At 38.4% G+C, this 65788-nt stretch overlaps 6 protein-coding genes across 6 annotated transcripts; all 6 read right to left on the bottom strand.

Annotated features, from left to right (window-relative positions):
- Window positions 1–5742: 5742 nt before the first annotated feature.
- hoxc8a (homeobox C8a) lies at window positions 5743–8173 on the bottom strand. The gene is made up of 2 exons (XM_030767483.1): window positions 7738–8173; window positions 5743–6053 (listed from the first exon to the last, which is right to left on the bottom strand). Exons 1-2 carry the CDS (start codon window positions 8171–8173, stop codon window positions 5743–5745), a joined length of 747 nt encoding a protein of 248 aa, XP_030623343.1.
- Window positions 8174–12699: 4526 nt separating this feature from the next.
- hoxc9a (homeobox C9a) lies at window positions 12700–14554 on the bottom strand. The gene is made up of 2 exons (XM_030768268.1): window positions 13984–14554; window positions 12700–12944 (listed from the first exon to the last, which is right to left on the bottom strand). The coding sequence occupies exons 1-2, from the start codon at window positions 14552–14554 to the stop codon at window positions 12700–12702; spliced, it is 816 nt and encodes a 271-aa protein (XP_030624128.1).
- Window positions 14555–23948: 9394 nt separating this feature from the next.
- Window positions 23949–27045, bottom strand: hoxc10a (homeobox C10a). The gene is made up of 2 exons (XM_030768988.1): window positions 26343–27045; window positions 23949–24223 (listed from the first exon to the last, which is right to left on the bottom strand). Exons 1-2 carry the CDS (start codon window positions 27043–27045, stop codon window positions 23949–23951), a joined length of 978 nt encoding a protein of 325 aa, XP_030624848.1.
- Window positions 27046–34391: 7346 nt separating this feature from the next.
- Window positions 34392–36974, bottom strand: hoxc11a (homeobox C11a). The gene is given in 3 exon segments (XM_030768948.1): window positions 34392–34624; window positions 36160–36947; window positions 36949–36974. Coding segments are annotated over 3 exon segments (1047 nt in total).
- An 11325-nt stretch (window positions 36975–48299) lies between these two features.
- On the bottom strand, window positions 48300–49942 carry hoxc12a (homeobox C12a). The gene is made up of 2 exons (XM_030769700.1): window positions 49357–49942; window positions 48300–48538 (listed from the first exon to the last, which is right to left on the bottom strand). Exons 1-2 carry the CDS (start codon window positions 49940–49942, stop codon window positions 48300–48302), a joined length of 825 nt encoding a protein of 274 aa, XP_030625560.1.
- Window positions 49943–59450: 9508 nt separating this feature from the next.
- On the bottom strand, window positions 59451–63189 carry hoxc13a (homeobox C13a). The gene is made up of 2 exons (XM_030769081.1): window positions 62526–63189; window positions 59451–59710 (listed from the first exon to the last, which is right to left on the bottom strand). The coding sequence occupies exons 1-2, from the start codon at window positions 63187–63189 to the stop codon at window positions 59451–59453; spliced, it is 924 nt and encodes a 307-aa protein (XP_030624941.1).
- Window positions 63190–65788: the final 2599 nt, after the last annotated feature.

The following is a 65788-nucleotide window of genomic DNA, read 5'->3' as shown; positions in this document are numbered from 1 at the left end:
ATGATAATAATAATAGTAACAATAATTCTCAAGTAACACTCATTTACACACGTTTTGGTTATTAAGAAATTAACTTCAAACCATATTTTACCATAATGTACACATTACATAAGGGAACCATTTATACTACAGTTATACATTACAAGAATTAATGTGCTAACACACACATTCTCACTATGTTCTAGTCTGTCATCAAGAGCAATGCATTATATACAAGCAAGTTAAATGCGAGTTAAGCTGTTTTGAGTTTTTTTTGATAATATTAATATTTGATAGGCATATTCCAGATATCATGTTCAGTTAATTCCTTAATTACATTTTGAATATGCTATTGCTGAAAAAATCTTCCAAGAAGTATGATTTTATTACTCTGAAATTAATTTAATGTGTTAACTTTTAAAGACAGCGTTAAGTAATCGCAAAGAGCTGAACATTCAACAGTTCCTACAGATATATCCAATGCGAGGTTGTTACACGTCTGTCTGTTACTGCTTTCGCAAAAACTCGACTTTCAAGGAGAGATATTGTCATTTGTCCCGCCGTGTAAATCTAGGTCGGCATTCACACAATGAAATGACACATGCTAGTACACAACACCTTGCAATCAAAGATATTCCTGACATTTGACTCTTGGGGCGTTTTCCTAACATGGTAGTTAAATATATCTTTGTATAAAATGGGTGGAATTTTTCCAAGAGATCGGCATATTGTGTAACTTTCATTAAAATGTCATGACGTTGCATTACGTTTTTGATCTGTTTCCCCTTTTCAACTCTGCACACTGTCTCTCTATTTACTGATGAAACATTTGTATTTAGGTAAGCAACTTTGCTTTATTCGAGTTGTGTGAATGGTTTTGTCTCAGCTACTATAGGAGACGCTTAAATACAATGTCCCTCTCAAATATTTGCAACTTTCTGGAAGAAAAAAAGTAAGTAAAAAGTGAAAAAGTCGAAATATTTGTTGTTTTTTGTACGTTTTATCAGACTCAAGGCAAAATAAAAATCACCTGTCGGACATGGATGCTACGCCGATCAATAACGGTCAACAGAGTTGTATGATTGTACCATTCGTTGTGTGTTTTCATTATATTGATGATTTCTGAACAAAAGTATTTTAAAACACCAACTAATAAAAATTAAATTAGCGGAATCAGTTGATTGCAGTCATTTTCCTAAATCGAAGTCATCCAAACAAGGCTATCGCAGACCGAGGTTGTTTCTTGTTTGCCAGATATATCTTCCATTGTTTAAATAGTTGTTAAATTTGCAAAAATGTGGGCTTTGCACATTTGTAAACATATATCATCACTAGCCAGCTTTAATAACCTAAGATTAACATTGTCAGTGTGAAACAACCAAAATGAAACTCATTGCTCTCTGTAACATGGTCCCCTTTAAAAGACCCATTTAAAATAAAACACATACTTACATCAAAAGTAAAATTATTTAAAAATAACCAGCATCTGTTTCATGTCGCTTCCATTGTTTCTGGTAGTGGAATAAAGTCTGACATAACAATAGAGAAAACAGTCTGCCGGATACAGCACTGTCGGGTTTACACCGCCAATAAAGTTTAGTGCAGGTATAGTAAAGCCCTCATTCGGTCCTCGTTGCTGTCTGCACACAATGGCCAGACGGATGAGCTCCACTCACACCTAATTGTCAATGCCACAGGAGCTTCCTGAAAAAAGGCAATACCACAGGAACATCTCGAAAATGAAGCCCAGCTCTAGCGGGTTGCCCCCCCCCCCCCAAACAAGGTATAAAACGTTTGCAATGCATACGAGAAATTTTCAACGAAATGTGTCTCACAAGACCGAAGTAATCGTAATTAACTTTTGCCACCGAGTAACAAATATTTATTAGTAATGTTTCTGCTTCTTCTTTTGTTTATCTTTCTGCTTTTAAAAAAACTCGACCCCTGGAGGAATCTTAATTCAAACCAACCTCAATCATTTTAGACCACTGACCAGTATGTTTAATTTTGAAATACGAAATCACATTTTCAGTTCGTTTGAAAATCTTGTCGTTCATACTTAGTTCACTGTTATAGGACAATGTAAAATACTTGGGCTCACTGATGAAAAACGACATAGTCATCATTTCGTAACACTTTTATTTATTTGTTCCTCTTTGCAGTCATTAGCTTACTTGTCCATTAAATGTATCATCACATACTGTCTTAAAAAGGAGAAGAAATTTCATAACTGTCAGCACGCATAAGCTATCGGGGATACCGTACACTCTATGCTACGTTCGGGCGTAACTACAAATCCAGTTGTTTCGCTTGAAGAAAAGAACTTGTAGCTCAAATCTGATGCTTAGCAAGTTTAACTATTAATTTTCATCTTCTTTAAGAAAAGTACAGCTTTCTGAAAATGTAATTTTAAACTGGGAAGGCCTTGTGTAATTCTGACAGTGGTTTCCGTGATTATTTGTCCCTGAAAATGATTACTGAATGGGGAAACGAGGTTTTGAGACTAAATGAAGAGAGAGAGGGGGAAGCAATGCTTATTTTAGTTACATGCGAATATTTCAGCAATAAGTAAGAAGGGGAAGTAAGTAATATTCTGATAACACAGACACCGTTGGTGACCTACTTCACAGAAAATACTAGTATACTTATATATATACTACTAGTATATATGTATAAAGCATTCGAGGTTTAAAAAACTCACCACTGAAAAACCTTAATAGAATTCCTAACCGTCGCCAGATTCCATGCCACTGTTGGCCGCCACATTCACGCTCGCATAATTTTGTGGATGGCAATACGTTCTTCCAAAAAACAATCAAAAACAGGTAACCAGACTGCATTGATGTTCCAAATCCTTAAAAGAAGAACGCCAAGGCCCTGAAAGCCTTTTTAATCGAACAAAGGGAAAAGGCCCTGGCTTATTTCTAATGCAAAGGCAGTGTAAAGGGCATTTATTTGCAACCATAGAGGTTTTATGAAGCACTGATTTGATTAGGGTTAGTGTAAACTCCCCAAAGAAATGTAATCAAATTGCACTTAGCAGATGTATTACATAGACCACGGTCCATTTACTGGTACAAAAAGGTGACTTTACTGGTACAGAAATACCATTTTGCATCAGAGGCTACGCTTAAAGAATATTTAGTGTTCGAAAAGTTCTGTATAATTCGATAGCTGAATAACTGTCGGTGTGGCTCCACGAATAGGTTACACGATAGGTCACTGCAACAAAATGGAGTCAGGGGCAGGTGTAAAAAGGGTAAGGTTGATGTCCCTTTTTGCAAGCGTTCCGTAACTGCCAATCGGCTACAAGCACAGCGTTTAATCATACCAACATACCAACTAATTTACAGTTCGTATATAATAGCAGATTATGCTGGCTCCGTGGCTTTAAGTGTAAGAACACGTGTACATTGGCTCAGTGTTAGTTTCTTTTATGCTTTTAAGCCCATTAGTAGACAAGTTGCACCCGTTATTTCAAAGTCTGTCACAGCATCAGCATTTCAAATGAGCCAGACATGTTTACGGTGTGTTTCACCTAAGAAGTGAAACTGGGCCTCGATAGCACAGGGTACGTGAGCTGCCCTTTCTCTCACACAACGAAGCGCTTAATATTCATTTCATGCTTATCCTTGAATAGGAGGGCTTTTATTTGTGGCAAGTATATAAGATGTGCAAAGGCATATTTCCAAAATGCGGTCACTACCCTACTGTCTGCCTTATTTACCCCACTGTCTGCCTTGTAAACTTCGTTGGTATTTAGGGTAAAGTGACAAGGCCTTTGGTGTCTAGGAATGGAAACACTTTCAGTTGTGCTAGTCCATTATCACCCCTAAATCCAAAAAGAACCCGTCACCCTTAGAAAAAAACGTTCCACATGAACCTAAAAGGATTCCATCCTTTGATACAAATAAGACCCTCCCGAGGCTGGAGTCCACCTTTCGAAATTTGTGTTCTCCGACTCGAAGACATACAGTCCATTCAGTCAACATCCTATGGATCACTGCGGTGTTTTTCCACAGTTAACTCTTACAAAACAATTGAATTTAATTGATATATTACATTTAATTGGAGGAAGTAATTAAGTTTCGAGCGGCAGAAAAGTTCTTAATGGTCTTCAAGAAATGGCCATAGTTAAGTTTCTGTACATGTTCTTTTCTTTTCTTTTTTAAAAATTTTATTATGTGCTTGACTTGGGCCTATTAAATGTTGAATTCCAGTAAATAACCTGAAAAAAAAATTAAATCCCAAAATCAATTAAGAATGTTGGCGTTCAGCACCCAAGCTTTAAACAGCGCCCGCTTAGAACAAGCTCCAATTATCTGGTGGTAGAAGTAACTGTAACAATAGCAGTATGTGCAGATGCTATTGTTGTTTTAGTCGCGCGCTGTGACCAGGCCGGTATTCTGCCGTTCCTACTCGGAGATTTCAACCACGCATGAAACAGCCGAGAAATGTGCCACATCCTTTATTTTTTCTTTTAATGTTAACAACAATGGCGTGGAAACACACAATTCCGTCTTTTCACATGGGAAACAAACGAGCATATTGTTAACAGCAAGTTATTACAAGACATACATAAAGATTATATTCAGTGCAATTTGAAGTCTACTCTAACACCAGCACGTTAAAATAACAATCTCCTTTAATGAAGTAGAATAATAATTGTAGCATGTCTGATGATCTATACATAAATGTGCGTTTTCTATAGGCAGTTTTAGTTGTTGGGGGAAGTCTGTGAATTTAAAACAAAGCAGTGCCTTAATGTGGAGAAGTAATTGTATTGTACTGACAAAGCTTTGCTTAATTAGGTAGTGCTAAAGTACAGTCTCATTAACTTGAAAGCTTGGCTTTGAGCTTATTGTCTTCCAAAGACAATTCATTCGAAGTGTTCATATGGGAACTTATATAACTTAGGTTTTAAATTCCAATAGAAAACAAAATCTTACGAAATCTCTATCTAAAAATCTATATTGCAAATTTCCCAGGTTTAGGTAGCATCTTTTAAGATTTTCAAACGATTGCAATCTCTGGTAAAGTAATTAAACGTTATAAAATGTGTTCTTTCCCATTCACCACTAATATTAACAATCGATTATAATTAAAGAGGCTAATCAATAGAGAACGTGTTTTATATGCAGAATATCAAGGCTACTCTAGACAACTCAATTCCATTCCGTCCAGAAGTGGCAATACAACATAGTCATATTCCAATGGCCATCTAAACACCAATTCAACACATTAATGTTTTCCTGTACATTGTAACAATCTGTGTGTGACAATCTGAGATCTTTAGGCATATCTTTAGCTTTTCAATTGTATACACATGCCGCAATAAGTGATCAGGTGAAAATTCAGGTAAAAGTTTCGAAGGTCTTAGTTGCCACTTCGGTTAATTTTTTTATCTACACCACCAGGTCGATTTTAAAGTAATATAATTGTTATTCCAGACATCATGCTGTTTGAAGTTCCTAGTCTGAGAAATATTATAATATATAGTCTATACATCTGTTTCCCAAACTTGTGTTCGAACTTATTTTGTCACGTTTTTATCAACGGAACAGATTCACATTCACTGACGTAAAAAGAGCTTGTGTTGTAGTTGTTTTTTGTTTGTTTGTTTGTTTGTTTGTTTTGGATTCTCTCACTTTTTGATCCAAAGGTGACAGTATAATTGGCGCTTTCTGTCTCTTTCTTTCCCTTCACCAGCGCTCAAGACCTTTCATTCTTTCTTCTGCCATATAGCCATAAAAGACCATAAAATCATTCTTTGCTCTGTTCTTTCTCTTCCGTTTCCTTCTCTTCCCCTTCTTCTCCTTCACCATCCTCGTTGGTTTCCTCCTCCGCCTCGGCCTCCCCTCTTTGCCCCGGAAACTTGTCTTTGTTATTTTCTTTTTTCCACTTCATCCGCCGGTTCTGGAACCAAATCTTCACCTGACGTTCGGTGAGGCTCAATGCGTGAGAAACTTCAATTCGCCGTTTGCGCGTGAGATACGGATTGAAGAGAAACTCTTTCTCCAGTTCAAGAGTTTGGTAACGACTGTACGTCTGCCTTCCGTTGCGTCTTCCAGGGGCTTGAATATGAAATAGGTAGAAGGAATTCATTAACTTATTGACTTTTTTAGAAGAAATGTTGATTCATATTTTCGAGTCACATTCTCATTTTTTATTTTATTATATTTTAACCTCAGCGAAACCAGTGTTTCAAAAAAAACGTGAGGCCTAGAATTTGCCTTTTAGTGTTAAAGCTGTAAGGAAGAGTCTATATATATTACACACACACACGCACACACACACACACACACGCACACGCACACACGCACAAGCACACACGCACACACACACACACACACACACGATATTTTCATGTGAAAATGGGTTTGAAGTGAGACTGCCGTGCGTTGACAAATAGTTTTTTGTGTTCTTGGAAAAACTCATATGTTGACTAAGCTTTATTTTTTGTCCAAATTGAGTAATAATTTGTATAATTTTGTAATAAGGTATAAACTGCACCTACATGTATGATTATGAGAACTACACGGCCCACAATCTTATGATTTCCATGCATAACGCAAGTCGTGAATTGCCCAGCCAGCTAACATTTTTGCGTAAAAATAGTTTGTCTAGAACTAGACAAGGCGTTCTTTCTAAATGGTGCCGTAACACATACACCTTGACAGCTTATTCAGCAACATTCTCTTATTTTCGTAGACTCGCACACGAGCATGCGCTCGCGGACACGCGGGCACACGCACACACGCACACACGCACACATACGCATGTGGAATGTCTCCTGCAGCCTCTGACCACAGTCAGAAGGATTAAAAAAACTTTAACCCTTGGTCAAAATAACAAGCAGCATTTTAACTAAAAGCAGGATTGCTCAAAAGTTCAAATGGAACTTGCCTTAGTAGGCTTACCTAGTGTCTGAAAGAAATTAAATACATTTAAAAATTAGTCTGTTCCCTGAAAACTAGTGAAACAGCCTGATGCTTCACTCCAATGAAAACAACTGAGCAGCAGAGCACTGATCATAAACAGATTACATGACGTCCTGCCATGTTGACCTATTGCAAAGTACACTACATCACAACTGTATTCTCTCTCAGCAGTCTCGTGATTTTAGCAGAATTGTGGTAAACTGTACCTCAGACTAACCCTGTACAACCTGTGCGGGCTCCTCTGGCATTCTAAAACCGTGAGTCCGATAATGAATCATCATTCTCCCGCAACACTACATGCTGTCAAATCAATGCACTTCGTTTTACAATTAGACGTTGATTGCACGGCGAAGTCGATAGTGGGTTCGGGGAGCTAGGGAGTAAGTGTGTTTGTGATGATAGCCGCATTTGACGTGTCTTACTGTAAGGTCTGGATACGTGAGAGCATGTCATGACCAGTATTAGAAATGAACGTGTAAATAGAGCTTAAACACAGATCCCGCTTTACGTTTCACCAATATCTCTCAGATAAATTCAGACAGATACACTCACGGACTGCCACACGCACACACACGTATATATATATATATATATATATATATATATATATATATATATATATATATATATATATATATATATATATATATATATATGTATGTATGTATGTATGTATGTATGTATGTATGTATGTGTATATATATATGTGTATGTTTACACACACACACACACACACACACACACACACATACAAACACCCACACACACGCACAAACACAAGGATGGCTAGTTGAACAGAACACAAAATTGTTCTAACCGTGGGGTCTCATCCATGGAAACATGAGACTGGGAGAGGAGTTTTGATTTAAGTGGCCTTGTCCTTCTCCGGTGTTAGAGCTATTGGACGATTTACAGTCTGGATACTGCGCTAAGCTCGCTTCTTGCTGGGTACCATAAAGCGGTTGCCTGGGCAGAGCTTCATATCCATAAAATTTCGTTGCGTCTCCATGACAGGCCAATGCGCAGGGGTTTTGTTGATATCCAGGGTTGGATATACCCGTAGTCCCATGGTGGAAAAAGTCCTGAACATGATGGGACGGATGTTGAAATCCCGGTGCTGCCGCTCCAGGTCCATATACAAGCGTGTGGCTACGGGCAACGCTCTGTGGGAACCTGCAGTCGTAATAAGTTGGTTCCAATGTTTCGCTGCCTTTGTACTTGGAAAAAAGAGGGTTAACAAAATAGGAGCTCATGGTTAGCTTTCATTAAAAAGAGTTTTCTTGGTGGAAAAAATAAGTCCTTTTCGTTGTGGTGGCGCCCTATTGTTAGAGTTCCAAAGCGCATACAGCACAGAGCAACCGGAACTAGATGGAGAAATGCTGCCCCTTTGGACAATCTCAGGCAGCCCTCTTCAACTCTCCTCTGTTCGACTTTCTCGCTCTCTCTCTACGTCAACCTTTTTCGTTTCGCAGCCTCAAAACATGGCGTGTACGGTAGATATGATAAGGTTAAAGCAGGCTAGCTCCGCCGGCAGAGTCACAAGCGCTTTCTCTCCCTTTTTTTTAGCTTCCCACCCAACCACCCCCACTACAATGACCCCCTCCTTTTTGTACCCACCACCCCCACCGCACTCTTCGCCTCGCCTCCTCATCTTTCCTAAGCGGCCACAGGCGTCTACCTTGAGGAAAAAGCAGCGTTCAAGATATCGTACATGAAAAGCGATGAATCATACACATTTTCGGAGTGTTTCTCCGAGCCCGTCCAGAGATTCTGGTGTCACGTTATCTTCAGACAAGCCTACAACATACCTTAATATTTCTAAGAAGTAATCTAATTATTGGATTACAAAATATAGTATAAATAGTTTAGTAGAGCTTCTTTATCCCTCGTGAAATTTTGGACATTAATATAGCCCGGTTTGATCAGTTTCTGTTAAGCCGGAAGTTTTATGCCTCATTCTCTCTCGAAACGATCGCGCATCAACTTCTTGCATCCTACAACATGAACAACATCAGTGCGACCAATGCTGATAACAATACCACAACACAACTTTAAGTTTAATTCATGAGAGTTAGAACTGATTCCTACGGTGGGCGTAGGCTAATGCGTTGAAAAGTAAAATATCTACTATGTATTATTTTTTTTTTTTTGCTGTACTAAAAATGTATTACTATTTTTGTTGTTGTTGTTGTTGCTGTTGTTGCTGCTGTTGGTGGTGGTGCCATTGTTATATTGTTGTTATATTGATACATTTGTATATCTATTACGCTAACAAATACAAACACGTGTAGCTTGTGAGTATATGTAAGCATGCCCTGACCCTCTTAAACCTTTCCTGAAAAGTTGTTAATCTACTGCGCTGAGTCAATAAAAACGCGTATAAGATACATTGTTATTCCACTAACATACTGTTAAACATTTCAGTGGCGATGTTTTAAGGCATTTCCAAAATACAAGCTTGTTTTCTGTGGTGTTGTTGACCATTTTTACACGTCATAGTAAAACATAAAAGACGAAAGGGAAATTTATAGACTTGTCACAGGCCATAAATGTTCGTCGACTGTTTTCTTGGAAACTCTGCTGTGCTGACTGAATTTCTTGTTTGTGTATTAAATAATGAAACGTCCTACCATTCTAATATCTGGTTTTAACTTTTTTAAACATTTGCTGTCCTTATAAATATGTTAACAATCCTACTACAACATTACTAAGACCAACAAAACAATGATAGCACCATCAAAAACAACACCACCACTAGCAGCAGCAGCAACGACAACAAACACAACAACAAGGATAATGATAATAATAATAATAATAATAATAATAATAATAATGATAATAATAATAACAATAATAATAATAATAACAACAACAATAACAACAACAAACAACAATAATAACAGCAACAACAACAACAACAACAACAACGATAATAACAATAATAATAATAATAATAATAATAATAATAATAATAATAATGTAAATTGTATGATGAAAAATTATGTGATTCCTGTAAAAATTAGATCTTTTCAGTTCAAGAAACTCTGGCACTGCGCGTAAGACGCGATAGCTTATCAGCAAAGTAAAAGAAAATAGCGTTTTAACCGGTTATATCATTTAAATGCTATGGCAATAAATGTTCTGTATTTTATACTTTACCGTTAGTAACACTGTATTGTGCAAACCTGTTCAGTGAAAAACACTGCCCTGCTATATTTGTTTGGTTATCTTTTTTGGCAAAATCGTGGCACAACTGTGTGGTATTAAATGACACTGCCTTTGACAATTGAGAATGATGGAAGGCGTTGTAGATGATGATAATAATAAACAGGACACTATAAGGGCTGTTTCAGTACTCCAGAGTGCTGACGCCGGAGTCTTATTTTAGCCCAAACTGTGATTGATGACGAAAGCTGCCTTTCTTTTCAACACTCATATCCTGGTGGGTTATGTAGGCCCAAAGACGTCAACTGCTCAAATCTTTAGTCAATAGCGCCATCTAGTGACCGATAGAGCCATATTACAGAAGAGTTACAGGAGAATAATGAATTATTTAAAAGACATTTTATGGAATACAGATTTAAAAAAAAAGAAGAAAGAAAGACAAAAACTGTCCGAAATTAGTTGGAATGATCACTTAGCCTACTATTTATAGAGTAGCCAAGGGACCATGAATTACTCTATTCCTGATACCTGGTGGTATAATTCTTTACAATTTCCTCGTAAACATTACTCAAAGTTGTTTCAAACGGTGTATTTCGGCTTATGAACTGAGGATTTGGGTCTTGTGAATCAATGCCTTGAATTTCTAGTTGCGGATTCTTGTTGTGTTTCGGGGTGTGGGGAAACGCATGTTGCTTCCAGCGGGCGTAAATGCACTGGTGTATCCCTTTGAACAGGTCCGCAACCACCGTCCATTAAACCATAAAGTAATTTAGGCCAGACGTCTAGCCAGTGAGCCAGGTTTGCTTTGTTCGTCTGCATTTGAGACAAACAACGCAAACTCGAACAGGGTTGTAAAACTGGCATTTTTTTTGTCCTGTGCGGAAACGCACTGGATTGGTCTTTGAAACTTCGGCATCCTGTCCGTATTGTTAAGAACCACAAAAAGGTAATTTAAACTGATTACAGGAAACCAATGCCAGACGTGGGGAATTATTGCTCTCTCCTCGACATTGAGACCGCTGAACACAAAAATGTACGTAAAACCGAAGGCGATGTGGGCTACTACTGAAATCAATTCCGGCAAATAAATTCCGGACTAGTTTTGACATTTATTTGATTGACATAAGATCATTGTCTGTAAATCTCTTCAAGTCAGTCCTGATACTAGTACATGAAATAACGTCTAGAATCGTCGAACTGTCAAAATCACGCACTCTTCTTGGTCTCCGGAGAAAGAAAATGAAATTCTATCCGTAAAAGTGTGTATGGACGTTGATCTTTGTATGGCATCAGAAGATAAAGGATGTTACAGATGAAAATAGGCTGCTGTTTGTACTGTATATTGCACACGTTGCATAGAATTACCTCATGTAATCAATGTAGGTTTGGTAAATCGCCACCACTGCAAAAAAATGTTAGAAGTTTGCTTCAGGGCTAACCATGAAACCCAGTACGCAATTAAAATGTTGCAAAATTGTAACGACAATATACTTCTTCTGGTATCCAAAATAAGAAAGTAAGGGCAGACTTCCCAACTACTTTTGCTGCTTTAGGTCAACTCCTCTACTGCTCAGAAAAAGAATCGTATGATCAGCTCAAAGAACGAGTGGTTACTGGACTCGTGTCGTGTATATTTCCCCTTATTTATTTATTTATTTATTTATTTATTTATTTACTATTTTCTCTCTTAACGCGATACATTTAAATATCACAAAATCGTCAATGAAAATAAAACTCTTAACCTGCCCAGGTAATTGCGTGTTTTACAGATTACTTCAACCAATGCATTGAGCTTTGTTTTCCTTGAAGCTGGTGCTACGCCACTGTAGAGTAAGATATGTGTAGGCCAAAATGTGAGCTGAGGGCGTACGCGCCGTGCTTCTTACTTACTTATTCCCGTTACAAAATATTAGCTACTCACTCTACATTTGTGATCACAACTGAAGTCGTATAATTTATTTATTAAAACAAAATAAACAGAAAAACACACCAACACGTGAACATGAAGTTAATGACTTTATCTGTATATAGCTACAGTATATAATGAAACCAACATTTACAAGCTAAAGAATGCAAAATACATATACAGGTACATCAAAATCCCTATCCCAGTGGCCTACAGACGCAAACACGAATGGTTCTGGACAACAGACTTGCTTATACGAATAAAATGTTAGATCTTTACACTGCCTTACAAATAAACAAAACACATAGAATATGCAGGTATTCACGTGGAAGTCATAAATTACTTTATGAAAAATAAAGAAAAGCAAGCTAATTCAAGTATTTTCTTGTTCATATTTCGGTGCAATCTCCCTCTTGGTTGGAGGGTCCTAGTTTTCCCTTTTTTGAAGAGACGCAAGATATTCTCCATGTGTCATCCACTATGTTTATCTCTGGTTCCTCTCATATGGAATAGAAGTCCAAACATGTTCGAAGTACAAATACAGTGAAACGTAATGTTTATTAATGTAGTCGGGTGAAGAAACAACAGTAATTTAAGCGTGTCGACGAAATCCTGGCTGTTCCTGTGCAACAGAGAGAGGACTGCAATCCTTTAAGACCTCCTGTATATGCCCATCTGTTCGATCGTTGACATTAGGACAATTTTGTTCTACTGTTCCTTGCCGTCGGCTTTTTCCTTGTTCATTTTCTTCATCTTCATACGTCGGTTCTGGAACCAGATCTTAACCTGTCGCTCCGTCAGGTTAAGCACTCTGGCTACCTCATATCGTCGGTCTCTTGTGAGGTACATATTAAATAAAAATTCCTTTTCGAGTTCGAGAGTTTGATATTTGGTATAAGGACATCGCTTCTTCCTTGTAGAGCGTGCGTGGATCCAGTTAGCCACAGGGTTGTCTGCAAAATAACACACAAAATAAGTTTAGAATATCTTCATATCATTTCATAGCTTATCATATAGATTATCATGAAAGCAGGCCGTTTCCATTACTTGTTGGTTAGTAACGAGTATGGCTATCATAGTTTGTTGGATATTTAACAGTAAAGTGACCTTTTTTCCCTTTGAATAATAATCGTTAGCTTGTTGTTTTTTATTGTTTAAACCTAATCATTATGTCGTCTGGTAATGGTGTTGTAAAAAGGTAAATGTAACTATTTGCTTTATAGGCCTATAAAATAAATACGCCTTGCAGTTCAAGTGGGCTATTTAACGGTTTGCAAAGTCCTCGAAAGTGCTGCTTGCATTCTACAAGTAGTTTTTAAAACCTTTGTCTTTGTTTTTTCGTGTTGGTTTACAGCGTGTAAAACGACATTAAAATTTACTGGAATGTTTTTTTTCACAAAGACATACATAAACAGCCTGTTACCTCTTTATGAAATTTGTGTTAATTTGCTGCTGTTCAATGTTCTTTAAAAATATTAGGAGTAAACTGGTATAATCCGTGTGCATCAAAGCAGATCTGAACCCGCTTGACAGTGGAAAACTTGGTTTTGAGTACTAATTTGTTTTTAGTATTTGTTAGGGCATCTAAACAACAAAACTACCTCGACGAAAATTTCGCTGCATTACTTTGCTCATAAAATTACGATTATGATAATGATTGTGATTGTAACAAAATACAAAAACAGAAATACAATTATGTTCAACAACGGTGTAAATAAGTTCGGGCATCCAAATTCACTATCTTGCTAGCCTTGCCTTGCCAATAGCATTTTTATAACCCACTCCCTATTTTACAGCCCGATCTTATGGCCTTCGCCTTTTCAGCTTCAGGGTAGCTTCTAAACAGGCTTGAGTCAGTCGAGGACAGCAAAGCAGATGAAAGAATGTAAAACTCAGTTTTATGACAGATGACAGCCAACCACCAAGCGACCGCAATAAAAGTAGTAGCATCCCAACTGCTCCCACCCGGTTGTAAACATGGCTTTAACTTACTCGGGTCTAATTCAGCCTTCTCGTCTTTGTGCTTCCCGGAAGCCAAGATCTCCGACTCAGGCGATGGGGTCTGCTGCTGCGACTTTTCTCGGATGTCGACAGAGGAGCAGTAGAGATAATCTGAGTACGTCCTACCGTTCGAGCCAAGGCATTCTCCAGTTCGGTGCTCCTGGAAGGCGTCGGGCTTCAGTCCGTAATGCCTGCTGTTCGCTGGGTAGCCGGGAAAGGACACAGTGCCGGGGATTGGCTCGAGCCATGATCGCATGTACCTTGAATCTGTCCCTAAATGAGGTTGGTGAGTATAGGGATGGTAAACCACTGATGACTGCGAATGAACAGGGGCCCAAGAAGTTGTAAAGACGGATGGTTTTGGGGCAAAGCTGCAAGACGGATAATCCACGCATTCCGGTACCAGTGGTGTCGGACGGTGACTGGAGGAGAGTGAACCAGGAGCCGAAAACCGAGTCGCCAGAACATCCTCGTTCTCGTGGTTTATCAAGGAATCCACATAATAATTACTTATGGGACCCGTGGTCGACATGACGATGTTTCCCGTCTCTTTTACATGCATCCGATTATTATATGGAGTGTATGTGTACTTTTTTTTATCTACCCATAGAACAATCAAGCCAGGTAATTATTTCTGAAAGCTTCACCGGCTGCGATTGGTCGATTCTGCAACACGTGATTATATTTACCCCCTCAAAAATTGCACAGTAGATCAATGCGCGAGCTGTCCAGGGATAGCAATACTCTTCGGAATAGCTGTAGGTTTCTGAATTTAATCGCATATTTTGAGAGGGTAAGAAAAAAATCGCGATAACTTTCAGTTGCTGTGTGTCACCAATTCTGAAAGTGTGTATGTGGCTTTGTATCAGAGCACGAGGTACGTCAACGATCGTGTAAAGGCACTATTTGCTGATGTAATCTATCTCTGTCTTGCCTGCTCCTCTGTTCTTGCGATTTCTCTGCACATCCCTCATTCAATAGCATTGATTATTCATAAAATAACACACAACGTATAGTCTTATTTCCTTACTTTTATGTTCTCCTTCACCGTCCATGTCATGGGATAATTTATCATGAAGTAATATGAGCTGATGCTAATTCAGAGTTGACTATGGCGTTGAAATGGAATTGTGAGTTTAGAACGCTATTGCGCACAGAAATTGTACTTTCTACCACTTTCAAATAAACACAGTCTGGACATCTCTCATAAAATGGATTTAAAGAAACGGAAATAGGGAGGTGGGAATACTTCGCTTGAAAACTCGCCCACTTCAGCGGCTATATTCGGCTGTGGCCGTGCATGTTTTTATGTCCTTCAATAAATTTTTACGAGGACCATTTGATTGTTCATAAACGTGTCGTTAATAAAACTCCAGTTGACTTCACAGTATAACATAAAACCAACACTGTGCTTGTGAAAAAAGCCTCGTCCAACCGAGACATTGAGAATAGTAAAGTCTATCAGAGAATGTTTCCGGAGAATCGCATGGACTGAGACACTAGCTTTAGACTGGAATGCCCTGTCAGATAAACTGAACTTACTTTTCCGTTTTCATTTCCTCGAGGACGTATATTTGGGTTTTACTGGAATTGTACATGATCAAAAGGAAAGCACCACAGGACAAATAAAATAGAGCGAGCAAACTGAATCGTCTTTTATGTGAGTATAGCACGAAATTAACTTAAAATCTTAAAAAAAAAGAAAGAAAAGAAAAACAACTTCGCTACGTTTCCGAATAGTTGGGATGCTTTTTATTATATAGGCTACACCAGACTCAGGCCTTGGCAATGCAAAGATAGTTTGTTTTGTTATTGTTTGTTATAAAATAATTACAATGCAATTTTTTATTTAAATCGTAATTGCGTGTTTAAATATGACCCACTTCGTCATAAAACTATAGGAAATATTCAAAAAGTCAAAGATGACAATTACAGTAAAAGCACGGTGAAATGCAAATTTGTCCGTCTAGCATTACGCTTGGGATACAGGGTTAAATTAAGCTGCTGGTTATTTACTTAGATTTCTTAAAATTAACATGAAATCCAATTCGAATTTGATTCATGGCAATGTGCGATCTTTCGTCTGCAGTCATTGTCAGTGCTGGGCCCATGTCGTGTTGGCCACTTGAGGTCGGGCTTCTTTAACTGTCTTGGTGAATTTCAGACAATACAATGATTAAGGCAACAGATAAAAATAGTAATTTGGCCTTTATAATGTTTTTTGACATTGGTAAATTAGCTATAACCGACTTTATTTTAGTGATATTCGCAGACAGCACTACTGTCTCATTTTCTTTAGTAGGATCAGGAGAAAAGCAACAACCATTTCAAATAAAAGAACGCTTCATGTGACGCTCCATAGCAGCCACTTTGACTTGGATAAATCTTCTTCTTCTTCTTCTTCTTCTTCTTCTTCTTCTTCTTCTTCCTCTTCTTCTTCTTCTTCTTCTTCCTCTTCTTCTTCTTCTTCTTCTTCTAAATTGGTTTACATGTCGCAGTGCTGCACTTTGGCATCTTTCCTCTGGGAAGACTGCCATCCATTTTAAAGCAATTATCTAGAACATTTTAATGACGATCGAAAGGATTTGTTACAAGGCTTACACCTATTTTTGCTTCTTTTTCTTACTTTAAAAGGACCAGAAATGACCCCAAACCTAAAGGCAGTCGGGATGAAGAGAACAGCTAATAGGACATTAGCATTAGCAATAACCTGACGTTAGCTTGAAACCATGTTGATGCTTTACATTCGGTTTAGAGATGAAATTAGAGCACAGACGAAAATAAACTTAGCCCATGGGCTGCAAAAATAAATCATTAGCCATGATGGATAGTACCTTTCTACGCCACCACCGAAGCTGGATAACATAATAAGAGTTATTTGGACTACACTTATCCAGAATATGACGTAGATTAAAATATGCATCTGCCTGTCTCCTTGGGGCACTGCATTCCCTTCGGCCTAAACAGTGTGTTTCTAATACACACAACGATACCCGCCAAGGGCTTTGATATAAAGCCGTAGAACATTTCTTGTTTCTATTTTCTTGCTGATCAAACAACAAAGCTGTAAAGTTACGAGCAAATAGTTATTAGGTAGCATTTCTGATCTAGTATTTATCTGCTTCTTCACAGTGCGCGATTTCAATTGATTTTCATGCGTTTACAGTGTCATTGCTGATGTATACTGATTTCATATTTCGAGCACATGTGTTCTTTGTTTTGAAATATTTGCATCAGAATTAATAAAAGAAGAATGAATGCTTTTAATCGTCGTCGCTTTGTATTTTATTTTAATTTAACTGGGTTCTTCATGAATTTGCGACTTATTGCGGTTTCTCTAAAAACATAGCTACGATGGAACATTGTTTGCAGTAAGGAGAAATAAGTAATATGTAAATAAGACAGATAGCCAAGAGAATTTATTCATTATAACCTGCCAAAGACATTGGTTCACTTTACTGTACTTGAAATGACTTGAAAACCTATTTAAAGATCGCATTCGAAGAAGTGACAGCTTAGTTGAAAATAAAACAGCAAAATAAGTGAGATATGTTACAGTTTAACAGTTCTATGTATCCGTCAAAATCTCTCAAAATCACCACTGTCTCTCTAAACATCAGTCTCCAAAAATTAGGTTTACCAGGCGGAGTTACGTCAATTTCATATGCACATTTTCATGTAAGCTATTCAGAATGCAAAATGCTACGATAACTTGAGAAGGGCCTTCTGAACAGACTAAATTTAACATAAGAAGCCATATTTATATAAATTGGCCGGAACCAATTCCAGTCTTTGTAATCAGAAGGTGCTGCGTCCTCACGTTGCTCTCTGATAAATAATTTCACAGACTAGGCATACGGACTTTTCTCTTCATATAATTAGATGATATCTTAATACATTTTGGGCACGCACTCGAAGTCGGCGTTTGCTAGTTGTAGTCTACTCTCTTGTATATATACAAGCATAATACGTAAGTACGCAAAATGAAACGTGAAGATCGATAAACTCCTAAATATCGGTGATTTAGCATTTAAAATTTTTAGGCAGCCTAATTAAATCTTTCTTAATTTTTTGTTATTCAAAATTTTACAGTCAGCGTGTTTAAATGAAAATGTTACATACATGCTACTATACATAAATTCATAGTGGACTATCATACAAATCACCGTCGAATAATTTTCTTAGTAAAACAAATCACACCTTTGTATTTGGGTATTACAGATGATGATGATGATGATGATATCAAAATAGCTAAACGCTGCCCATCTTAACAATTTTGATTTCAGTTATGTTAATTGATGCCATTGATGGCGGCTCAGATGCGGAGGCCATTAAGCATCACTGATTTTCCCTTCACACGTCTTCAACAGCAAGCACTGTTAATACAGGTAAATTGTCAACATCGTAATTTGCTTCCTAAGGGTAAGTCTTCTCGACAGATACTTTTTTCATGGCCTTCACCTTTGCAGGCACGAGTGAACACGACCGATATTTTGGGGCTTTATCAGTTCAGAATACTGGCTGAAATTAAACTCATATGACATTCATTGGAGGAAACTGAATCAAAATACGGACAACTGGACAGCACTGAAGACAGTGTCATGTAGAGTGCTTTAGAAGCAGTTAATTTCCTAATCCTTGAGGTGTCTTAATCGAAATGGAAATGACATCAATTCAAAAATCTACGTGCTTGATGCTCTTTCACTGACGGAAGAGAACTGAAGAAACATAAAGATAACACGTGTAGAATTACTACAGTCCGACTTCCAGTCCAGTCATATATATATATATATATATATATATATATATATATATGTATATATATATATATACACACATACATACACACACACACACACACACACACACACACACACATAAAAAAGCAAAACATTTATGTGAATCTAAATTCCCACAAATCTAAACACATATGCGCATTATCATACGTGCTTTGTGCATAGAAAAGGAGGCAATACATCTCTGCGAATACTTGGGAAATCGTCCAGCTCATGCAACTTATGCGAGCAAATTTGCTGAATGAATTCGATAATATATTCTAACAGAACGCTTAAGCATCAAGTGAAGCCAAAAGAACGTCGGCGCCACACTCAACCGCGCACCCACAAAATATGGTTAGGTCAGACATCATACATAGTTTTATATCTTCATACTATTAAAGTGTTCAACAGATGAAAAATAGCTAACTGTTAATGCTTGTAAACATTGCCATTATCACAGTATAATCGTTCTTACATTAATAGTGCGACTCCGTTTTTCCATGGCATGTTCTTCGATATTAGAAATTCAGGAAATGTTTCAAGTGGCTTGGTTAGTGCATAAATAGTTGAAATATGCTGCATCATATTGTGTGTGTGCGTGCGTGTGTGTGTGTGTGTGTGTGTGAGAGAGAGAGAGAGAGGGAGAGAGAGAGAGAGAGAGACTCAATATTCGTACTTGACTGACAGCGGTATACGACTGAGGCCATAGACGTCGTTAGATAGTCTGTTTTGAATGCCTTCGAAACCACTCGAAGACACATGCATTAAAAACGAACAGATTGAGAAATCTGGTGTGCTGTTACGCAATGCAAATATTCTAACAATGTGTATTAATCAACCACGCTTCTCAGTCTCTACATATTATTGTGAATACAGCAAAGATTTGTGCACGTGCGTGTGTGTGTGTGTGTGTGTGTGTATCATTCAAATGCTTCAAAAGGACAGCGTTCAAATGCTCAAATAACACGAAAAGCCAGCGTCATGTAAAACCAGCAAAACCTGCAATCAGGTTAACTTTGTCTTAGAATGCTAAGAATCAAACTGCGTTCACGTGCATGCATTCTAATCTGCTACAATTTTGACTGAACCTGTATGGTGTATGTACCTATTTCTTTATTATTTTCATGAGTTGTCACATCTTATACCACAAAGTGAGCATTTGCTTATGTTTAAAACTTAAAGTTTCACTTAAAGTTAAGCTTAAAGTTTATGAAACTTGCTGGTCCCAAAAGTCAATTTACTTTTTGAGGGCAATGTAACCTTAAGCTATTTGAGGGAAATTGCCGCTATATCCGCGTGCTAGGCGGCAGTGTCCTGTGGGGGCCATTGCTTGTGCTGTAAACGCTTTGTTGGTGACGCATTCCTGAGGAGCTCTCCATTCACTCAACTGAATGAAAATGACTTTGGATTCCAGACTGTCTCCTCCCGACTCACAACATCTTGAGGGAGGCAGTGGGCTAAGAAAACACACACACACACACACACACACACACACACACACACACACACACAATCTGAAACGGCGAAATCCTCGTCTCCTATTTTCCCACCGAAGAGACTGCACAGTTATACCAAACAAAATAACAAACAAGATATTAAGCTGCTCCTTGAACACAAAATAGGTTCTGCTGCTAACACAACAACAATAACAATTAAATAACAACAAAATAATTAAATAGGCTGTCCCAGCGCTCCCACCGTAGCGTAAATTAAATGTGTGATGAACCCATTCAGAAACCTGAATTTAGCCACTAACATTTGAACTAAGCTTGAAAGTACAACGTTTTCATCTGCATTTGATTGTGATTCTGAACACAGGAAAGGCCGCACGAAATTTTATAAAACATATTTGATTTTGAATAGTAAATATCCCACAGATGGGTTTACCCTCTTAATGAAACCCCAGCCAAATTTCAGTCTTTACTCGCATACTAAATATAACCTTAATTCTGACATTTTTAAAACATTTATTTCGTCCGTTTAAGCAGGAATGCACGTTTATTTTGATAACATTTTATCTATTACAGTATGCTAACCATAAACCACCACGCCCTGATCGTTTTTGCAATTGGGTTGCGCACTAAGCTTTAGAATATCCGGTTTGGGGGCAAAATAATAATAAATAAATAAATAAATAAATCTTTAAAGTTGCTAGAATGATCTCACTCTTATTTCGGAAATGTTAGCCTTTAAGGCTAGAGGGTGTCTCGGACTGTGTGGAAACTTTTGAGTTCATATTATACAGTGCAAAATGTGAATGTTTGCCATGTATGTATGTATGTATGTATGGTATGTTTGTACGTGCGCATGCATGTATGTGCGTATGTATGCATGTATGTATGTATGGACGGATGGATGTGTGTATGTATTAGCTAATTACTTTGAACTTAAATCCAAGGATGTGTTGGCTATTGTTATCTTGAATTCTGCAATCGAGGGAAATCCATGATAGACAATTTCCAATTTCTTTTCAATTTCTGGTGCATTTAAGTTGATCATATTAACATGTGCAAATGGATTCCATCCCTCTAATATAGTTACACATAAGACGACGCTTAAAGTGCAGAGCGGATTGGTGCTGTTAATAAGGGATAAACCGTCAGAATTTGTTTTGTTGTGTGTTTCTAATGATGTGTCATTACATTACGTGGAAAGTGGTGATGGACTGCGGCAAAGCGATAGAAAACTAAACGCTTGCATAGACACTTGAATTTACCCAATTTAAAAACTATCATGTGGTGATTCTGATGATTCAATATTCTTTTCTGATTCAATGACAAATTTGCAGTAAGTAACTGGTAAAAATATCGATTTATCATGTAATTTAAAATGGTGTTTCCACTTGCGCACAAACAGACGCAAGTTAAAAGTATCCTTTTTTCCACAGTAATTTAATTTGTATGAACAGAGTACAGTCAGCATTTAATAGCCTGCATGTCCTGTGGTGCTTACATGTTTTATTCGTAACTGTTGCAAGTAACTAATTTCCTTTGGTGAAAAATCTGTTCATGTTGTGACGTAGGCTATATTCATCCATCCATCCATCCATCCATGTATCCATCTATGCAGCTCTCTCTCTCTCTCTCTGTATCATATCCTACATCTCATTATGAAGTCAATCTGGCCAAATGTCCGACCGCCTTACATCTTATGGTGCAGTAAACTTCAGATAAACTAAAATACTCTCATCCACTACTAGAAATCAAAGAATGATCAGCACGCCAGAGCAGACAAAATTTACCCCATGATGTTTACTGCCCATTCTCCCCCGAGAGCCTAAAATTGTTTTTATAGCCCACCACATAAAAACGAGCAACGGAGAAAAAGAGCCCACCGTGGCTGTAACCGTTCAGTTCATTTACAATGCCATTTGCCAGGACTTCACTGCACAGGGTGTAATTTAACGGCAATTGTCGCCCTTGATGAAGACGAACTGACGTAATCAAGGCAGTTTCTTGTTGTCGAGCCAGGAAGCCAACCCCAACAACATGAAACTACCTAAACCACGCACCAGCCGTGCGTAACGGCGTTATCCACGGGGAAGGATAAACAAACAACAAATATTCTAAAAACAAGTAAGAATTTTATTATGCTTCACAGTAATTCCAATTATAAAGTGAGTATTATTTGTATTCTTCTATTTTACACCAAAACACTACAACAATACACTGCTGTTTTACAAGAGAAGACCTTTGTACATCTGAACAAAACGTGACAGCAAAATCATATGACACCAGAGCTTATATAGCCTGTATTTGCATTGCGGGCTCCTTAATGTGTAAATGACAGTGAACAAATATCAAAAAAATACAATATACAAAAAATCAGACTTGTCGAATTAGGAAATCAAGGGACATATGATATTATGATTAGGGAACGCATGATATTATTTACCCTGCAAATACATAATAATAATAATAATAATAATAATAATAATAATAATGTTTTCCACCATGGAAACAACACCAACAACTAGGACGATGAGAGCAACAACTGAAGGCTATCAAGTGCTTTGACCAAAGTCCATGAAGCAACAGACTATCTACAATACAACAGCGCAAACAAGATCAAATCGCCCTCGGTATACGGCTCCAAAAGAGCTGTCAAACAACGCAGCGAGAAAACTCACTCTTCAAGTGAGCAAAAGACATGGGAAAGAAGTAATGACCTGTTGTCCTACCTTCAGTTTCTTCAGGTTGAAGTCTGTTTACCGTCGTCCGCATGTTCCAGTAGACTATTATCGCTTGGTATTTGTTACTCGTTCATGTTTATTCCTCTGTGTCACAGCGCCCCATTACTCCAAACAGAGAGGTTACTATATCCGTAGAAACGAGGAAGCCCGCAGTCACCGTTGTTGAGGCCAGCACACCGCAGTCTCGGCTATGTGGATTAGCCCTCCTCCACTCACCTTTTAATGCATCTTTACTGCAGCGGCACATTATATTTGCAGATCATAAAATCCACCCCCAGCGCTTTCCAAGACCGTCCTGACATTACGATTTTATGACCTTGACTTACTGTGGTCACCTGGATAATATTTAAATCAACGCTATGGGTCTCCCACTTACAGTATATTGAAACTGCTACGATCTTTATCCCTCTCACTTCTTTCTCTCTCACTCTACACTCTCTTTTTAATTTTTTGTTGTATGGCAAAGAGGGTAGCCAAGGGGAAGGAGATACTAAAGCATTATATTTTCCAACCCCCAGTTTTATTTAACATCAAATTGATAAATACATTTTAAGAAACAGCAGCCATGCAATACACAGATCACGCATTGGCGAGGACACGATAGTAATAGCACACAAGCTAATCTAACACATGAAGACATTTCATTGTTAAGAAAGCTAAAGGTGGTGGAACTGAACGAGCAACACAAATACATTAATACTATTAACACAGAATGTCCACATCCCGTGACAGTGGCACGTATGCAATGCTGCTTTTTTGTAAGGTAAAGGCGATTTAGGCCCATTTTATTCGTTGCCGTGGTGTTCATGAACTTCATGTTATCACCAGTGTCTTTCTTTAAAAATGCATGTGTTTGTGAGAGAACGTGAGCACAGAAGACAGGGAGACAGAGAAAGAAAGAAAGAGTAGTGGGGTGAGTCAGGATGAGAGAGAGAGAGAGAGAGAGAGAGAGAGAGTCAGAGTCTTTATCTGTATAGCTATATCAATCAGTTGAAATTATAGCCCGTTAGCTCCCGAACGCGACTTTCCCTATTGAGCTTCTTAAGCTTCATCCTCCGATTCTGGAACCATATCTTGACCTGCCTATCAGTCAGGTTAATACTTTTGCTGATCTCTAGGCGGCGCTCACGAGTCAAGTACATGTTGAATAAGAACTCCTTTTCCAGCTCCAGAGTTTGATGCTTGGTATATGGACATCTCTTCTTGCGTCCACTTTTAGCTTTAAGCCAATTTCCCGTTGTTTCTTCTAATTTAGCGTCATCTGAAACGGTAGACAAAAAACGGACATGAACACAGTGGTCGCTTTGAAGCAAAGACTAATGTGTGCGTTTCATTATAGTCAGCCTACGCTGATGCAGGACAATGATATTTTAAGCGCTTAAATGAAAAAAGAAATCCTACTTCTCAACATCTATATTACTGGAAATAATTCTCGCAATAGCTGTTTTAATAAAGTCCCAGACTCATTTCGGCCTTTAGGTCCTGCTATGTGACCTGCTGAGCTGAATACATGTGACTTGTTCAAGTTTATCTGTAATTTTCATCATGGTACGAGTTCATTCCCATACGTAAAAAAAGAAAGACTCGAAGCAAGGGTTTAATTCATCCAGTGTACTACAAACCGTAGAGTGTACCATAGTTTTAAAATTACATGCATTTACTTTTAGCCAATTCCAAGTTTTAATAAATGAAGAGACATTCAGTCAACTCAACCTCGGACCACTTCTCTAATCACAGATTGAAGATAACGCTAAGCGAAATATCAGTAAATATTTTGGCATTTACTCGTAACAAAGACTCTTCAGGTTAATATCCAATACAAGTGTATCGGTCAGTGTCACTGCCTCCGTCAATGAAACTGGAGCAGTAAGACAATCCAAAGACGCAGGCTCATTTCTCTTTCCTTTTTTACTTGTGCTTATTCAGGCTACCCTCAGCGGTTTTTACACTGTTTCTACACAACTGTTTCTACACAACTGACAGAATACTAGGTTCACATTTCGAAAAATGAAGACCATGTAATGTCAAAACAGTTGATTTCTATTAGGTTGGTTTAATTGTTATTTTAAGAGACAGAATTAAAGGCATATATTTTGTGTAAAAGCCAAAAAAATGACCGAAGTGAAAGACGAAAAAGCGGGCTGAAACTGTAGTTCCAAAAATGATGCAAATTCATTGTCCTGACTGGATAATTTGAGGTATTTAGCATCCTAAAGCGAAAGAGTCCATCACATTTATAAAAACGCAATTGAATATAATTGTATTTTTGATTTTTTAAGCGTAAGTATCCGCGTGTATAGTTTTGGCTCAAATTTTTAGAAATCGTGCTTTCGTAATTAAATCGAAACGGTATTTGGAGGGGGTTGCGGTGGTTCGTATAATATATAATCGTATAAGTTGATGACATTTCTTTGTAAAAACACTCCTCAAACCCATGCTGCTTTAACTAAATTCGTGTTGTATGATTCCTTAAAATAAGTGCGACATTACTTACAGAAACAGGCCGGAAACAGTAAGCGGTATAATGAAAACAACGATATTATTAATGAATAACTAAATATCAAAATAATTAGTCCCAGATCTTATATCATACCATATTTTTCTACTGTCCAGCTGTGGTACCTGAGGTGGGCCACTGGCCGATAAATAAGAGGATATGTGTGCCCTCGCCTCAGCTGAGAGTTTGTCTCTCTGAGACGCAATTTCATTTTCCGTCAGATCAAAGACTTTCTTGAAATTTTACCGTTATCAACTGGTATTTGTTCTGCATAGCCGCAGCTTAATTCATGGCTTGAAATTTTATAAATGTGTGTGTGTGTGTGTATGTGTGTGCGTGTGTGTGTGTGAGTGAGAGAGAGAGAGAGAGAGAGAGAGAGAGTGTGTGTGTGTGTGTGTGTGTGATATGTGTAATGGCATTTACAGTCCACTGGTGTAAGCCTGTTTATTTCGTTGCTAAGTGCACTCTCTCTTTACGCAAAGGCGTTAAATACAATTGTGATCATAAACACCAACAACTGGGGAGTTTTAAGGAATGTTATTAGCCTGCCGGCAAAAATAAACGGATGTGGTGAATAATCCACATCCATCAATTCACGGCCTAATATAAAAACACGATATTGAATTCGCATTTCCCTTGGTACACAATGAATAAAACTAACACAGTCAACCTTTTCTGTGCTTGGGCTACTGGTGTGCTCGTTTCCAGTCTCTGTTTTTCCTTGTGAATGCGTTTGTTTTTCCGTGTCACAGTGTGTGAGTGTGTGTGTGTGTGTGTGTGTGTGTGAGAGAGAGAGAGAGAGAGAGAGAGAGAGGGAGAGGGAGAGAGAGAGAGAAAAAAGAGAGAGTGTCACCTTTCAGTTCGCTGTCAGAATCATCTGTGCAACTATCAGTTTTTGGGACAGGCTTCTCTGTCCTTGGTTGTTTCTTATCCAGGTCTTCAGCATTATTTTCCTCCTCCACCGCCTCTTGATTTGCTTTGCTGTTTTTAACATATGAATCTGATATGTGTGTTTCTACAGACGATGCTATCCTGGGCATGGAGGGGAAATCGGTGACAAACCCATCTCCTTGTGGCACCCTTTCGCCCGCATACACCTGGCTTCCTCGGAAATACTCTGGGGCTGAAGCGGCGCTTTGATCCGAGCGGCTAATGCCGTCTCCTAGTCGGATATAGTTAGAGGTCTCAGTGGAATCCTTTGCTCTGTCAGTATCAGCTTGGTACAGACAAGGGATCGCCTCCTCTTTGACGCTACTAGTTGGAAATGAACATGGGTGCAAAACCTGGGCAACAGGTTGTACGCTCCTGTAAGTTTTAGAGCCCGGTGCCCAGACGTCCCGCTGCGACAGGTAATGCGAGTGCTGATAGCTGCTGAGAGGTAGACTGCTTGGTGGTAGCTCGTTCCGTTTGGAGACAGATTCACCAACTATACCAAAATTCCTCATCATGGAACAGCCATAATCAGTCGTAGATTGCATATACATTCCTGAATTAGAGGAATAGCCCTCACCTCTGTACGGAGACGTTCCTCCCACCAAAGAATCCATTAAGAACGAACTTGCTGCAACGTTGTTTGGACATGACATTTTTAATTGTCAATATTATTCTTTTGTTTTCGAGCAGTCTTGCTTTTCTCGAAGAGGATAAGTACAGTAGGACGCTGACATCTTTTGGGGGGGCAAAAAATATCAGCAACATAATTATGGATGCAAGGCGCCGAGTCATGTGATTTTCAGACCAATAGGGTTTTGGAAGTGGCCTTGATGCTTAAGACTATGCTGACGTCACTGGGGTCAAGTTGTCTTGCGTACGTGGTGCAGCATGGAACAATGGCGCCATCTAGTCGACGTTTTTAGGTAAGAAGAAAATGAGAACAAAGACCACTTACTTGTCTTTGTGTTACGACTAGTCCGTGAGGCGACATAAGGCGATGCAAGAAAAGGTAAATTAGTCACATATATCACAAAAGTAGTGCACGGCAACCGGAAAAGGAAGACAGTGCAACCGAAGTTTATGACCTGGACACTCTCTAGGCACTCTCTGCACTCGGGGATACATAGGTCTATGCTCTTCATCGATTATGAGAACATCAACTTTGTCGTTTTATGCATTTTCTTCAGGTATGTTCCTTTTCCAGGTGTGTTGTTGTCATATTTCTTGTAATTAGCATCGCGGTTCGTATTCTGATTATCAGAGTAATTTGATAGTAAACGCCGATGACGAAACTAACTGTAACTGTGACAGTACGATTTAGTTTAGTTATCTTTATATTACTCGATACACCACATGATTTATTTGTTCAAAATTGTTTATTCTTGTAAGCTTTCAACTCTATAGCTCTACACTGATAAACATGTTTTGGTAAAGTTATTTACTTTTTTAAGTCACTGATTCAGATAGGTATGACCCCGTTTCGTTCTGTATGTTCATAGAAATAAGCACTGTCTCTCTGGTACAAATTTAAATTTGCTTATCGCTTCTTCATTAATGGCCTATTTAATTTAAATTCAATTTGTATTTTTTTAATCTCCAATGCAATATGCCCATTTGGCTCTCTACTAGAGCAAACACAGAGGTTAAATTAACTCTAAAATAATGTGTACATTGTCCTGCACTAGTCCAGATTGGCCAACATTCGTACAGATACCTTTCTAGAATTTGTTATGTAATATAATTTGCGAAACTCTTAATTTATTTCGCCATACAGGAAGTAATCCATATATGTAGCCTACAAATACATATTCTATTTCCATTCGGGAATGAAAGATGTAACAGACATTCACTTGTTCTTTCAACGAACTGCATAACGAATTGTATTTTGTGTCTCTAATAACAAATATGTTTACTTTAAAAGTATTTAAAATAAATGTACCGTATTTGTCGGTACTACAGAACAACTCGTTGCCGCGTAATTTTCTAAGAGACTGATATCCTGCTTTTGTTTTCATACACGCCGAAGCTCTCTCTCTCTCTCTCTCTCACACACACACACACACACACACACTTTGTTCACAAGTTTTCAGAGCGCCCCGAAAAAGGTCATTTCTTCTCAATCTTCATCATATATTTAAAACAAATTTGCTTATTGTTATTAGTCTTGGTGAGATTTTCTCATACTGCAGTTACATGTATTGTATTAAAAGAAAACATTATCTGTGGATTAGGATTTTCTGTGAATAATCTGCTGTCCTGTTTTGTGACCTCAATACGTGGTTATCTCCTTTGCGCTGTAATGTGTAGGGCCTACTTGTAAAATAATAATGTAAACCAGAAAACTGCCAAACCCGATTTCGCATTTGAAGTCTGAAATGTCTAAATAAACAAATAAACAAACAAACAAATAAATAAATATTAAAAAAATGAAAATGCCTCTAAGCCATCCAGAACGTATCAGGCATCAGATCTTTTTAACTTGCAAGCTATCTGTTTTGTTGCCATTGGGTTACTCTCGATGCTATCTCTCTCACGTGCGCAGCCAAAGAGGTCACTGCCAATGACCCTGCCCGAGACTGACTGGATTGTTTTGATTGGTCCAGACGCCTGTCTGTCAACTTCTCGCACTTGCTATAGCTCTGCCTCAAATGTCAAATGTCTTTTAATTATTAGCATTTGTCTTTGTATTTTTGAACAGCTTTATTCTTTAGCTTCCAATTAATTAGGATAAATATGTCCAAATTATTACACGCACAACCACATTTTAGAGACGTCTTTCAATATGTTGAAGCAGTTACACCTGACCATTGAATTTCATTTTTGTTTACATACTATACAGCACATAAATGCTTAGAATATTAAACGCGTTCATAAAGAGAGAATAAATTGGAAATCTGGGTTACATTTTAGCAGATAAAGTTGGATACGCTATATCGCGCCGCTATCGCATTAGGTGAAAAATTATTGTTTGTATATACAGTAGAGCCATTATTTTCCATGTAAATGAAACATAAAATGCTATACTCTGACACATTTATTCTCTATTATGTGAGTGTGAGTGTTGTATTGTCAATAATGTACACGAATTGTAAATCAAACGGTGGTCTCGAAGTGATGTTAAAATAATAAATTCTGTCTTTTTAAATGCAAACCAGTTTCCTCTCTCTCTTTCTCTTCCCCTCTCTCTCTCTGTTAGCGCGCGCGTGTGTGTGTTTTCGCGCGCGCGTGTCTGTTTGGGAGTGTTCTGTGGATTCGTGCTCGAGGTGTTTTGCGTTGTTTTCACATATAAACATTAAGAAGATCAAAGATTTAAGAACACAAAATAAAATTCCTTACACACTGATTTACAACTACCTTGTTGAGTTGGTAACCTAGCAAAGTCAATCCAACGCCATGTTAATATAAATGTGAGTCAATGGTCGTCATGCCATAATTATACATGTATGTTTTTTAATCTTTTATTTTGTTTGCATTTACACGCAACAGTATTGTGTGTTTTTTTAAACCAATTTCCATGGCTACCGCATTAATTCCTCCACTGTTCCTAAATTATGTTGAAACACATTTCTTTCCATCCATGCCACTACTGAGACTTTAGCACGGGGGAAATGAATGCATTGCGTAAGACATTTTTATGCAATAACTTTTTTCTGCAACTGCTACTGAGGGCTTTTCGACATCATCGCTAGATGTAAAAGACACTTCATCGCGTGAAGGCATAATGTAGTGAAAGCCAAAGCGATGTTATCCTTGGGGGACAACCTAACGGCCCTTGGACCAGTGGAGAAAATGGCTGCCACTAAGTTGTCCAGAGTTAATTCAAAATCACTCAGGTATGTGTAGCCCTCTCCCCGCTTTGGATATATAAAAGAGGGTCTGACCCCAAAGCCTGCTGCTGTATTACAACTGCCATGAAATATATTTACAATTTGAAGTAACGAGGTTTTAGCCCTTTCCCTCACCAAACAGGCGTACACCCACTGCGCTATGTGGAAATTTATGGTTGCTGCATGTAACGTCTTAAAGACAATTATAAATCAGAAAGTGGTAATCGGAAAGCACATCAGCATTATATTAAATTTTAATATCATGAAAGACCATACAAATGACTGCTGAACACCGCTGGCGAGGTTATTTACAGCTTTCATCACATCGGTGTGCATAGGGAAGGAAGTATAGCTTTAGAGCAAGTAGTAGTAGGAAGTCGAAATGCGGTATATTTGATTTATTTGCTTTATTAACTCGTAGATGCAGATTCCTGACCATTTAGCCTTAAGGTTTTGTCACTGCAGAAGCTGAAAATGCTATTATTATTATTAGTAGTAGTAGTAGTAGTAGTAGTAGTAGTAGTAATATTCTTATTGTTGTTGTTGTTGTTGTTGTTATTGCTGTTGCTGTTGTTATTGTTGTTGTTCTAAAAAAATTGGACCACATTCAGTGAAATAGGTCTATTTATCTGTGCGCGTTTTACTCTGCCAAAATGGCACAAATTTGTAAAGGCCTTGGAAGGAAGGCCTAAAATACAGTCCGTATCTTCAATAAAATTAAAAAGTTCCGAAAGGTAAAACTATTAAATGCATTGACTTAACAAAAACATACCTATAGTATAAACATACTTGTATTTCCTTATAAGGAGACAAATGAATAACCTCCTCAAAAACGCGAAAAAAATAGAGTAGATTTTTCTGATGCTGTTTTGCCGTTGATGTCCCAATTCTTTGATGTTTTTATATATGTATACGTATGCTATTACTATATTATTGGATCGAATTTGTCGTTTTGTGCGACGTCTGACATTCGACAATAAATCGGAAGCCAGACGGCATTTTCTCTGAGATGGAATTTCTCTCCAGGCTATTATCTTGTGATTTTGGATAATTTTTCTCTTCTTAAACAACACTGCGTTCCAAAAATAACCAATTTACCCTTGCGTTTCACTCTCGAAGCTTGCCATGTTTTCAGGACAATATGGCCACATAAAAGACCATCGTCACACAATGAAAAAGAAAAAAACATGATTTCTTTTAGAAGGATATATTTATAAGTCACATCGACTTACAGCCAAATTTAGACTATCCAGTTGTTATTCATTCAAGTGCGCGCGCATCAGTGTCCAGGCGCTAGAAATGACCTACATCCCCAGTCTTCACTATAGGCGGACGTTGAGTTGATGTGTTTTAGGATGCCGACCAAGCACCACCGAGGAATCTGACAAATTACCGACGTCATTCAGCCTGGGCCAAGGTTGGTGGGTGTGACAAGAGAAGTCTTCTAGCCTTGATCCCTGACTATGGGCCTCTCCCTCCCCTGCTTTCCACCCCCTCCATATCTTTCGTCCGATGTTCCCCAAGCTCGATGCCAATAAAAACGCTCTCTCTCCTCTCTCTCACACTCTCTCTTCACAATCTCGGACATACTAATGTACAGCCGATAGCAGCAACCACCTTTTCTCTTAGAATACTTTACTAGAAGAAGGACCGAAACTGTTAAAACGATAACGAAATAGTGCTTACTCTGTATTGCCGTCGTAGGATTTACATGACGGACACATGCCAGCTAAAGAAGAAGATTCGAATAACCGCTAAATTTGCCACTGACTGAAAACCTGAGTTGATTCTCTCAATTAGGTACTGCGCCTGAACATGGACGCAAACAGTTAAGTTCAACCTACACGGCCAAATCTTATAAAACATTTCAAGCGTGAAAATATTGCATTTTTATAGAAACAATAAAGTGCATTTACAGGCCATGTTGAAGCTGGCAAAGTTACCTGCTGTAGTTTAATGCGAGAGGTCAAAGTTGGACTCTCTGCACATTCCTTGTCGTTTTCCCACCCATTCTCATTGAGTCTTTTTTCCCGGTGCACACATTTCCTGGCTCAGGGGCTCCTTGATTCTGCTTTATTGCAGTGGGTTGAAGGTGAAGGCCTTGACATTATTGAAGTTCAAAGACAACTTTTAATTACATATTTTCTTAGATACACACCTGCATTTCACGTGTGCATGTACAGAAACAAACACTTACACAGTGCTGAACAAAAAGCCAAAAAATAAACGCACGTTATAGGGCAAAACATATTTCTCTCTCTTTTTCTCTTTCTCTCTCTCTCTCTCTCTCTCTCTCTCTCTCTCTCTCTTTCTCTCTCTCTCTCTCTCTCTCTCACACACACACACACACACACACAAACACACACACACAATTTTCCCTCAAATTAGAATCATACATGAATGGCACGTACACACGTGTCCTGGCCTGTAAAATTCAAAGGGCTTCAATTTTAATCGCACGCTCTTCTTTTGTTAATTCCTCGTCAAATTTCAGGCATATACGAAGATTATTTTTATATTAGTTTCGAATCTCAGGATTGGTTTAGCTGAGGGCCTGAAGTGTGTGATTGATATAGGGTGCTCTTGAGAATACAGCAGTGTGTAGCAGTATACCAAAGTTCAACTCTAAAATATTGAAAGTGTTTTTTTTTTCTTTTTTGAACAGCTAGTCTTCTTGTTTACTATTTACTGCGGAAGTGAACGCCATTCCACTCGAACAGACGGTGCAATTAAGAGAAAAAAATGCCATTTAAGGGTTCTGTCTTTATGGCGGTGTCTAGACTACAAGAGTGGCCATTCCATTTAGTGGGCACTAAAAGAGGACTTCTTTTCCCTCTGTCTTTTCCCGTGCTCCTGTGTTGCAATTTCAGTGCCGTCGCTCTATCTCAATACATATTGATGTACACAAAAGTTAGGTGTTTGCAGCGACTCACGTGCTCTCCCTCTACTGTTCCTCTTGAAAAATTACAAAACGACAGAAGAAAAGGTGATAGAGGCGACCCCACACACACAAACGCACTCACGCACGCTTACACACGCATAAACGCACGCACGCACACACACACTTACACACACACACACACACACACACTTACACACACACACACACACACACTTAATTTTGACGCTCTCTTTCTTTGTGTGTTTGTGTGTGTATGTGTGTGTGGGTTACTGCTCAATTTAAAACAGTAAACAGTTTGTTTGGACGCTTGCTTTCATTAACAGAAAATACGCCAAAGAGAGAATACATCAGATTTTGATCTTTCCATATATGCATGATTCAAGTGATTAAAAAAAACATAATTGTTAAACCGCTGCTCTTGCGAGTTAAAGAGATGACATGAAAGTAAGATGCAATTAATTCCAGCTTCACTTCAGTTTAATGTTTAAGTCTTTACGTTTATTTCTTAATGTTTGATATATGTATAGTATACAAGCCTAATGCGATGTTTAAGTTTTCCTGTCGCATAACTTGTGAATATCGAGCATAAAGAAAATAATTTAACATTAACGTCAAGTCGATCATTAAAGCTCTCGGCGTTGCACGAGCAATATAAAGAAAATAGCAGCAGGGATATGGGAAGAAATTTAAAATAAAATTATATTTACAGTCACAAACGCATATTGCATAGTCTCTGTACAAGGAATACACATTATTAAAGATTGTACACGTAACAACTGTATGGCGAATATGTGAAATGAGTTCGTCCGATGATTCAAGTCCAAATCCGAATCGCGTAACAGTTTATGTTACATATATACAAAAAATAGTAGTAAAAACTAAAAGTTTCCCCACACACAACAACTTAGAGAATTTGTCTAACATTGGTATGGTATCCCCCCCCCCCCCAAAAAAAAAAAATCTGTGTGATGCATGAAGACATTTACACGTGTTGAAGTCTGTGAACACTATCAAATGATTCGATAAACTGTAATGACAAGGAGCAAGTTTTGGCCTCCTCAGAACACAAATAATTAGAACTGTTAGGTCACTAACGAATGCTTTGCGTGCTCGTTAGGAGAAGACCCACGTCTTTTTCATGTATTTTCGTCTCTGATTTAAGTCAGATCTTTCTTACCATGTTTCCCACTGCAACAACTAAATGAAAACATACAGTGAGGAGACGACTAGTTCACAATCAACCTCAACAAATAATTAAGTTGTTGCTGGTTTATAATAAAGGGTTTCCAGAGAAATATTGCAAACGATCTCTGCTTAATTTCTTTTCTTTCATCCTACGATTCTGGAACCAGATTTTGACTTGTCTATCGGTAAGGTTTAGCATTCTGGATAGCTGCAGCCGTTTCTCCTTGTTGATGTAAACATTAAAGAAAAACTCCCGCTCCAGTTCACGTATCTGAAATTTGGAGTATGGACACCTCTTCTTCCTTGTGCGAGGAGTACCTTAGGGCAATCAGACAGACAACGTAAATCAGTACCTTTCAATGCCTTATATTTCAGTTCACAGAATAAAAGAATGACATGACTTCACTGCTCATATTGACAGTGCATACAATGCAAGCAGTCCGCAGACGCATTCCTATAATACGAGAATAATTGTTTGGTTTATTACTAGTATCACTGTTGTCTAATTGCATTGGGCCCGGGAGAGCAGCCTTGGTAGGCAGTATGGCAAACCAGCCTGAGGTGTTCAATGTATCAGCTTTTAAAATAACTTATTAGCTTGCTTAGCATGGTCGCTTAGCACATGAGACCAGCGTAATCCATGCGAAGAAATGCCTTACCTGAACTTTTTAATTGAAAAGGTCTTCTGTAGTTTTGCAATATTCTTTAAAATATCATCCCTCACTCTAACTGTCGAAAATAAACAAAAATTAAAACCCTCTTGACTAAAAGCCACATATCGACAACTGTACTGCAGAGCACATTGTGCACTTGGGCCACAGATACCATCAAGTACAGGTCATAAGATGTAAGTTTACTGTGTAAACTTGAGTACACTTCAGCATAAACGTCATCGAATAGAAATAAAAAAATACACAAGACCTTGTTGAAAGTTTGCAGCTAGCCTACGTAAAGGTAAGAGTTTTTTACGTGTTAGGTTTTTTTTTTTTTTACACAAGCCTTAGACTAAAGAACGGTATTAAAGAGGTCTCTGACACTAACAAAAAAAAAGAAAAAAGAAAAAAGAAAAATCAAAACCAAAACCAGAAACAAAACAAAACAAAAAAACGCAAAGTCGATAGTCACAAACTTTCCTAAAAATGTATTTGGGAGATTATTAAAAACGACAAGATCTCAGCCATTACTGTAGTAGATAGATAGATAGATAGATAGATAGATAGATAGATAGATAGATAGATAGATAGACAGACAGGCAGGCAGGCAGAGAGACAGGCAGACAGACAGACAGACAGACAGACAGATAGATAGATAGATAGATAGATAGATAGATAGATAGATAGATAGATAGATAGATAGATGCAACAACGTGAGAGAGGTCATTATTAACAGCAGGCATAGGGTTTACATAGGACGCTATTTTGTCACCAGTTCCATGGTGACTGATGTCACAGTACGACTTTTAGTAAAGTAGGAACTTAGCTAGTTTGCATGCAAGCTGCTAAAAGCAAATTCGCAGGACGCCAAAAGCAATGTTCTGCCCAATTGGTTTTTACTCTCGACAGCCCAATGAGAAAATCCCCTAAAATGTCTAACGCAAGTTCATGATCAAAGTTAGCATTTGTCACAATAGCGCGCTCTTAAAATTTCACAGACTCTAGGATAGCAGCGTCTCTGTATAACATCCCTTTTTTTCAAAGCGCTTTCCCATCGTAAAAATTCTTCTCGTTGGAAGAAAGAGCTTTGTAGGTTATAATAAAATCCTTTGAATGCTTATAAAACCCCACATAAAATCTGACCGACAAAACACCGGGCTAGTCCCTTAACCTTTCCCCATTTATAGCTTCGGTACCTACTCGAGTGGCTGTTCTTGTTGGCGTTGCCGTCCTTAGTGGCGGACGAGGTACATGAGCCCGAATTTGTATGTTCTTCCTCATCCTCTGGGTCCTTTTCCTGCTCCTGTTCGCTTGAAACAGCGTTAGGCTGCTGGGATGCAGTTTCCAGCTTACTCGCCACGCTCTTTTGTAAACAATGGTCTGGCTGATTGTCCGCCCCGCAATACGCTGTCTCGAAAAAGCGGTCGAAACCTTGAGGGAGCACGTTATTTTTTCCTACGCCGGAGTAGAAGCCGGTGGAGGGGTGATTGGAGTTGGGATGGTGGTGGTGGCTGTACACACTCTCGTTTTTCATGAGTATTTCTGTCATGGTGGATGGCGGAAGACAGTCCCTGTGCACCAGATCCTCTCCTGAGTAGCAGGATGCATAGTTGCTTCTATGATGCCATTTGCTCGAAGGATCCAGTCCGTAGGAAACCTCTCGTACCGGTTGCACTTGAGAAAGATTTGTGGAATAGGGATAGGTAATTTGTCGCGAAGGGGCCTGTGGAAGGAACGAGGAGACGGCGGAAAATTCGGGGACATAATAGGTGCAGCTAGGGAGGTAGATATTAGAAGTACAGCCCGTCCTGTCGCCAAACTCGGATGTCCGGTCTTTACGCGTCTGGGAGCAGAAGTTGCCCAGATTTACCGAGTTAAACATCTTTCTCCTCTAGTCCGTACTATAGATAGATGTTTTGGATTCGAGCTGCAGAAGGAGAAAATTTGGGAAGGCGAGATGACGCGCAATCCGTCTAAGTCGCCCGAAACACGTGATCGAAAGTAGATATTGTCATATATCAATTTGGAACACTTGGATGCGTAGGAGTGGTTCACTTAGGTAAATCTAGGAGGTTCTAACGATTAATTTTCAAAACACCACAGGAGCACTAAGAAAATCAGTAACAGATTTCTGTTAGTTTTCTTTAGGCATTTTATGAGGCGGCCGATGAGAAGCATTTTTTCTATTTATAGGAGTGTGCGAGAGCCTATATGCTAAGTAGCACTGATAGTTTGAATTCCACAGGTAAGACATTTTGATGTTATTATCTTCATTACCATTAGGCTACTTCCCAGTCAAAACACATTGTTGCTATTGTGGAGACCGAAGTAACAGAACGACTATTTTCGTCTTTGGAAGCTACCCTCACACAGGTCCCGTGTCAATGCTGATACAGTTGATACACTTGACGAACTCTCTAGATAGCAACAATAGTTTACAACGTGTTCTGTTCTTTAAACTCATAGTGTAATTATATATAATTAACATGGATTCCATCTAACTGGTGTCATGTGTTATTTTTATCCTTTTCAAACAAATTTCATACTGTGCAGTCTTTGGGACCAGGACTCTTTTGAATAATTGTAACAGATACATTCCAAAAAGTCAGCGAAATATTTGGAAATCTTCGTAATCAAGCAGCATTCGAAGCTGGTATTGAACAGTTGCACTGTGTATTTTTCTGAGCATAAATGACACCCGTGGATGAAAACGTGTCAGGGAGTTTCGGCAGCTATTCTTCATGTAGGTGTTCTTCCGGGCCTACCTATGATTTTGAACACCATTAAAAATATGTCAGCTGAGAAAAGAGTCATATCGGCCTCATGTTTTACTTTTTTGGACACCGATCAGAATTCTGAAATTTTTTTGTTTTTTCATACTTTGAGCAAATGTACACGAATCACCGTAAACAAGTTATTGAATGAAAAAAAGAAACGGCAAATAAAAGTAAAAAGATAAGACCACTGCGTTGGGCCTTTATTTCTGTTACACCACAGACACACCTCACTTGATCTCTTGTCCCCTCACCTTTCATTCGAAACATCTCAAAACTAAAGTGCACAGATCCCACAGCGCGAGGCTTCAGTATAGTCAGAGATGAAGTCAAACCCCAAATATTTAGAGCACTGCGATGTTTTATCCCCGGATATACGGACAACGTATATCGACGTTGATACAATCGATATGTATTCCGGGCAGCACATTAATTTCTTATCAGATTGGTAATAACATTCTATTCTTAGCTTTAAAGGTGATCCAGCGCATTATCTCTTGCATGTCCACGATGACGTTCGAATGCGAGTTAAGAAAAACCCTCCATACTGAAAAATTCCAATCGTATGTGATAATTCAAAATTAAGAAACCTTTGTGTCTTTGTGACTATTTGTCATTCGTGTCCAACAAAACACTATTTCGTACTGGCATAATTGACGGATATTTTGATGGAGATGAACATTTTAATTTCTATGAGCGCATGATTCGAGCAGAAGTATCATTTACAAATCAATTGTTCAGGTGTACCCATTTCCATTTTTTTCTGCAACGTGGAAGACTTTTGGGATCGTTTATTATGTTATCTTATAGATCCCTTTTAATGCGAAACAAAACACCGAGGCCAGAAAGTGTTCATAAGACTTTTTATTTTCTTTCAGTTCCTCTTAATTAAAGTTGCATTACGTGGAGTTTAAAATGCTCGGACACCCCTCTAATAATTTAGTTAGTCGTTAGACCATACATTCCATGATAGCAAATTTCTCCATTTGTATTACAAAAAATATTTAATTCGAACGTGGATTAGGAATTGTAATGACGCATCGGGCAAATTATTACTGCCAGTCTAAGACGTTGAACCGATTTAGAAGTCAAAATATGCATTTGTGAAAAAGGTAACCCTATGTGGTAATGACATTAGGTTGTTTAGAGGTCCTTTCAAATGGACAAAAGGCTGATGTGTAAGATGCCTGCAACCAAGTACAAAAAGAGCAGACAGCTGCCCAGACACAGCACTTGAATTTGACCACTAAAATCCTTTACGTCCACCATAAAATGTGGTGTGGTTGGAAAAAAAAACCTTGAAAGACTTTGCTCGGCACAAAACAAAGAACAGGAGCAATGGAGCGAGAGTATAGGCATTCGTTTGATTAGAAAAATGGGATGCATATATATATATCGCCGTAGCATCTAAGTGAAACAGTTCGTGCTTACCAGATTATTACGATTTCAAATGCACTAAAATGACTCACATGGGCAAAATCCTTTTCCAGTTGGCCGTTACGTTGTATTGTACAGAAAAATTGCTGCTGGAGTCTTAAATTTCTTCCTTAAGATAAATGTTATATTTGATGTGTACAGGTGTCAAATTCTTTTCCTGTGTACACCCTCTGGATTATTTTACTCGTGCAAATACGGTTTATTCCAGCTATGAGGGTAAAGAAGTCAGTAAAATACTTAAAGTAAACTCTTCATGCAGCTGGAGCTAATCCACCTTAGATACCTTGGACATAAGCATAAGATCTAGTCTTCTTGATACACATGTGCTTTGCGCTTCAGGAAAACTGCTCCCCTGTGATGTGGACTTAAAACCAGTTGAACAGACGCCATGACGACTATCTAACTATCCGTTGGTTTTGGAAATCCAGTTGAGTACAAGTGTGTCACTTACTACAGAAGCTTGAAAGTTTTGTAATCCACAGTTTGCCTTTTCGTGTAGCCATATACGGATATGAGATCTGTGGGGCTGGTAAATATCAGTGGACCTCTGAACAGGTTTTGATAACTTAGGGGGTGGATTGTACCCCATTTGTGTGTCAATGAAAGCCAAAATGATTCCATGTTTCGAGGAAGAGATACACGCATCCTATTTGGATGTGACTTTATTGTGACATCAATTGGCTCCTACTCGCAGTAGGACCCTGAAGTTTCAAAAGGACGCACCCTTTTCCTCTCAAAATAAGCAGTATTTCTCCACAAATGGCTGGCCCCTGCTGGAGAAATCGGTTATCGTGACCATCGTGTGTCTTATTTGAATTGAACAAAGTGCCGGTCCAGCCGCAAAGCCGAAAAGATCATCAGAATCTCGGCAGCGGAATACAAAACTGTGGTAAATGTTTGTCATTCTCTCCAAAAACATTGGAGAAGCATGGGCTTTCTGACCTGGTGGAATGTAAACAATATCTAGCTGTCTCGGACTGTGATTACAGTGTCAAATGTGACTTGAGAACAATTTCGAACAATTCAAACGATGAACAAAATTCAGTTTACTGCTTCACTAGAAAAGGAGTAAATGTGTTTAGTAATTGACGGCAACAGAAAAACACTGTCCGATTTAATTTGCATACATAGGGCCACTTTTTTCGTTGTCTCAATTTCTTATCACAGGATACGCACTGATTAAGCTTACCCGTTCAACGTGCGCTCCGCAACGTAGAGAAAAAAAAACTCAAGAAAATAAATCCAGAAGTTACATCTGAGCAAAAGTGAACGAGCATCACGGCCGGCCTCCTATTCAATGCTGCCTCAGTTAAAATAGGTTTAGAACCGGGGCTAAAATGGGAAGCGGCGTAATAGTATTACTGTCCCCTCATGGCCCAGATAAATTTAATTGGATGTAAGTCGGGCTGTTAAACTTGCCTGTATGAGCTGTGAACAGTTCCAAGCGACGACAAAAGCGGCCCTTGTTTTTACTGAGGTCTCACTGAGTGCACCAAGCGTGGAGCATTAACAAGGCAACCGGCTCCATCCTAGGTTAAACTAATTTCATAAGTCTACTGTTAATAGGTACGTGGTCTGTTACTTACTAAAATCAATAATTGGCTCACAAATACTTCAGAAATATCCTCTGTTGTCACAAGGTACATGACATTTGGCTATTTAAGATCATATATGAGTTACTTATTCCAGGCCTCAGATTGTTCCTATGTGTCTAATTTGAAGACCACAATGTCTAACACGAGTAGTAGGAGCCACTTTTTGCATACAATGCATAACAGTATGTCACAGCTCTGTTATTTGAACTTGGTAGACTACGGTCACGGGAAACAAACATGACTGCAACATGGCACCGCCGGGAAAACACGCTGACAAATGTTAAACGCATACAGAATGAATGACATGATTTCCACTAAGCAAGTTTGGGGTTATCTTATTGTAATGAGGCTTTCATACGTACGAATTTTAAAATCTCAGTGCAGAACTCATAGTGTGCATCAGACAACTATTTTAAAAACAGGTTAAAAAACTCTCAATATCAGCACTAACACTGGAACTCGTTAAATATTAGACTGTTTCCTGAAATTTCACGACAGATTCTAACATTCTGTGCCGCCTCAAGGTGTTAAATAACCGACACGTTTAGACATCATAGGACAAAGGCTTTCAGAGAAATTCGGGGTATTGCATATGTAAACAGGTTTAGTTTACTAATTCAGTTTTGTGAAAAGAACGTGGTTCATTTAAAAAAATGAAAATTCCTAAATCTTACATAACACACACACGCACATACACGAGCTCGCGCGCACGCACCCACACACCCACACCCACACCCACACACACACACACACACACACACATGCTTTGCTGCTGTAAATGTAAATACGTATCGTTTCGTCTGTAGAATTCATATTTTGTTTTGTTTTGTTTTGTGCTCAACTGTTCTATTTCTTCTTCTTTACTTCTTTACAATATATATATAAATACCACTGTATTTGCCAAGTTAAGCCAAAATCAACATTTCGACTGTAAAAATTAAAGTCAGTGTTGTAGCCTAATACTCCAACAGTGATTTACCGGCCAAATATCGGCCTTGATTCTCAGACGAGTCTTCAAATACTCCAACAGAGAGCATGAGCCATAGTGCAAAAATCCAAGTTCACTCTCCAAATAAATTTGAAGATATAAAGACTGCGTGACACATCAAAATTTCAAATGCAAGAATCCCGTGGAAAAATGTAAATTACACTAAGGCTCTGTTTGACTGATAGATAACGTAGCATTTATCAAACGGAGACACGGCCTGATGCACGAATACAGTTTCTCTTCTTTACCACTGTCGTTTCCGTGTCTGCCTTCGATAATATTTGTGCTTATTTCAGACTAGCAGCGGCGCCTCTCAGGAGCAGTTTAGTCTTGAAAACGGAAACAGTCCAGCAACGTCTGAACGCGCCAGATCCTCAAAAGACACACAAGGTTAATCTGAGAGGCGAAATCTAGTAGGTAAATTAAAAAAAAATATTCGTTCAGTCTATGGTTGGCGCACACTTTGCCGTCGTTTTTCGTAATATACTGAGGTCATTTTACAGTTATGTACAGCAATGGTTGTCTGACGGAGCTGCTACAGAGACTACTCAAGATCAACTGTTTAAGGAGCGTGAACATCCCTTGTGAGATCAAAGCAAGGTTAACATTGACTTGGCAATGAGAATAACTGAATAGAGGGCTCTCAAAGGAAACAAAGACACCTGATCCGGTCAATTTCTAAGTCCACTCTTCTTAAATTAATTTCTCTCGTAAGGCAAACAAGAAAGGTTGGAATGACTTTGGAAACAAGAAGCAACAGTTATTGTGTAAGTCCCGCCCCCCAGGGGTGATTCTATACCCATGCACCATATCACTGGACAGTAACTCTATGATGAGATGAAGATCAACCCTGGCAACGATGGCTTTGTGTAATTTTGCAGCTAGTGGCATTTCAGCACGACGTATTTCATTTTGATGTAGATTAATGTTGGGAGTGGAAACAAAAAGACAAAACACCGGCCAGATACAACAATTAAGTTAAATGTGGTCATTATGGTCTGTTTATATTTTTGGAAGCATCTCATAAACAGATGTCACTAGATAGACGAGACAATCTTAAGATGTATTTACATTTCTTTGAGAAGTCTTACGGGAAAGCTAAAATTTCACATATGAAGTCGGGATTTTATCTGTGAACTGCCCTGAAACTACGTAAAAATCGAGTAGCAGAAATGCGGTTCGAGTGCCCCACGAGATATTAATTCACAAATAAGCAAAACGTATTTAATGCGTTAAATCATTATTCTTCCCTTGAGATATATATATAAAAGGAAATACAAATTTCCTACACACAATAGAAGTAATAAGGCAGACTACTTTAAAGATCGTGTATGTTATATTTAGGTATGTTTTTAACGTTTTACTTTTGTCGACAGAGTAGTATTGAAAGGCCATATGGCGCACACTAACTTGACCTTCAATTTGTATGTTGCTCCCGCCCACCGAGACAAGTCCAGACGTAAGGTGAAGAGAGGAAGGACAGCAGAAAATTCCAAGTAGACCTTAGGTCAATAAGGATTATCTAATCTCGAACCGAGTAACAACTGTCATAGTTGCGATTTAACTTTCCTTTATTTTTTTGTTTTCATCTTTTTCTAACGAATTTTAATTACGGCGGGGCACCCCAAATGTACTAATGTAAAAAGGTTTCACGTAGCAATGAGTTTTGTTTTGTTTTGACACGATACATGTACTTTACAGAAAACAAAATATGGGCGGCCTTTATAATCGCGGACTCCCAGAGTATTTGTCACCTTGGATTGACAACAACAGCATCTTCCGAATGTGACAGTTTTGACATTTGCTGACTTTTTACTTCTATTACCAATAATAGATATTATAGAATATGAGCTAGTTACAGCTGAGAACGTTATCAGAGAACATGGTGATTATAGCTACAGTCTACTGTAGCTACCCTTTAGTATGCAACTAGAGGTCGTGTAAACTAACAGAGGGAATAATCAAAAGAGCAAGAGTTTTAACGTTAAGTGTAAAACATATAGTCTATCTGAATAATTAGTCGGTCTGTGTTATCCGTATATTACCGTATATCCCCATATGTCCCCGTATATCCCATATACATATGTGTGTGTGTGTGTGTGTGTGTGTGTCTGACTGAAATGAACATGCAATATTTAAAGCAATTTAGTCAAGGGCCGGGCCTGAAAGGATTCGTTTTTTTGGTACTCCGAGTGCCAACCAAAGCCAAATCGTTATTGATCGCTGTGTTGTGAGCAAGTCAAAATGAAACGAGAAGGACTGATTGAGCGTAAATGTTATGCTAATTGCTTTAGAAATTTTATCATTAAGAAGAATGATAGTGAATTCGTCGCAGTAAGGAGGGACAGCAGCACTGCAAACAAGAACAATACAAAAAATGGTCAGTTACAGTTACCAGTGCTACTATGACTCCTTATGATAGACAATACAAGAGAAACGAAATTAACCATAACCACCAGAAACCGCGATAACCTATCAAAACTAAGACCGCTACTTGTCCTGGCTGCAGAAAAAATGAAATGATGAAGAAAAGAACGGTAATGTTTTTTTTTAAAAAAGTCTAAAAGTACAATATCTTAAATTATCAGGTCAACACTTTACATTTGTGTCTGCAACTAACCGCTTTTGCACACAAAACCGTTTCCAGAACGTTTCCAGAAGTTGATGCTAATTTGCAACTACAGCATGTTCGCCTGATCTGCTAAGTTGACGTAGGCCTTTTTTTACTGTAGAGCTAGAACGATTTACATGTATTGCTCTACGACACGATGTGCTAATCTGGATTTTTTGTCACAAAAGAATTTCTTCCCTCTGGAGCAGGGGCAGTATTGGGAGACAGCACAAGGCTCGACAGAGCACATGTCAACACAAGTTCTGTGTGAAGGGCACAGAGTAGATCAGTGACCACTGAACGAGAGAGACAAACTGCCATAAACTGATTTAGACAGTCTCAAAGTCAAAAGCGCAACAGCACATAAAATCGTCATAGCTCTGATAGAGACGTATGTAGACTACTGTCGTGGAGGCAAATTCTAGACACAGAATCAATCACATATCACACTAATGGGGTGCCACTTTTGCTCCCACCTTTTGCTGTATGAATACTTTTTAAGTGCCAAATGTCGGTCTGTGTCACTTAACCACAAGTACACCACATATAATCAAGTAAATCATATATGTGTACATCTGAATACGAGTAACACAATGGGTTGTCTGACTTTAACTAATAGCTGGAGTAAAATGTTTAAATGTTTGTGTAAATGTTTGTGTGTGTGTGTGTGTGTGTGTGTGCGCGCGCGCGCGCGCGTGTGTGTGTGTGAGAGAGAGAGAGAGAGAGAGAGAGAGAGAGACAGAGAGTTGTGTGTGCACACGGGAGTGTAGGCTTCGTGAAGAAAATCTATTTGTGTGTGAGAGAGGGAGAATGTCAAGAACCTTAAGCTTAGCCTTTCCAAATATATACAAATTTCCCAAAATTTCAAAATATTCTGAAGAACAGTCTGAGGGTAATATCTTTTATATCTTAAATTATTGGATTTAGTGCTGCTTACAAGGATAAATATCAAGGAAGTTGAAGTTCATGTTCCAGGATCAAATTACAAGAAGTATCTCTGAATTATTTTACCGTGGCCTCGCAGTATGTACTACGTATTTAAGTAATCAATAATCTATTTAGTTTCAAGATAGATATTGTGTTATGATGTGGGCAAATCAAAATAAATGCTTGAACAGCGACTTATATAACAGGAAAAGACTGCAAAAAAGGATATAGCCTACTTTGCCTTTAAGTGTAGCCTATAACAATATGACGATGATTGGGACGCATGGTTAGTCAACAGTCCTCATACCCTGCATGAATGATCCCGAACTCGCTTGCGATAGGGAACCGTTTTGCCATAATTTCACACATTCGTGATAAATCTGAACATGTGAAATTATATCGTATCCGCCGTCATCCGGATAATTGTGTTGCTCTGTCCCCAGAACGCGCAGGACGAGACATGGTTTGTACTCAAAATAAGGCGAGCAAAAGCAGATCGCCTCATATTGTTTGAGTCTAATGTTTTTTCCGAGGGAACAATACTGTTGTAACTACATGCGGTATTTTTAGTGTTGAAACATAGTATAAAAACCTACATCTTTACTTTGGCTAAACCTGCCCGTAATCACCGCAGCTAAGACCAGTGTCAGCAGCAGGCCCGCTGCAGTTCACTGAGATGGCAATGAGTGAAGTTCAATTACAGATCAGTGTTAAGTTTCTTGTGAGATCACGCTGATAATCGACTGTTATTTTCTACACCATTCTACACCATAGAGAACCATTCTGATAGTAGAAAAGTATGTATTTCCGAAAAAGTATAGAACAAACAATATTTTCGTGGTGACAGAGACGACGAGACACGTAAGGCTGTTGTTATTTAGCAACAGTTTGCCTTGTTGTCCACGGTAGGTTTCAGGAGGAGAGGAAGAATTAACAACAGGGTTCAGTTCATGGCCTTTTTGTTATTTTTAATTATTTAATTATTTATGACAAACCGTCCACATACATAGATACATTTCAATACTTGAAACATTTTATACAAGACAGCGTTTTATTTTCACAAAGAGATATCAAGGAATGCAACACTGGTGCAACAAGAAAACAAAAAAGTTTTCGGAAACCAATTAAAATGGTAAGTATTCCAAAAAGAAGGTGTAAAATATTTATCATCCATATTATACAGTTTAACAAAAGAAAAGCATAGCAAGGATGAATGTCGGAGATATGACTACAACACAGTGGCATTACAATGCGGGAATGGCATATTTAGCACCGATTTGTTTTCTTAGTGTGGGAGCTGAGTATAATAATAATAATAATAATAATAATAATAATAATAATAATAATAATAATAATGCGTTTGGCGACAATGATTACAATTAACTTTCAATAGAAGATTCAAAAATAAAAGCCTACGTCCTTACCAATGTCCCAGTTTTGTTATTCTCTTTCAGTCATTATAAAAGTGTCATAAAGTAATGCATGCACAAGGGTCTGAAAACAAAATAGGTCGAAAAATAACTTTCTTCATTACCCAAGATATCCAGAGTCATAAGCTAACATGCAGTCAACACGGGTGCTTAACTGTCATTTATTTATACAATGGAGATACTTAACATTTTAGGTACGAACACGACGGTTTCTCTTACATCGGTAATGTACAATCTTGGAAATTTGTACATTCATTTGGTACATTCATACCAATTTCATTTAGTAGACTGTCTTCTATACTTTTCAGGTGGTAAAGGGTGTTCTTCCAGTGACGTTTGAACCATGTGTTCCCTTTACTTCTTGTTGATTAACTTAGTACGTTTGTCTCAGATTTTCTTAAGACGACGTGCAATTACGGATGAATCATCTAACTTCTCTTTTCATTTCGTGGAAGAATAAAATTATTATTTTTACAATACAAGATATGAGTTGACATAGGGCCAAAAAGCGCTGTCTTTAAAAAAGCAGCAGGATGTCTATGTACCAGTCTCCATCTTGACTAGCTTTGCATCCATGTCATGCGTAAAGGCAATGTAACCCTTAGAAAACGTGGTCAGGCCTGTAGACGCTTGTCAGAATGAGAGAAGTGCGCTTTTGAAACAACATTTAAAACATTTGACTGACTTTGATAAAAAAAAAAGTTGGCACATGATTTGGTTTTCAAGTCCCCTACATCCGCGTCAGGAGAACTGACTTTGTGCCCATGACCATGAACGTGCCCGCGAACACGTGGCGATGAGTGTAAGAGATGGGTTATTAGCTGTTCTCCACTGACTGAAAATCTGTCCCCATCTGCCTGGCAAAATAGTGAAAAGGTTGCATATGGATAACTACAAAATATTGAAACTCATATTAAATGTAAATTTGGCTTAGCTCATCATTTTGCCACTGTGTCATGTCTTCTTTAGATGCTGATTAACTTGACTATCCCTATGGGACTGGCCGTTATGTGCTGACCGTTACACCAACTGATCTAAATGACGTGTTTGTCATAACCGAACTCACCATTCACTAAAATAATAAATACGCCTTATTTAACGGGGTATCGTTGCTACCCTCACAAAATATTTTGAAAATCTTGAAAATATTGTCATATTCTTTCTCATCAGATGAATACGACATCTCACACCTTGATGTGCCAGAGCCTAACACGTAATACTGTACAATTAACAACAATGCTGTTGTAGAAAGGATATTATCCGAGATTGTTTCTTGTCAATATGAAACATTCGCCATCTACCTACTCGACTTGAAACGCCGAACAGCGAAGCCAGTTTAATTCATAGCATGGTGAAATCACGGATACACAGCTGTCTCAGCTATATTTTGGTCGCTTTGCCCTGCACATCTTTTTTCAATTATTTTGCTTGTTTTGCGCATTCAGGTTTTTGAATGGCTAGTGAGGAAAATAAATTCTTTTTAGAGTAGTACACAGGGAATGCAGCATATAACCCTCCTCAGCAAAATAGTGGTTTGGGTAAAATGCTAAGAAATACACACGTTCTTGAGCTGCCTTCCTAGAAGAAAGACAACGCTTGCTCTCTCAGCATAAGTCTCTTTTTCTTCATCCGCCGGTTCTGGAACCAGATTTTAACTTGCTGGTCGCTGAGGTTGAGCCGGTCGGATAGCTCCCTCCGCCGTTGCCTGGTGATGAACTCATTCAGCATAAACTCACCCTCCAGCTCGGCCAGTTGAAGTTTAGAGTAAGGTTTTCGTTTCTTGCGGGTCCGGGTGTGCATTGGGTACCACGGGGCACCTGGAGGGGGCATACCACGAATTGTGAGTCATCAACCACAATATTTAGCATGATCTAAGAGGCGACCACACAATATGACCTCACCATATGCTAACTGATAATCTACTTCCTTTGATTGGCTTTATTTTCGACTAAAAACTGTTTCTCATAAGTAACCATTTAAAGTTTACACAAATGAAGAATTTGACGTAAGTTTGAAATGCAACACTTGTCCTGTTTGCGCAGACAGAGACCACAATGTGTCACATGAACTTTTATTGTTGCAGTTAAAGGTACATTAACGTGATAATTAAGCCTTGCTTGCAAATACCCCTATTTATTTTGCAGTTTGGAGGCATATTAAATGAGTTGCTGGTGCGTGGTGACATATATTAATTCGATTTACGAGTCATTAAAAGAAAGCCCCCTCTTTTGATGGAGTCATCCACGGCGTGTCTTCCCTCTAAATAACCTGTGCTCGTTTACGTGCATAGCGGACATCAAGAAATACAGAGAGACGAATACAACATTCACAGCGCTGTGCTATTTCACGGCCTTAACAGTGCCTGAAATATAAGCACTGACATCGGGACCGTCTAATTTTATGATGGTGTGTTTACTGGTTATATAAATGACTGTGCGCTAAGGCTAGTGAGCATGGAGTATTTTAGGGCAACCCCTAGCGGCGCTGGTCCACTACGCAAGTCCCCTGCAGGCAAACCATAATAACAAATCAAATATACAAACGCCTCTCTGCAGCATGGTGCAAATGCCACTTTACAAGAATGAATGGTGCATTTTAGGATCGCCTAACAGTGGCTGAATTGCATGGCACCCACCTCCACTTGAGGCTAAACTGCTCGCGTGGTTCCCCGGCGATACAAGGGTCTGTGGGTCGTTAGCTGAGGTCTTCCCTCCCTCATTAAGTAGCGAGGAACTGGAATCGGACTCCAAAGACTGGCAGGACGGCGGATCTTGGGTCAGTTGCTCCGTCCCATAGTCATACTTGGAAAAGGTACCACTGTTGCCAATACCATTGTGCATCCCGTGATCAGACGACACTGATGCGTTCCTTGCTCTCTCCTCCCGTTTAAGGTTGCTGCCGTCTGTGCAAGCCTCCCTACCATTGCTGCTGTTGCCGTAATAACATTTGCCCTCGTCCGGTCGGGCTATTTCACAAGAGCGGTTGAAAGAGGGGTTAATGGACATGGGACTGCTAAAGTACGATTGAGGATATCCATTGCACGGCTCCGATGGGTTCCATGGAAGGGAGCAAACATTGTCCCTTCTTGGGTAGGAGAGAGACGGTAGCCCCGCCAGTTGTCCCCCTGAGGCTCTAAAATTCGGGAAGTAAAACGTATCTCCAGTGTGGATGTTTACCAAAGGTCCCACAAACCCAGGATTAAGGAGATTATGCTCGCCCATTTCCGCGGGCCCGACCAACAGCTTCTAGTTTATTGCAATCTGACATTTAACATAGTTAAACCTGAAGGTGCACCTGATTGGTCATCCGTAGGTCACATGTCTAAGTTTACTCGTACTCCAAAAGGTGCCACCCACTTGGTCCATTTCAGACAAAACAAAACATTAACTCCTGTATTACGATTTTTATAAGCTTTTTAAAAATACTATAAAATATATTAAAAATGTAAAATCTTGTTTTCCTTTTCTTTAAGTATGCAGGTTCCAAACTGTTCCTCTTTTTGCTCCTTACTTTTTACTTGAGTGGAGAAATATAGGACTGTCCCTTGCCTCGTTTAACATGTTTATTAGCTGGCAAAAGGTTTTTAAATACTTTCGCTCACAAAAACTATTTATTTTCCTTGAAGGAGTGGGTGCCTATGACATCTTGTTTTCGAGCAAATTATGGTTGAATTCCATGTCACATAAAGCTGTGATGCTTTTCTTTTACAGGCTTGTTTTAAGAAGAGACTGATGCTCATAGCTGCGCTCCACTCGTGTTTACTGTAAAGGGGTCAGCAGGTTGAAACCATTGGCTCTGTAAAATAAGATGATATTCTGTAGGGTTACTTTTAGACTATAGCCTACATTTCAAATAACGTGTTCTCGCACACCTCACATGAACAACTTTAACAGTTACCCCCTATAAACGCTCGCAGCCAAACTCTAAGAAGATTGTAATACAGCATGCAATTTTTATATGAAGTTTAAAAGCTAGCAGAGGGCACTTAAAATGATTCAGTCTTTCCAGTTGTTGAGCAGGAGCCAGCTGATTACTTGATACGTTGTTTAAACATCAAATAGCCTATCGGGGAACCTGCATCCAAGTCAACAAATGCCCTGTCCGCTGATACAGTATGACCAACGTAAAATTCAATAGTCTGTATTTTAGCGTTTGGATGAGAAATTGGAGATCACTTCTGACTACTTTATAAGGAAAGACATTTATAGAAAATTGTGTATGAATTCTCAATAAGTGGAAATTCAATTAATGCATATTCTCTGAAGTTTAAAAACGTATATTACTTGGAAAGGGTACTCCGCATCTTCACAATTCATACCTCTACCAGCCATTAGCAAATGTTTAAAATGTATCATGAAACACTAACTGGCCATATTAAAATAAAAAAGCAGTCAGCTACTTGTTGTAATGAACTGAACATGTATCCCTCTCAAATTAGTCAGTGATTGCTTAACGATCACAGGTAATCCCGGGAAACATATATTTTAGTAAATGCCCATATTTTTTGTTCTCCCTAAATGAATAGTGCTGCCGTTATTGATTCAGTGATAACTGTATTTCTTTTATCGCGTGTGCGTGCGTGCGTGTGTGTGGGGTATATGTTGGTGCGTGCGTGTGTGCGTGCCTGCGTGCGTGTGGATGTCTGAATGAGAAGGGGTTAGTATGGGTATATACACACACCTCTTCTTCTTCCTCTCCTTTTCTTCTTCTTCTTCTTCTTCTTCTGTAAATTACCTATTATTACCCCCCCCCTCCTCCAAAGCATTATAAGCAGCACGAAAACATTAGGAATGTTTCCTTTTCTTTAAATATTTTATTATGCTTCGATTTCAGAAGTCGCATTGCGATTATTTGCGGATGTGAATTTTCCATCACCTTGACCACTATAAAAATCGCAGATGTTATAATGCCCAGCCTGGGTAAGACTTGTTCGCGTTCTATGGTCCTCTGAATCGAACCCATGAAAATGTGTTCAGATGGTCCGACTAGTTGGGTTCAGGCGATGCTATTCAAACCAATGGTATTTGAACGAGTCATTAGCATCAGCCATATTTAACCTGTTCCTTTCGTTCAGACCAACTCTTTGAGTCTCATCAATACTAGAAATCCAGTCAACCGAACTACAGAATGAAAATACTCTGCATGGAATTACCAGAGTCGGTCAAATTTGAAACGAATTCCAACGTGCCTTTTTGCCCCAGCTTCTCTGTGTTCTACTGTTCATTTTACCATTGTGCGTTGTTAAACATAAATATCAAAACAAAGTAAACAGAGCAAATTCTGTTTTCTTTGTTTTTGGCGACAGATTCGAAATCAAGCGGCCACTATAAAGAAGCACGTGTGTTGTTTTTTACGCTTTAAAATGTCACGATCGAGGAGAGCGAGGAAAGCAAATTTTGAGAGATCAAAGTTGTTAATTTTATCTCAATTGCGAGGACACAACGCATCGCTGACAACGCAGCCCCAAAACGTTCAAAGTAGATTCACAAAGACAACCTAACAAACATAATGTCGATAAAGATCAGTCTTGCTCACTGTCAACACAGTCGTAATGTCTAATTCAAAAAATGTCTTACCGCATTAACGGAGCAAACTTACGGCTGTCAATGCTCCACGAAAGTGAGTAATTTTGTGCTTCCAGTTCAAGGTCAGTGTCTAGTGCACCGTCTGCGTCGTGTTGAGTGTAGGCTACTGTCTGAGTTCCTCGTTCTGTTCAGACAGGGAAATAGCACAAACAAGGGCCTTTTGACTGTTTTTTTTTTATTTTGTGAAAACAGGTTGCCATAGTTAAAGCCTTGTCATGAATTTCCTCCCAAGACTCACTCCCTGTGGAAAAATCCCACTGAATGAAAAACAAACCAGTGCCAAGTATTTAGTGTCAGTTTGTCCTTAAAGCTTTGCAACAAACAACCGAAACAACCATATCAAAAACAGTGCTACAACAAATGGAGGGATATTTGTCCCCCAGTATAGGCAAGAAGACTGAAGGATTACAACTAATTTAAACAGATATTTGGTGAACGTTACAAATAAAAAGTCATTAAAACGTAAGATTAAAATAAGAAAGGACCGTTGGATTTTTATTCGCCGAAACGGTAACACACCGAATTTTCTGCAGATGCAGTGAAAATAGAATGATACTTCGACAGGCAGACAAACCAGTTTAACTATACTATAAATGGGAACAATAATATGGGGAGGATCTGAGATCGCGTTTGGAACTAAGATCAAATATGTGACACGGAAATTAGAAGAAGTGATTTAATTGAAGGATTTAATAATCAGTCGGATGTTCAAGACGATTCACAGATGGCGTTTTATAGGCCCATGTGCCCCTTTATAAATATGTGATCTATATTTTGAACAGTGACAAGCCTTCCTTTCTTGTCTGTTTCACGTCTTCTTTAGGACAGATTGTTTAACCCAGAATTCGATGACATTTGTAATCTGCGATAGCAGTACATGCTATCTGTAAAATAAAATATTCGCTAATATGCAAGTCATGCACGGTGCTAGCCATGTGATGCATACCATAATTTTTGTTTGCATATTTTTATTTATCATTTTTATACTGCTGTATCGGAACAAGTAGTAACCTTTGTGGAGGAAAACTTATTTCTCTCTCTCTCTCTCTCTCTCTCTCAATGCTTGCTTGCTTTCTTACAAAAATAAGAGTGTTAGTAGATATCAAATTCAAAAATCGAACTTACTTAACTTCTGATTGGTTTAATCATTACCTGGATTGATTACGTTAGGTGCTATCTATCACTTGGGTCTCGGGTCTCAGAGCAACGCATTCATTTTTGAAGAATTCTCCCACTGAATATTCTGTACAATATTCCATCCTTCCAATTTTTGATATTTCTGTCTTGATAATTTCTGATTAGATTAACACTTATTATTATGTCAACAGCAAGGTTATTCTGCAGTGTTACTATTATTATTATTTTTATTAGTATTATTATTATTGTGGTTGTTGTTGTTGTTGTTGTTATTGCTGCCGTTGTTGTTGTTGTTTTTGTTGTTATTATTATTATTAGTAGTAGTAGTTGAAGTAGTACTAGTAGTAGTATGATTAGTATTATTATTTAGGAAAAGAAGTACAATCTTTTTTTCCCTTTTTTTTCCTTTTTTTTGCCGCAGTTGTTAGTGTTTTAGAATTCTTCTCTAAACCAGAGCAGAACTAGCCTCAATCTGCACTTCCTGATATATTCACTATACGACCACCAGAGGTTATCAGCCCCCTTTCAGTTTCCCGGGCTCCATAACGGATATACATGGCCTGAAGCTGCAAAGCAATGCTTTCTCTTTTCCTCTGTATTCCCCAGTCTCCATTGCGGGTATCCATAGCCTGAAGCTCCAAGACAATGTTTTTCGAAAACATATTTTCCAAATGGGTCACATAGCATTTAACTGAATTTGTAAAGCTGAAGTATGTCATTTATTCTTTCAAGCAACCATTCAATCAATCGCTCATAAATTCGTTTACATTTTCATATCCGTGTATGCAACATCGATTCATGGAGTTTCTAATTGTACTTGTGGAAATGTTCACCGTATCACTGTAACACTAATTCCCAAGTATTTACTTATCCCAGAATATGAAATGATAATAAAAAACAAGTTTTGTGTTCCCTGGACCTTACATCATAACGAAGTCATTCTAAATTCAAAATGTGGAAAAATACAATGCGATTTTGGGATGACCTATGATTTCTAACTGTATTAATTTATTGTCCCTGGGCCATTAATTTAATTATGTCCATGTGTATCCTATAAAGTTACAAACAACTGAGTTAAGACTTTTTAACTCTGCTTGAAGATCTAAGGATTTTGGAATCATAGTATGGCGTAGTATGGAGCAATATTGGTCAATTATTTGTCTCTGTGGCCTATATTATTTATTTTGATTTCAAATGGTGTATTTCTCATCAATAAATTCAAGAGATTCTTCCCTATTCAATTAAGCTCTAAGTTCAGCCATAATATTTATCATATTATATTGCGCTTATGCGGTCTATTAATTAGCTTCATCGATTTAAGCCGTGTTAAATGAATAAAATTTAAGTTGACAAGTGTGAATTAGTAATTAGATTTCAAATGTTATGCCTACTTTCAGACTAATATGCAGCTTGTTTCTGGGTATTTGCCACAGTTGCTTCTAATCAATTAACACTCAGGCGGTAAATGAAATTTGTTGTAAAGTATTATTGTTAAATAGAATTCAAAGCGACATACAGCGACGTTACAATTTTTAATATATTTTTGTGATATCTTCCTCTTCGTCTTTTAAATTCAAAACAGGACATTAAAATCTAATCTAATCTAATCGTATAATTTAAATTTAATCGTATAACTAAATTTATAATTAAGTAGTTTTTGTTTTTAATTCTTGGTAAATTATTAATCAAAAGATTACATCAAAAATTCAAATTCAGTTGCTTTTTTTACACACAGTAGGCCTACACCCCGACTTTGCTTAACTTTGAGAGTCTCTTTTTCCCAAGTTCAACTACCAACCATAAAAACTCTCAGCCTAAGTCTGGTTAGGCCCTTTGCTTTGCCAGTACGTTTTGTGTGCGTTTCATTAGCACGAAGTCACACGAAGAGACAAAGAGAAGTAATATTTCACAGAGCGCAATCTGTTATGTTTAGTTTAAATAAACTGCTCGCTAATAATCTCCATTTAACAGTATGTTCAAAGGATCCCAAGTCAACACTAATAGTCAACGTACTTCTGCTTTTAAGATAAAAAAATGCGCCATACCTTTAAACATGGCCCTGAGGACGAAGGAACGCTCGCGTTTTGGATAAAATTGCCACGATTACACTTCTCCCACCTATAGCAGAGGAATTAAAAGACATCGCCTCTCTGCGTACTGTCGCAAGGAGACGTGAAGGCACTACCTGTCTTCGTGGTCAATAGAACGTACACCTCATGATAAGAGAATACAACCAATGATGTTTTAAGAATTATACGTACTGAGGAGTGAGAGGAGAAATGGCAGCGTCTTGGGTGCTCTCTTGGATAGAGAGAGAAAAACTGCAAATGTTTACAATGCGTTAAGAAATGGCAAGGACATGGGCTAACTTTGCATTTCCCCTTTTTTATGTATTTATGGCATGTCATTAACTCGATCTGTCTAGACAGGGAAATAACACCTTGTTTGCCTACAAACAAACCGCGGGCCTTCGTGTCCACCCCCCTGTTTATTATTCACAAGCTGCTGTGATGTCAAGGTCAAAGTGACTGCATAATCACGGTCAAGGGTAATGCCCACGTGATGTCGAAATAGACAAAATAGTCAACCCAGTGCGGTTTGACACATTTACCCGCTATCAGCTATTAATTTTAAAGCGAAAGGAGTGGTGTTTTGAAGTTAGTGGGAGCTATTTACCCTAGATAGCAAGGATCAACTGGGGAAATTCAGAAAAAAAGAAAAATTTGACAGGTTTTCCTGACTGATCGAAGATGAGATCTTATGATACTTATTCTCTCTCTCCCTCTCTGGTTGTGTAATTGTGTGTGTGTGTGTGTGTGTGTGTGTGTGTGTGAACTTGAAGAGTATGAAAGTGACGACTCACCATAACCCCATCGAGAAGTATGTCCAACACCCTCAATATTACCAGTATAATTAGGATATTAATGTCTGTCTCCAGCAACAAGATCGTTTCACTGTTTCATCTGTTGAGTTTGCAAAATCTTGTCAGTTGATAATATGCATTTTAGGAATGGAAATTGATAAAAAAAATCACTGCAAGCACAACATGCCAAAACATGGAATGAGACGAGCTGAATGGATGATGGATGGATTGTGGACTGCAACGTGTTCTTCCAAACCAGCTATTGTGATATTTATTTATTTATTTATTCATTCATTTTAACCTTGCCACTTTTCAGTTCAATATATATATTGAATACACACACACACACACACACACACACACACACACACACACAGATATATACATACATACACACAGGTATGTATGTATATATATGTATAAAGATAGATAGATAGATAGATAGATAGATAGATAGATAGATAGATAGATAGATAGATAGATAGATAGATAGATAGATAGATACATAGATAGATAGATAGATAGATAGATAGATAGATAGATAGATAGATAGATAGATAGATAGATAATTGTGTCTGAGCACAGAGAAGAAATCAGTACATTCTCTGGAAGATGATACTAGGATTCAGTGCTCCTTGTACGAGGATCCCTTTCTAAAAATTTCCTTTCTACCGTCTGTCCAGATAGGCCGCGTCCATTCCTAATGTAGTTATGCGTCTGATGTACCTTTAGTTTGCATTTATTTAGTTATGTTTTTCCGTGATGAACTTCATAAGCCGATCTCGATTTATCAGCCAGTAGCTGTCGTCTCTCGTATACTTGTAGGTATACCCACGAAGCTTCCTAACGCATACTGTGATGCAAATTTAAAAATTACTTCAGAGCGAAATTATGGATTAAGAGGAATCAAATAGCTAAACCCCTCAATTATAAATCAGCAGAAGTTGTATATTTCACTAACCTGTAGTCCACATCGAGACAGATACAAGATCTTCAAAGTTAATGAAGATTTACATTATGAACAAAACAGCAACGTTTCCGTGTGTAACATTTCATATTATAAAACTTTACGTTTCAAAATCCAGCCTTATTAGTTGCCAAGATGCTTTGTTTCTTAAGAGAGCGTAAACGCCACTGTGCAACTCACTGATGTTGGCCTGTCCGTCCGTCACATAGCTCAAATCAATAGGACATCCAGTAGCCCGATTAATTATATGTAAAATAGCTAAAAGACACAGAGTTCATAATGAAGCAGAAGGGATAGTCACGGATGATTGTTTTATATTTGTGGGTGAGGTCTCGTAGTTGCATTTGCTGCCATTTTTCCTATCATGTAGGAATCGAAACTCGCAAATTTCATGCAATAAACAAACCCTTTGATTAAGTTATATGATGGTAACTCCCACTAAATTGCTTGTTACAAAACATTCCTTCGGACTTTGTCCCGAGTGTCAGGAGGGAAGATGACGGTGTGAGAACCTATAATGGACCTGTTTACTGTAGCACATGACAAATTAAAGTAGACTATCGTCTACTCTAACGAACCTACAACTCAAATCCTTCAACAACCTTGTATTGGAAATGTGCGTTTTATATAAAAGTTCCTAACTATCATTACCAATGGTTAATAAACAGACAAGTGTGGTGTAGATCTGATGAAACTGCTGTCCTTCTGACGGCATATATTCTTTCTGATGCATATTTAGCAGAAGGGAACGATCAATCAAATAATCGCTCATTAAGAAAACATAGGAAAATATTTCTTGAATATTATAGTCTCATTGAGTTTGGATAAATAATTCCCCAAGTCCTGCTGACTAGCCAATAAGCTCTTTAATATCCAGGAGGCATGAAGAGAACGAAAAATGGATAGAAGGCAAAGATTACTCATTTGATTTGCAGAAAATGAATACGCTCATTTAAAGTAGTTTGAAAATAGCATTCTAGATAGATAGATAGATAGACAGACAGATAAACAGATAGATGAGTCGTGTGACTGGATGCGAATTTAAATTATTCTTTCGCCATTATTTATTTAAGAAAGACGTTTCCATTCATTACGCTAGGAATCAAACACCACAGTACAGTTCACATACTGCACAAAAAGAGGTACAGACTGCTTACAATGTGTGTGAACACCTCCAAGGCTTTACGATATATATATATATATATGTGTATATATATATATATATATATATATATATATATATATATATATATATATATATATATATATGTATGTATGTATGTATGTATATACACATATATTTATTTATATTTATATTTATACATATAAAAGGAAAAGAAAATAAAGATTGTGCATTACTGTGTAATACTTAATGCTTAACCGCTTACAATCATTCCAGTTGCATGGCAGAGACATATCCTTCACCACTAAAGGAACACACACAGATGATTCTGAAACATTCCAATTTACAGTCCTGTCAGATGCAAGAATATTAATTAAATAATAAAGGCATTGCACTGTACAGTTGACATTAGCAGCCTGGTTTGTACCCTCGGCATAAAAATGCAATGTATCCCACAGTGAAACATCTAGCTTTTTGAAATCTCGAAGGCTTTTCCCGAAGCAATTACTGTGATCTCCAGCTACCCAAAAGGACATTCGTTGTTCATTTCTAAGGGGTGTCTTAAATTATTCATATTTTCTTTTGGCCATTCGAGTTTGTTCAAGTTCTCGGTTTTCCTTAAGGACAAATATTGTATTTTTCTGTCTTCTCCGTACGTGATGAAATCCTTGCGCATTTTGTTGCTGGTTTGCTCTGGTTTTTGTACATGATTGAATGTGGTAAAATCAGATTTCCACTTGTGAACTAAAGACAGAACGCAATCCACTTTGCTTTGAAATACAGACATCTTTTTAAATATTATATAAGCTATTTATATATTTACATTCATAGAAAAGGCGAAGTTGAAATGATTCTGGTATATTTTCACAGTTTAAGAACAAATGTCCCAAAGCCAGACGATAAACGGGGATGAAATTGTGTGCATCATTTAAATTAGATGAAGTGATCTGGGACGGGATAAATGAGTACTTCATTCATGATTTCTGATTGGAGGTAAACACCAGGTTCTCGGATCGGAAGAATAACAGCTTAAGAGAAACTGATGGGGCATCCATCAAGTGCTGTGCATGTGACTATTTGTTTTAGATTTACTGATAAATTTTTTTTCCTTTACGCGGCGATTCTGAAACCAAATAGTAACTTGGCGCTCTGAGAGGTTGGTTGTGGCAGAGATGCGTCGTCTTTTGTCTTTGGTGATGAACTTGCTCGCTGCATACTCCTTTTCAAGTTCCTTCAGTTGTATCTTGGTGTAGGGAACGCGCTTCTTGCGTCCCCGCCGGTAGCTACTGACTTCTGGCTGCAACGGAACAACATCTGTAAAAGACCACAAAGAGAAATAGATATTATGTCGGTGCATTTAAATACGTGACGTTTCGCATAATGAAAGACTGTTCTTTTTTAAGCAAGACTCCGCACCTTCCATCACGTTATCATCTTTAACTCTTTAACTGATTTGTCTCCCTGTGCCCAGAACGGTCCAGTCAGAACCAACATCTGTCCAACATGAATTTTGCATTTAGGGGAAATGTTCGCTCAGATGCGAAATGAAATAATTTCAGAATAATTGTGGCCGAACATGAGAGAAACTGTAAGCATTAATGTCCGTGTCTGTCAACAATTTCGCATACAATGTATCAGACATTAAAACGTATTCGTATACAGTGTGTTGAAATTTTAAAGAAGATTATTTGATTCCTGAACACATCACATCTGCACTAACAGTAAGACCATTTGCCAATAAGAACATTTAGGCCTAATCGATAAACTTTAGTGGAAGCCACATAATTATAAAACGCGCCCAAGGAAGCAGTGTTGCTGATTGAAGTATACTTAGTGAGCCACTAATATGCACAGTAGACAAGCCAACTATCCTAAAATCGTCTAATGACGTCCAGCAATAACTTCAGTCTATGAGACGTTGTAAGACAATGGAAGCATCTCAAATAATATTGGCAATGCTTGTACACTATAAAGAAACTCGACACATCAAACACAAATTCACGCATAATTGTGGGCCCCGTGTTTCATTTCCGGTATCGGTTTCAGTATGACAAATCCTGGTGAAAGTGCATCTGTCCTAGAACAGAACTTAAACGTATTTCGGTGTTATAGACTAATGTGACTGAGCAGGTATCACGAATGCAACCTATAAGGAAACACTGGAGTTTTTCCTAAAGCCATCTTAAGGATAACGTACTACTTTAACACTACAGCAACAACTAGCAGTGCTGCTACTGGACCTACCACCACCACCAACGCTGCTTCTGCCGCCGCTGCTACTACTAATAATAAAAATGCTAATAGTAATAGCCTACCAATACTACTACTATTACTATTACTACTACCACAACTAACAATAACAACAGCAACAACAACAATAATAAAAGCAACAATAATAGATGTAATAAATATAATGGTAATGTAAAAATAAAAACAACGTATTCATGTCGATGTTGTATGCAAATACCATGAAATTTTGCGAATAATCTATTTTCTATGGTGGTAAATATGTAACATACAGCCCCACTACAACCACATACTGACATAATACAAACATAGTTCAGTGGTTACAGGAAAGATAATATGAGCTAAGGGTAGGTTAATTTCACCTGTACGTGTGAGCTCGGCATAAGGGTGAGAAAGTTGCTAACAACAAATCTTTCCTTGTCATTTCGGGAACAGAAACGGGTTCTGTATGTGACAGAGTCTTTTCCTCTTTATAAAGTTTATAAAGTATTATTGTCCCATGGACGCAGTGTCTTCCCGGACGGATGGTCATAAAACTTGCGGAAACGTTAAAAGCATAGCTTATCATTTTCCAAGTTCGTGAAAAGTATCGTATGCATATTACACGAAGATAATGGTGAAAGTGAAAAGAAAAAAATGATATGATGATGCACTTGTGTGATGATGATGTTTTGTGTGTGTGTGTGTGTGTGTGTGTGTGTGTGCGTGTGTGTGCACGTGTGTGCGTGCGTGTGTGTGTGTGTGTGTGTGTGTGTGCGTGTGTACGTGTGTGTGTGTGCGTGTGAGAGAGAGAGAGAGAGAGAGAGAGAGAGAGAGAGAGGGAGAGAGACAGATTTGATGATGACAACTATTTAACGCAACGCAGTAGCGTTTTAAATTCAACAACAAACATTATAGGCCATATTAAACCTTATGTTGCCGACTTAGTCCACTAGTTATTTGTATTCTGGTAAAATATCTTTTGTAAATGCAAGAGTTGCTGTGTAAACTTGAGAATCGGTTCATTGCATGGTCCTTACAGCATAGATGAAATAGTTTTTCACGCAGGTGCAGAACTTAAAGCTTGGAACCTCAGCCATTCAATGAAAAACTGCTCCTGGCATCTGCAAAGCGTCCATTACACATTGCGGAGCACCGCTTATGGTCACTACTGACAAAGATTCTGAGATTTACAGCTGCAGTACAAATAGTACCTGTTATTTTACCATACAGGAGGAGTAGAGGTATGCTGTCAAGCCCTGCTGCAACCTGCGTGACTGTGTAGCTTACGTTGAACTGTACACGTCCTGTGACATTGTCATAGCTAAGTTAATATATGGCGAGGCACCGGTGTTATTCTATACTTTTTCTTCCAAAGGTTATAAAATGCAAGATTTGAGAGAGTCATAAAGTTTAGGGGTTTGGTTTATTTTAGGAAAACTAAATCATATCTTGGTCAAGTCGTCTGAATTGTGGCTTTAATATTTAAGTTTCTGTGTTGCTGCGGAAATGAATCATCTACAAGTTACCCCAATCAGCAGCGCCCAGGGCAAGCCAATAGAAATGTTACCATATAGCCAAACACAAGAAGTCGTCGTGTTTGGCAATTTAATACAGGCTACTCTTTGTGTTTCTTTACTAACCTGCGCGCTATGCTAATGTTATTCATATTAGTCCTTGATCATTCATGATTTAAATCTGACGTAAAACAATGTATTCTTATAAATAAAGGGCTAAATTTAGATAAGATGCAAAATAATCTTATCTGGAAATTAAATGTCAAATGTGCTCACCGAGAAGCGGAGAGTAGACTACCTTCTGTGTAAATTGACCCACCTGCTGAATTTAACGTCTTAAACAGCAGCAACTCACTTTGGAATGTAAACTCAAGAGAATTACATACCTGGAAACGGGGATTTCCAAAGATGTGAGGATTGTGTTTGCTCCTTAGAACAGTACACCTGCCCATCCCAGCCATTCGACAGAGCCCAGTGCTGATATCCCTCCATGGGAATCAACGCGTCATGTCGCGGCTCAGGGTGTGCACTAATACTAGGAACCACCGATACGTCTAGATATCCTGGGACAGCTTGATAAGAGCTGGCAAAGCTAGGGTAGAATGCGAACTCTTTCGCCCTGCTGGAAAGCTCTTCTGTTGGCAAAGCTGTACTGGGCTCGGCGTATTTTTCTGCGGGATGGTACGAACACGGTTTCTGTTGCAAGTTCACATTGTGAGAGTGAGACAATCTGCACCCGTAGTATGGGTTTCCAAACGGGTAGCCGTAGCCCAGAGAAGCGCTAGATGACGTTTGGGGTGCGGGACACTGTCGTCCAGTGTCAGGGGAAGATATATCCGAGTACACGGATCCTTGGTGAGTCGGTATGGTACCAGAATGCCTACCCAACGCGGGGTGCGAAATCAGGTCCCGACAATGGGTCGCAGGGCAATTCCCGCTTAATCCCTCCATGGTTTGGCTTTTACTCTGATTGCTTTCATTCGGGCTTTTTTCATACACGTACATCAAGGTGTCCGCCCAGCGTGGATGCAGCACCAGCGAAGTCGTCATATCACGAGCTGCCGATGCTTTTTAAAAGTCGACTACTCCAAGACCAATACCTCATCTGCAACTACATTTTACGCAAGCGCATGCGCAAGCGGACGTCTGTGTGTCCAGTTCATTAAGACTCAGGCACGTGATATGCTAACTACTCCAAAGAGATTAGGATGGTGGATGGGTAAAATAATCCCTTTAAACAAGTACTGGCTCACATTTCATGCCTGGCTTCTTGGGGTTTTCACGTCCAGGCATTGGCTGAAATCGCTTTGGACAAATATTCTTAAAGGGGAGGGCATGGCTCTCAAGTTAAAGGAGACGAAAACAACCCCATGATTCAGCCGACTTGTGATCAGACGGCGAAAGAGAACGTTAATTCTGAAATGTTATGGCTGACTACTTGACGCTGCAAAATGAATTTGATCGGTTTGCCGAAGACATACAAAAATGTGCGACACATAAAGAAACACCAAGGCTTACACAACCTGCTACGCGTGAAACGGCTCAGATCAATTCCCTCGAAACAATTAGCCTCCTATGTATATTGAGGACGGAGCAATTTTTAACGGAATGATTTAGGCCTATTAATATTTCATTTTAATTTGACTTGGTAAATTATAATGATATTTTAATGGGTATGAACATGTAATTTAGAAAATTCGCTCAAGCTGAATTAACTCATTAGAAGTAACGACAGTCTACAAGCACTATCAGAGTAAAGGAAGTGTATACTGTGTTAAACACAGGCGAATTTGCTATACAGGTTCATTTAACATGTATTTAGTGAACCAAGAAAATGCCAAATTTTCTTTCAGTCGTTTCAGAAACATCATATCACTCAAAAATATGCTTAATTCGATATCCTTTTCATTTAGAAGTAGTACACACGATGCTTTACACAATTATGCAAAAATTAGGCAACACACGATTAGTTAATGCCGTTGACAATATATCAGTTCTCTCTCTACAAATGCAGCCGTGCCGTAGGAATGACACACATGCAGTTGTGGCGTGTGTCATTTTCAAGCCGGAATTTAGGCGTGTTTGGACACTTAAAACAATATGCTATATTTTAACACATTGCTGACTTACACAATTACACACACCCATACTTACGTACAAATATGCATACATACATCATACATACACGCGCACACACACACACACACACACACACACACACACACATATATATATATATATAATAAATAAATCGATATATATATATATATATATATGTGTGTGTGTGTGTGTGTGTGTGTGTGTGTTGACGATGCAGTTGTACATTAAAAGTGTAATGTCCCAGGGAGTGAAGTCTATGTCGCTTTGTTACCCGAATGCCGTGGGAAAGTGGTTTCAGTAAAAGTGTTTAGTTCAGTCAGTTAGTTTAATAGCAGAGATGCAGGAGGTCATGAGGTTGCATATTTTGTTTCAGTAACTTAAAGCTTGTACATGAGCTTTTACATTTATTTTAGATTTTAACTGTCTTCCAGTGATCAACTTGTCAGCAGACTCAAACAATGTTACGATGATTTCTCTGTTCCTTAAATCATACTTTACATATTTCCACCCGCTCTGAAATCGTAGCTGTATTACATACGTCTTGATTTCTCTCATTTGCAGAACAATTACTTTTAGCAGTTACCAGTTCCAGAAACTGCGATTAACATTATACTCCCTATTCGCGGAGCAGTCAAAACAGGATGCATAGACGAGGCTGAATATTTTATTCCTCTACACAGACTAACTCGGAGTGAGAGAAAATTCTGTACACTGGACTTCATTTGTATCAGAAATGAGCAAAGCACAGTACTCGTCTGACAGTTATGGACGTCGCTTACAAATGGCAGCTGCACGGAAGTCCAAGGTCAAGGTAAAAAACGTAGACAAACAGTGTCGTAATCAGAGTCTAGACAGACAAGAATGAACTTCACACTCGCATGCATGCAAACTCCGTTGTTGAAAGGCTCAGAATTGCAGTCTGGGAGAGGGATTGTAGGGAAGAGATACAACCGTTCAGTGCCTCACAAAGTAATGTTCTTTTTCTTGAAAAAGCAGGGACGACTAGTAAGCTGGTGTTTGAGGGAAGACAAACGCAGCTAACAACGCAGTGACTCGCTTCCCTTCATCCTTTTTCCTGATCTCGTCAAAAGGCAACGATTTCTCAATATTGTCAATGTACTCCTGTTGTTTGTTAATTATAGTCAAGGCTATAGAATCCTCATCGGCTAAACGGCACTAATATTTGAAAATGTCATGATTTTAAATAGTATGTGCTACGTCACAGTGACACTGTATTTTCCTCTGGAAACAGCTCCAGAATCAAAAGTATTCTATATTGATTGGCGAGGCTCAAGGTATTGTTCGGGGCTCAAGGAAGTGAGCACTGACTCCCAAAAGTTTTCTATCGGGCAGACACCTGAAAGCAACTGGCTGTTACCAGTATTCAGTACAAGTTGTACCACCACCAACACCACCTATTATTATTATTATTATTATTATTATTATTATTGCTATTATTATTATTATCATCGTTGTTTTTGTTGTTGTGGTGGTGCTGGTGGTTGTTGTTATTTCATATAATAGCCTAGTAACATTTCAAAGGCACAGG

The sequence above is a fragment of the Chanos chanos genome, chromosome 3 (assembly GCF_902362185.1).
Source record: "Chanos chanos chromosome 3, fChaCha1.1, whole genome shotgun sequence".
NCBI classification, from domain to species: domain Eukaryota; kingdom Metazoa; phylum Chordata; class Actinopteri; order Gonorynchiformes; family Chanidae; genus Chanos; species Chanos chanos.
Note: the sequence above shows the minus strand (reverse complement) of the source record. Positions and strands in the feature narration are given on the sequence as shown.

Coding starts and splice junctions, on each gene's coding strand:
- hoxc8a (XM_030767483.1), bottom strand. CDS start 8,173: ATGAGCTCCTATTTTGTTAACCCTCTTTTTTCCAAGTACAAAGGCAGC. Junction 6,054..7,737: donor TCCATGGATGAGACCCCACG/GTTAGAACAATT, acceptor TTCATATTCAAG/CCCCTGGAAGACGCAACGGA.
- hoxc12a (XM_030769700.1), bottom strand. CDS start 49,942: ATGGGCGAGCATAATCTCCTTAATCCTGGGTTTGTGGGACCTTTGGTA. Junction 48,539..49,356: donor CAGTTTAGCCTCAAGTGGAG/GTGGGTGCCATG, acceptor TGCCCCCTCCAG/GTGCCCCGTGGTACCCAATG.
- hoxc9a (XM_030768268.1), bottom strand. CDS start 14,554: ATGCATGTAAAAGAGACGGGAAACATCGTCATGTCGACCACGGGTCCC. Junction 12,945..13,983: donor GAAGGCTGAATTAGACCCGA/GTAAGTTAAAGC, acceptor GTTATTTTGCAG/ACAACCCTGTGGCTAACTGG.
- hoxc10a (XM_030768988.1), bottom strand. CDS start 27,045: ATGTCATGTCCAAACAACGTTGCAGCAAGTTCGTTCTTAATGGATTCT. Junction 24,224..26,342: donor TGTCCCAAAAACTGATAGTT/GCACAGATGATT, acceptor CTACCGTTTCAG/ATGACGCTAAATTAGAAGAA.
- hoxc13a (XM_030769081.1), bottom strand. CDS start 63,189: ATGACGACTTCGCTGGTGCTGCATCCACGCTGGGCGGACACCTTGATG. Junction 59,711..62,525: donor TTGGAAATCCCCGTTTCCAG/GTATGTAATTCT, acceptor GGTCTTTTACAG/ATGTTGTTCCGTTGCAGCCA.